General features: G+C 44.3%; 1 protein-coding gene across 1 annotated transcript; it reads left to right on the top strand.

Moving 5' to 3' along the window:
* Window positions 1–22,638: 22,638 nt before the first annotated feature.
* On the top strand, window positions 22,639–24,985 carry LOC100274437 (Ribosomal protein L22p/L17e-like). The gene is made up of 6 exons (NM_001148796.1): window positions 22,639–22,844; window positions 22,962–23,037; window positions 23,216–23,371; window positions 23,916–24,026; window positions 24,133–24,199; window positions 24,287–24,985. Exons 1-6 carry the CDS (start codon window positions 22,657–22,659, stop codon window positions 24,553–24,555), a joined length of 867 nt encoding a protein of 288 aa, NP_001142268.1. The 5' UTR covers window positions 22,639–22,656; the 3' UTR covers window positions 24,556–24,985.
* The last annotated feature ends 47,104 nt before the right edge of the window (window positions 24,986–72,089 follow it).

Below are 72,089 nucleotides of genomic sequence, written 5' to 3'. Positions count from 1 at the left end.
AGGCTCTTCAATCGACAGACGAAATAACCATCACTGTTTTACTTGCCTTCACCGGAAGTTTGGGAAAATCCCTAAGTACAATTTGGAAGTCCACCACCTGTTTTTGACACACAACTTAGTGCCCTAATTTCACAAAATAAGGCTCATAAACGACGCCACACCTACGCAAAATCTTACACCCCACCGCGGGTAACATCTCTCCCCACACCCACCAAACTGCAGCGGCGCTGCTTAATAATTTCATAACTTTAAAATTATGATAGCAGTTGTCGGGGACTGTAATTAGGGGTAAACCATAAATGACTGATAAAGCGCAGGCCTCGTCTACCAAGGGACGCGACCTCATCCGAGCCCAGCCTCGAGCAAGGACAGTAGTCCCGGACGGATTCACGCCTCGACCGAGGGTCCCCTCAGTCAGCAGACGCACCCTCGACTCGCCCGAAGCCCAGCTCGGGCAGACTTTGTCGTGCAGCGACCTCGCCCAAATCGCCTTACCAACCGACCATATCGCATGCGCATTTAATGCGGGGATCGCCTGACACCTTATCCTGACACGCGCGCCTCAGTCGGCAAGGTCGAAGTGACCGCAGTCACTTCGCCCCTTTACTGACCGTTCTGATAGGAAAACAACACTATTCGCCCCGCTCCGGCTACTGTGCCAACCACCAGGGTAAAACTGAGTCACGATCTCCCACGAGTTTGGCCTCGAGCACAACAGGGAGCTCCGCCTCGCCCAACCTAAGGCCTCGGCCTTGGGAGAAGGTCTCCGCCTTGTCCGACCCTAGGCCTCGTTCTCAGCCTCGGCCTCGGGAGGAGTCACATCCTCGCCCGACCTCGAGCTCGGCCTCAGGAGAAGTCTCCGCCTCGCCCGACCTCAGCCTCGGACCGACTACGCTGCAGGGGATACATCATTACCCTACTCCTAGCTAGCTACCTCAGGCTATGAAGGAACAAGACCGGTGTCCCATCTAAGGTTACTCCGGTAACAGGTAATGATGGTTCCCCGCGTGTGCCCATGACATCGAATTACTCCTAACCTCCTACGGAAGTAGGGGAACGTCAGCAGCATCCATGCCGCACCGCTAGCTATGCTTCTATGGGACTCAAGGCACTTCTCCGACGGCCACGTTAGTACATGTACGGGACTCAAGGCACTTCTCCGACAGCCACGTTAGTACATGTACAGGGCTCAAGGCAATTCTCCGCCAGCCACGTTAGCTCATAGCAACACCCCCATTGTACAGCTGGGCATCTCCTTGTATCTATAAAAGGGGATGTCCATGGCCTTCCAAGGAACGTACGACGTGCGAACGGGCGAAGGCAGGCGAGCAGAGGCAGGCAGAGGAGGAGAGACGTGGTAGAGGCAGACTCAGATAGCTCACCTCAAGGCCGAACCCTCTCTTTCTCTCTCTCTCTCTCGCTCTCGCTCCCTCGCAACGCTTGTAACCCCTACTACGAGCACCCCGGTGCAAGATAACATAAGCCTCATTCCCCTCTTGTGTTCCATCTTGCATCAACCCATCTGGGCAGGAACACGCAACAACAAATTCACTAGTCGGTTGACGGTCCTCGCAGGTCCGAAATGCCGACAGTTGGCGCTCTAGGTAGGGGCCCGCTGCGTGTTAACGAATACTTTCCCATTGAGTTCCAGATGGGTAGCCTTTAGCAGCCTCTTCAGCCCGGGACGGTGCTCCGCTTTGGAAGTCTCGAGTTCATGTCCCTCGACGGTGGCTACGACATGGTACTGCTCCCCTCGCAGCACGACAACGACGACGGTCGTTAGCTCGCCCGGCGGAGACGAACTCGACGACGACGACATCTCCACGTGGCGGAAGAGGAACACCTGGGTCAACCCTGCCACCCTCCTTGCCGGAGGAGACGGAGACGGGGCAACCATGGCCAGGCAGGAGGCGACACCTCATCGGCTGTCGAACCTGAGCGAGTCGACGACACCGGCACCCCTGCGGGGGACATGACGGGTGTTGTCCTCGCACCTGAGACAACGACGGATGTCGCTTCCCCGCAACGTGCCAACCCCAAGCGGACTGATGACGCCAGCACCCTCGCAAAGGACTTGTTGGGCATTAGCCTCGTACCTGAGATAACGGTGCAGTCCATCTCCGATGCGACTTCACCACCGTCCATCGACCAAAAGGTACCGTCCGTTTTCCACCCTGTCCCTTTTAGATTCAGCTTTGACCCACCAAGCGACCCCGCTTCGGTGAGCGCGTTCGTGAGGGCATATCCTGACCTTTCGGGGTACCATATGTGGTCAACTTGGGACCGACTGACGTCCATCTCAACCTCCGGACCTGCGGGTTCCGAGGAAGAGAACGACCTCGACGTCAGTTGGGATTTCTCTGGACTCCGTGATCCCAGTGCCATGCGCGACTTCATGTCCGCATGTGACCACCGCCTCTACGGCTGCTCTGATGATGGTCACAGCCTTGACGACGAGGGTTGCGACCCAACTCGCGAGTGCTACCACATCGATCAGGAAGATCACGACAGAGAAAACCACCTTGGTATGCCAGGAAGTGATGGCACCCTTGCACCTGTGCCTCGCGTTGAGATCCCGCGGGAGCTAGCTGTGGTCCAAGTCCCTGCGGGGGGTCAGGACACACAGCTTGAGCAACTTCGCGAGATGCAGGCCAAGCTCGACGAAGAAGCGGGGCAACTTGTGCAGCTCTGACAAAACATCGAGCAGGAGTGGGCAGGTCGGGCACTCACCGGAGGAGCGCGTCATCAGGCCTGGGACGTCCAGCGCTGTATCGTTGACGATGCCAGGGCAGGGCTGCCCCTGGCCTTCAGCGGGGCCAGCCAGAACCTAGCTGCAGTGGCGATGCTACTTCGAACAATGCCGGACCATCCACCACCGAGGGGCGGCGTATCCAGGGCGAGCTCAAGGGCCTCCTGGAAAATGCCGCTGTCCGACAAGCCGAGAGCTCTGCCTCCCGGAGGCGAGGAGACCCCTCGAAGCATCGCGCAACGCCCTCCCGACGCATTCGGGAGGCCTCGGTCCACACCAAGCGCACACGGGACGGGACGCCTGCGGCCCCGAATCGCCTCAGCGACGATCAGCGCCACCGCGACCGTCGAGCCTGCCTCGAGGAAACGGTGCGCCGAGGCTACCACCCCAGGCGCGGGGGACGCTACGACAGTGAGGAGATCCACAAGCTGATGGCTACAGGGTTCATCAAAGAGGTATTCCATCCAGAATGGTTAGCTAACCCTGTGCTTGTAAAGAAAAAAGGGGGGAAATGGAGGATGTGCGTGGACTACACTGGGTTAAATAAAGCATGTCCAAAGGTTCCCTACCCTCTGCCTCGCATCGATCAAATTGTGGACTCCACTGCTGGGTGCGAAACCCTGTCTTTCCTCGACGCCTATTCAGGCTATCACCAAATCAAGATGAAAGAGTCCGACCAGCTCACGACTTCTTTCATCACACCCTTTGGCGTGTATTGTTACACTACTATGCCATTTGGCTTGAGGAATGCAGGCGCAACCTACCAAAGGTGCATGAACCATGTGTTCGGGGAGCACATCGGCAGAACGGTCGAGGCTTACGTCGATGACATCGTTGTCAAGACAAGGAAAGCCTCCGACCTCGAAGCAACTTTCGGGTGCCTACGTGCAAAGGGCGTAAAACTCAACCCCGAGAAGTGTGTCTTCGGAGTCCCCCGAGGCATGCTCCTAGGGTTCATCGTCTCCAAACGAAGGATCGAGGCCAACCCGGAGAAGATTGCAGCCATCATCAACATGGGACCCATCAGAGATTTAAAAGGAGTACAGAGGGTCATGGGATGCCTTGCGGCTCTGAGCCGCTTCATCTCGCGCCTCGGCGAGAAAGGATTGCCCTTATACGCCTCTTAAGGAAGGTCGAGCGCTTCACTTGGACCCCCGAGGCCGAAGAAGCCCTCGGAAACTTAAAGGCGCTCCTTACTAATGCGCCCATCTTGGTGACCCCCGCTGCGGGAGAAGCCCTCTTGATCTACGTAGCCGCAACCACTCAGGTGATCAGCCGCGATCGTAGTCGAGAGACGAGAAGAGGGGCATGCACTGCTCATCCAGAGACCGGTCTACTTCATCAGCGAGGTGCTATCTGAGACCAAGATCCGCTACCCACAAATCCAGAAGCTACTGTATGCAGTAATTCTGACACGACGAAAGTTGTGACACTACTTCGAGTCTCATCCGGTGACTGTGGTGTCATCCTTCCCCCTAGGAGAGATCATCCAGTGCCGAGAGGCCTCGGGTAGGATAGCAAAATGGGCAGTGGAACTCATGAGCGAAACACTTTCATTCGCTCCTCGGAAGGCCATAAAATCTCAAGTCTTGGCAGACTTCCTGGCTGAATGGGTCGACACCCAATTGCCAATAGCTCCAATACAGCCCAAACTTTGGACCATGTACTTCGATGGGTCGCTTATGAAAACAGGAGCAGGTGCTGGCTTGCTCTTCATCTCACCCCTTGGGAAACATGTACGCTACATACTGCGCCTCCATTTTCCGGCGTCAAACAACGTGGTTGAGTACGAGGCCTTGGTTAATGGACTGCGCATCACCGTCGAGCTAAGGGTTCGGCGCCTCGACGCTCATGGCGACTCACAGCTCGTTATTGACCAGGTCATGAAGAACTCCCACTGTCGGGATCGAAAAATGGAGGCCTACTGCGACGAAGTTTGACGCTTAGAAGACAAGTTCTATGGGCTAGAGCTCAACCATGTTGCTCGACGGTACAATGAGACTGCGGATGAGCTAGCGAAAATAGCCTCGGGGTGAACGACAGTTCCCCCAAACGTCTTCTCCAGGGACATATATCAACCATCCGTCAAACTCGACGACGCGCCCGAACCTGAGGAGACCTCGGCCTAGCCCGAGGTACCCTCGGCCGCCGAGGGTGAGGCCCTGCGCGTTGAGGGAGAACAGAACGGGGTTGCGCCATACCAAAACTGACAGACCCCGTACCTGGAATATCTCCTCCGAGGAGAGCTGCCCCTCGACAAGACCGAAGCTCGGCGACTGGCTCGGCGCGCCAAGTCGTTCGTTTTACTGGGTGATGAAAAGAGTTATACCACCGCAGCCCCTCGGGCATCCTCCAACGATGCATATCCATTACCTAAGGACAAGAGCTGTTACAAGAAATACACTCGGGGGCTTGCGGACACCATGCAGCGCCTCGGGCCCTTGTGGGAAACGCTTTCCGACAAGGTTTCTATTGGCCGACCGCGGTGGCCGACGTCACTAGGATTGTACGCTCCTGCCAAGGGTGTCAATTCTACGCGAGACAGACGCACCTGCCCGCTCAAGCCCTGCAGACAATACCCATCACTTGGTCGTTTACCGTCTGGGGTCTAAACCTCGTCGGTCCCTTGCAGAAGGCACCTGGGGGCTTCAAGCACCTGCTGGTCGCCATCGACAAATTCTCCAAGTGGATCAAGGTCCGACCCTTAACTAGCATCGGGTCCGAGCAGGCGGTGGCGTTCTTCACAAATATCATCCATCGCTTTGGGGTCCCAAACTCCATCATCATCGACAATGGCATGCAGTTCACTAGGAAAAAGTTCCTGGACTTCTGCGAGGACCACCACATCCGTGTGGACTGGGCCACCGTAGCTCACCCAATGACATATGGGCAGGTGGAGCGCACCAACGGTATGATTTTGCAGGGACTGAAGCCGATGATCTACAACGACCTCAACAAGTTCGGCAAGAGGTGGATAAAAGAACTACCCTCGGTGGTTTGGAGTCTGAGGACGATGTCGAGCCGGGCCATGGGCTTCTCGTCGTTTTTCCTAGTCTATGGGGCCGAGGCCATCTTACCCACGGACTTGGAATACAGTTCCCCGAGGACAAAGGCTTACAATGATCAAAGCAACCAGATCAGCCGAGAGGATTCGTTGGACCAGCTAGAAGAGGCTCGGGACATAGCCTTACTACATTCGACGCGGTATCAGCAGTCTCTGTGACGCTACCACGCCCGAAGGGTTCGGCCCCGAGACTTTCAAGTGGGAGACTTGGTACTTAGGCTGCGACAAGACGCCCGAGGATGCCACAAGCTTACTCCTCCCTAGGAAGGGCCATTCATCATCGCCAAGATTTTGAAGCCCGAGACATATAAGCTGGCCAATGATCAAGGCGAGGTCTACAGCAACGCTAGGAACATCGAACAGCTATGTCGCTTTTACCCTTAAAATGTTTCAAGTCGTTCATGTATCTCGCTTTCTTTACATGCATAAATAAAGTCTAACCATCAAGGAAGGATCAGCCTTGCCTCGGCAAAGCCCGACCCTCCCTCGGGGGCTAGAAGGGGGGAACCCCCCCTCTGCGTCAAAATTTTCCTCGGAAAAGTCTTTTACCAGAACGACTTTCGCGCTTTTCGACTGCGTCGATAACAGAATCCTAAAGACGAGCAAGAAGACCTTGAGCGGCAAGGCCGACCGAGCCGAGGGACTCCTACGCGTCTGGGATACGGATACCTCACTCATCACCTTCCGCGAAAGGTAGCTCACGCTCGGATAAGCGATTCTGCTACCGAACAAGTCCTAACGCTCAAAAGCTTTTATACCAAAACGACTTTTCGTGCTTTTCGACTATATCGATAACAGAATCCTAAAAACGACGAGAGAACACGTAAGCGACAAGGCCGACCGAGCTGAGGGACTCCTACGCCTCCAGGATACGGATACGTCACTCATCACCTTCCGCAAAAAGTAACTCACGCTCGGATAAGCGATTCTGCTACCGAACAAGTCCTAACGCACGAAACAAGAGGAAAGAAAACACAGCTTTATAATCCGACAATTAAAATGTTTAGGCCTCAGCGGCCACAAAAAACATGAGCATACTTAAAAAACTGTTCCTGCAGGCTTAGACATCGGCAGGGGGAGGGGCGGCACCCTCGGCGTCGTTTCCACCCTCGGTAGAATCCAGCCCGGCCTCGGGCTGCGACATGGGCGGAAGGATCTCCACCTCAAAGGAGGAAGCCAGCGCCACGCTTGGGCCCTCGACAGCCGCGTCAAGCCTCTGGACCTCGGCTAAGGCAGCCTCCTCTTCGTCGGGTAAGCAGTACCCCTTGCCGACCCACTCCAGATCCACGTCGTAGTGGGAAGCGAGCACGGCGAAGGCCTGCCTAACGTCGTGGTGCAGCGCCCCACGGAGTCTGTTGCGCACATGGCCACCCAAGGCCCGCAGATGACTCTGGGGGGGGCTACCCGAGGGGACGTCGTCGAGGCCAAAGGCCTGGCAGAGAGCCGAGATGGTCTCGGACATGGCCACACGATCAGCCTCCTTCTGCTCAGCCGCCTGGGCAAGCACCTTGCAGTTCTTGACGGACTCGTTAAGAGCCGTCTCGAACCCTGCAGATAGCAGGACAACATTCTTCAGACGCAAGGAGAAGAATGGAGACATAAACAAAGTCACAGAGCGGGCAAAACATACCTTCGGCCCAGGCACGCTGCTGTGAGGCCATGGCTCGGGCAGACCAGGCAGACCCGACGACCACAGCCAGGCCCTCCGCAAGGGTCCTGACCCGAGAGGTCGCCTCGGGTCTAGAAAGGGGGAAGCCCCCTCTGCGTCAGATTTTTCCTCGGAAAAGTTTTCCGCCAAAACGACTTTCGTGCATTTCGACTGTGTCAATAACGGAATCCTAATGACGAGCGAGAGAGACCTTGAACAGCAAGGCTGACCGAGCCGAGGGACTCCTACGCCTCCGGGATACGGATACCTCACTCGTCACCTTCCACGAAAGGTAGCTCACGCTCGGATAAGTGATTCTGCTACCGACGAACAAGTCCTAATGCTCGAAACAAGAGGAAAGAAACACGGCTTTATACCCAAATGTTTAGGCCTCAGCAGCCACAAAGAACAAACACACGTACTTGGGGTAACAATGGTACCTAGACTTAGACGTCGGCAGCGCCCTCGGCGGTTTTCCCGACCTACGGCAGATGTCTTAGTACTTAAAGCTATTACATCTTGCTCTCAAGAAGGTACCATTACAAATGGGACTCCGGCTCCATTCTCGCAGGAATGAACAACCTCCACACCAGAAGGCCTGCGGGATAACAAACCCCAGGTGGCTCGCCGGCGACCACTGCACCAGCAGCGCGACAACAACCTCCGCCTTGGGTGGCTAGACAGTAGCACCAATGGCCTCAGGGCAAACGCTACTGCTGAAAGGCCCTCGTTCATGTCCCCTCACAGGGAATGAGAACCAGCCATTAAAGCCAAAGAGCTGGAGGTCCGAAGCACAGGTGGCACTGACGGTCTCGTCGGCAGAGGCAACCACTTCGACAGAGGAAGCCTCACCTATGGCGACCACCACCTCAGCACCGACGACAGCGGCCACCTGCCGACCAACACCGCACCGGCGAACGGCGGCCGCCCTAATGCGCACCGGCAGGTCCTCACTCCCATCCTCGCCGAGGCTGTCCCAGAACACGAGTACCGCCCTCGCGGCGTACGACGTGTTGTGCGACCCCCCCGGTGCAGCCGACGGCGCAAGGAGGACCAGGACGTGGCCGGCCCGCGCACGACCGACACCCGTGCGGCGGATGAGCAGCCACGCTCCGCCCCAGTAGTAGGAGGCAGCACCGAAAGCAGCGCTAGAGCCGCTCAGGCCGGGGGGCCAGACACGCGGCAGCTACCAGCGCCACAGACGGCGAACGCCTTCCTCCCCCGATCACTGAGGGAAGGAGCGGGCCGCTGCCCACGCGGAGGCGGGCCCTGACTCGGCGCACCCTCCTCCCCAGCACGGTTGATGAACATCCTTGAAGCTGAGGGCAGGGGGGAGGCCATGGCCCGGCTCGCTCTTCCCCACCATGAGGCCTGCGGTCATCATCCTGGGTGACCACCGGCGGGGGACTGCAGCCGGGCTGCGTGATGAAAATCCTTGAAGCCAAGTGACGACTGGAGAGCACCAACCCCCACGGGGTCGCGCTCCTCCAACAGCAGCAAGAAGAAGGCAACACAGGTGCACCCCATCTGGGGGCTCGGAAGGTGGAAAGACACGATGGATGAGAGGAGTGCGAAGGCATGGCTACCGCCCGGGGGGTCGATCCCTTTTTAAAGGTAGATCTCCTCACTTGCACCCCAAGCGTTACAGGCAAAGTCTCCATCGACGCGCTCCAGGGTGCCCACCCTGCGACACGAGGGCTGGGTCCCACACGTCATGCGAGCTGACCCGAAACGCGAAAAGGCAAACCGCCGCACGCGAAGCATGTAACCGCCCCGCGGTTATAAGCATTCCCTCATCCTCACCAAAACCAGCGATCAAAAGGGCGGACCGCCATGCAGGAAGCATGCAACCGCGCCATGGTTGTGCACCCTTTCGACTCCGTCACATCCGGCGGTCCAGCAAGGAAGCCCGGGCCCACATGTCATGTAACCGGCGCACCGATTACTACGTGCAAGGAAACCACACTGCCACTTGCGCCAATGTCGTGTCTTCTCGACTGCAGAACCAGTGCCGCGACTCGAGGCAGCCCTACCCGTGACCCAACAGTGCCGATTAAGTGCAACAATCACGGGTCACTCAACCGCGGGGACAGGCACGACGGTCGATATGATCAGAGGCGGACTGGCAGTAATTGCAGCAACAGGCGTGCGGAAGCAGCGATCCAATCACCTACAGGTTCGCATCCTCTCCCGAAACGGCAGGGGAGCCCTCTCCCACAGCATAAAAGACGACGCACCCATGTTCTATTCCTCGAACGACCCACACACGCGCAACAGATGCCTCGCGAATCGCCCGTCCCGTCGCATTAACTCCTTGGCAGGACAAGCGACACCTCCGGCAGGCGAAGCAGGCGTCGTTTTGTCTCCGTCATGATGACCGCGCCAAAAATGGTGTGCCACATTATTTAAATTCATATCCTTTTTCCTCCCTCTCTCTCTCTCTCTTGCCACAGGGATCGGGAAAGGGGATATTTCGAAAAGGGATCCTTCTCGGCCAAGGAAACGGGCCCCGAGCCCTCCTACTATTCAGGGGTTCGAAGGTTGCGCCCTCCGGGGTTCGTAAACCGCCCAAGAGCACTCGGGCTCTGAGCCCTCTACTGATCAGGGATTCGAAGGCTAGCCCCTCGAAAGGGTTCGACAGCCGCCCCAGAGCACGCAGAGTCAGGGATGACCCTGGGTACGTCTGTTACATGGCCAAGGCTCGGGCTACGCTCCCGAGGTACCCTAGGACATTTCCAAGACCAGCGGGAGCGATTTGTAATGGAATCCCACCGGAGGGAGGCACCGAGCCCTCGAACCCTATCAAATGGGTCCGGGTCTAGCAAATCACCCATAGGTACTTTTGGAGCGTGCCTCTGGGCCACTAGCCGACCCTTATCGAACGGGGCTCGGGCGTCCACTCAGATCACCCGTTAGCAACTCACTAGAAACACCATGTTCGGTGCCCTCCGAGGGTAACACGGCGCTTTCCCCCCTTCCTCCTTGCGGAAAGGCGACGAAGGGGCGTATAATAAAAGTCGAGACGATCCTTGATCGTCCTCTCGCTCCGTGCAGAGGCTCGGGGGCTGCTCTCGCACTAGGCTACGGCCAAACCGTTGACCACATCAACAAACCAGCTTGAAAACTTGGAGCCTGACCGTGCACCCGGGCTGCGGCCAGGCCGCATGAGGGAACAACAAGGCTGACCGAGGCATCACAAAAAGGATTAAGACCTCAGGGGAGTCAAACCACTTCTCCGAGGCCTTGGGGGCTACACCCAGCGGGTGCGCTCATGCGCACCCGTCGGAACAAAATATAACCGAGAAGGGCCGGTCCCCTTGCACAAAATCCGGCAGAACCTCCAAGCGAGTACCTACACTCCCTTCGAGGCTCGGGGGCTACTGTCGGGGATCGTAATTAGGGGTAAATCATAAACGACTGATAAAGCGCAGGCCTCGTCTACCAAGGGACGCGACCTCATCCGAGCCCAGCCTCGGGCAAGGACAGTAGTCCCGAAGGATTCACGCCTCGACCGAGGGTCCCCTCAGTCAGTAGACGCACCCTCGGCTCGCTCGAAGCCCAGCTCGGGCAGACTTTGTCGTGCAGCGACCTCGCCCAAATCGCCTTACCAACCGACCGTATCGCATGCGCATTTAATGCGGGGATCGCCTGACACCTTATCCTGACACACGCGCCTCAGTCGGCAAGGTCGAAGTGACCGCAGTCACTTCGCCCCTTTACTGACCGTTCTGATAGGAAAACAACACTGTTCGCCCCGCTCCGGCTACTGTGCCAACCACCAGGGTAAAACTGAGTCACGATCTCCCACGAGTTTGGCCTCGAGCGCAACAGGGAGCTCCGCCTCGCCCGACCTCAGGCCTCGACCTCAGCCTCGGCCTCGGGAGAAGGTCTCCGCCTTGTCCGACCCTAGGCCTCGGCCTCGGGAGGAGTCACATCCTCGCCCGACCTCGGGCTCGGCCTCAGGAGAAGTCTCCGCCTCGCCCGACCTCAGCCTCGGACCGACTACGCTGCAGGGGATACATCATTACCCTACTCCTAGCTAGCTACCTCAGGCTATGAAGGAACAAGACCGGTGTCTCATCTAAGGTTACTCCGGTAACAGGTAATGATGGTTCCCCGCGTGCGCCCATGACGTCGGATTACTCCCAACCTCCTACGGAAGTAGGGGAACGTCAGTAGCATCCATGCCGCACCGCCAGCTATGCTTCTATGGGACTCAAGGCACTTCTCCAACGACCACGTTAGTACATGTACGGGACTCAAGGCACTTCTCCGACGGCCACGTTAGTACATGTACAGGGCTCAAGGCAATTCTCCGCCAGCCACGTTAGCTCATAGCAACACCCCCATTGTACAGCTGGGCATCTCCTTGTATCTATAGAAGGGGATGTCCAGGGCCTTCTAGGGGGACGGAACGTACGAACGTGCGACGTACGAATGGGCGAAGGCAGGCGAGCAGAGGCAGGCAGAGGAGGAGAGACGCGGTAGAGGCAGACTCAGACAGCTCACCTCAAGGCCGAACCCTCTCTTTCTCTCTCTCTCTCGCTCTCGCTCCCTCGCAACGCTTGTAACCCCTACTACGAGCACCCCGGTGCAAGATAACATAAGCCTCATTCCCCTCTTGTGTTCCATCTTGCATCAACCCATCTGGGCAGGGACACGCAGCAACAAATTCACTGGTCGGTTGACGGTCCTCGCGGGTCTGAAACGCCGATAGCAGTGATAACAAACAAAAACTCCAGAGGCATCTACATAAAATTCCCCACAAGTTTTGTATACATGTTATAATTAAATTCCAACATCTAATTAGCCCAAAACAATCCACAAGATAAACCCTGTAATCTGTTCACCCACTCACAAAATTTCTAGACATCACCTCTACCGATTCGCAAAGATAAACACATAATCAAATTGATTGCAGCACAAAAACAACAAAAGTTAATCACAAATTCACCTTGAGTTCTTCCCTTCCTCCTTCCTCCCTCCAAACTCCACTTGAGATCGCAGCCACACGACGGAGAACCACGTGGGAGGGTTGCACCTTGGAGGGGGGAGAAATGGGGGGGCTAGGGTTTTGGGTGGTGAGGGCTGCAAGGGTTTGAGGAGGAAGAAGATGGGAGAGGGGAGGGGCGGCGTCCAAGAGAAAGGGGAGGGGAAGGGGGGGGGGGCTGCAATCCAAGGGGGGAAAAGGGGGGCGACTAGGGTTAGGGGAGGGCTAGTGGGCCGGATTGAGATTCACGGCCCAACTCGCTTGCACGACAGCTCCCGACCAACCATTCTACTGTTATACTGGTGAATGTTTTCCACAAATTCCAAATTCCCAAAGCGCATCACCCGAATGAGAAAAAAAGAAACAAAAAGAATAACCTCCAACTTCTCTTCTTTGCAAACCGGGTATCACAATGTTACACCACATAAGAAAGTACAATGATGTGGAACAAATTTAATAAGAGCGATTAGAGATTTTCTTGAAAGGTAAGAGAGTTTTGTCTTAATAAAACTTAGGATATATGGGTTTAAAGACAAACAGTGATATGACATCAGAAATAGTGCAAAAAATACAAAGCATGCTTACATTTTTAAATGTGCATTAAAAATTTATTGAACAAATTGAGTAGGAATTTATTTAAGTGTAACGATTATAATATGAATCGTTGTAGAAATTAATTTCGTGTAAAATAGTGAAAACTAGGAAAAAAAACAAATTGCATGGCCCGTGAGAGCATGGCCCAGGAGGGCGCGCCAAATGTAGAGTGGTGCGCGGGCTAGTACGGTGCGTTGCAGGTTGTCTCGACTCGGGCTGGCGCAACTGGTGAGGGTGTGTGGGCTGGCACGATATCAGGTCGTGGAGCTGGGTGGACCAGCATAGTGTGTGGCTGTAGGTCGGCGCGACTGGTGGGCGTGTGGGGGCCCACCAGCGAGATGGACGTGCGACGCGTAGCGCGGTCCGTAGGCATGTGGGACCTACAACTAGGGCGGTTCTGCAGGCACAATAAGCGTGCAGGGCTCGTCGGCAGAGTAATAGATTGGATCTATTGAGTGAGCAAAATCAACATGATTAAACATGCTAATGTACACATAACAATCTAAACACATGTATCTATCAATAGAAATCAAACAACAATATGTATCTGCCCACAAGAAAACTACCATGACTATCTACTTCAGCATGGCAGTAGAGCTCCCACAGTGGTCAATTAAAGCAACTGATAAGATCTGAAGATGTTTTCTGTGGCGAGGAAGATTGGATGCAAAAGGAGTCCATTGTATTATTGCTTGGGATAAGGTCCAAAGGCCAAAAGATTTGGGTGGTCTTGGAATTTCAAATCTACAAAAACTTGATTGGGCCCTTAGACTGAGATGGCTCTGGCTCCAAAAAACTAATCTGAGTCGACCTTGGGCTAACTTTCCACCAAATTTCAGAACCACGTACACGCCTTCTTCTCTATGGCTGTTGAAACCTCAACTGGGAATGGAAAGGAGACCCTATTCTGGAAAGATAGATGGTTGCAGGGACACAGGTTGGAGGATCTTGCACCCAACATTGTCGTCGTTGTTCCAAAAAGAAAAGCCAACCAACGTACTATTGAGGAAGCTCTCTCAAATAATCGTTGGATCCAAGATGTACAAGGAGGATTTATATGAGCATGCTAACTGAAAATCTACATTTATGGGATTTGCTTTTGGATGTGGAGCTGTAGTCTAATGCTCAAGATATTCATCGTTGGAGGGTCTCTTGTTCTGGGCAATATTCGAGCAAATCGGCCTATTCCAATCTCTTCCATAGCTCCATAAATTTTGAGGCCTGGGAGCGTGTTTGGAAATCCTAGGCACCGAACAAATGCAGATTTTTTATGTGGCTGGTCATACATAAGAAAATTTGGACAACAGATTGACTAGCTCAACGCAACTTACCATACCCACCACCTTGCCTTTTATGTGACCAACATGAGGAGACAGTTGGTCATTCGTTTACTGGTTGTATGTTCGCTAGAGTTTTCTGGTTCAAGCTCCTCAGCCATTTCTCCCTACAAGATATGGCACCTTCTCCCGGAGAGGTTTCTTTTGATATCATGATATCGTGTGGCAGGACGATGATGAGAGAGAGTGGCGAGTGAATCTCGAAAAGGCTTCAACTCCTTAGTCCTCCTTGGCTCCTGGTGCATTTGGAAGCATACTAATAATTGTGTCTTTGATGGTGCTTCTCCTTGCATAGATAGGATCATGACCTTGGCTAAGGAAGAGGCTGATTTTTGGGTTCTTGCTGGGGCGAGAGGAAACCTCCTTCCTTTTCGCCTTACTGTAGGTGTATTGTTACTTTGTGCGCTCAGTTTTTTCTTTGGCTAATCGTGCAAAGTCTTTTGTACAGGGTCTACCCCTTTTCTTTCTTCTTTTAATATAAAGATACACAGCTCTCCTGCGTGTTCGAGAAAAAACTATCTGGGTTAAACATATCTACTAAATCATAGTCTAAAGCGGTCAAGAACGACATATTATGCTTCTTAATTTGATGGATGGAAATGAATCTTGGAGAGTTGGTGCAAATTGGATCTTGAATAATGTTAAGGTAGAGCAGTGCTGATGACGTATTGAGAAACGACATTGTTGTATATCCCAAAAACCTTTGGTCAGCAATGGAGTGAGGAAAATGCATAAGACCCGTTTCTATCCTTTTCATGACGACACAAACACAAGAGACAGGAGATAAAAGTGTTAAGTAACCCTAGTTAGAGTTATGTGGGCAAATACCTGCTTTGCCCCTGAGGGGTCTCACATCTCTATATAAGGAACCTATACACCCCCTCATAATACAGATAAGAGAAAGAGGCCAGAGGCCCAACCCTATATCCTATGTCTCGTGTGTTTCCTCTGTCGTGCTTATGGGAAGGGAGACGGGTCCTCTACAGCTTCTTGCGTCTCTACTGCTGACGGGAGGGAAGGGAGCGGATCTGGTGATCCGTGGTAACGTAGTTCTCAACACGTTATCAACACGCTCTACCTTGATGTTGTTGTGGGATCAGATCTGCATCAACTCTTCGTCGAGCCGGCAGGTCTCTCGGTCTAGCCGAACTGTCCTACGCGACAGCCTTTGATTCTCCCTCTATGCACGAGCGGTATGTTTATTGGTTGATCCGTTCTTGTGTACGGATTGTGATTCATGCGCGACAAACTGCCATTGACGTAGTGGTGTTGCGCCGCGCGTCGGGACCGCATTGCGCGCCAGCAGCCATGCCCGCATTATAAATGTGCACTAAAATATTGAAAAATATTGAAAAAATGCCATCCGTTTACTGAATCAAGAAACATGGTATGTAATTTTCATATTGGATTTGCGATTTAGTTGACGACTAAGAAAAAATGCACCTTGGTCATCCGCGCGCGCCTGCGCCGCGCGAGCCACTCTGTTGGCGGCTCCGTGCATCGCATGCCGCGTCCTGGAGCTTCTCCGCTCGACCCACGGCTGGCGCAGCCCCTACTCGACGCATCGGCAGCGCCGAGGTGAGGTTGAGCCACGCAGCCCTGTACGGTGTTGATCCGAAGTCTCCGTAGTGGGAGAAATCTTGTGTGCATGGTCAAAGATAAGGCAAGAAACCAGCCTAGTCTAAATGGATGAAGTCTGAACAGTTCAACCGAGAGAGAGTGCAACAGGTGCATGCGTGCATGCAGCGCTCCTTTTGCCGAGTCAATAAAAAATCGTGGGCGAGGAGCACTCATGCGACCACCCACCATTGCATGCATGCATGGTCAACAAAAACATGGGCGACCGTGCGCATAGGCCGCCTCATCCATGCCTGTGCTCCAACTAGAAGGCTCGCATGTAATGGATCAAGTGGCGGCTCGAAAAAAATAATTAAACATGTTTCTTTATCTCAATTATATATTCTTCGGCACGAATAATTAGTAGAAAAATGCATGCTTGAATATGAGAAAATGCCTATATGCATTTGATCTGCTTATACTCATGCATTAATTCTAGTATTATTTTTCCGCTTTATTTCTCGTAATAGATAATTGGCAGAAATTATTAAAATATGTGAAGGTTATACTGTGCATACTCAAATCGCTCTAAATATTTGTGATGCGTTGAGCTTTTAAACTCACGTCGAGCGATTAAATTGTATGATGGGTACCTAGACATGCCGATCGGACTAAATTATTAATCGGCTGAGTTATGACATTGACTAAACATTGGTTGCGCCCTGTCAACACGACGCAGTATTTGTGTCGTACGAACTTGGCGTCATGTGATTGCTATGTCGCACCCTCATTTAATCGAACCGCTCCCGTTGAGTCGGACTGTCATCGCTGAGTCGCGTATTTTTCGCATGCCCTGTAGGCACTGTTCATTTGTCGTGATCATCGAGCCACAATTGCACCTGTTGCGCACGTAGTGTGGACTTATCTTGTACCCCGATTATTGAGCCACAACTGCGCCTATTGCGCTTATTACGAAGGCTTGCTATACTGTCGTAGCCTTGATGGCCGCACACACGTTGACGCCAGATACGCTAGACCTTGTACTCGCGTAGATTGTGGTGGGTTGTTCAACCCCTAAAGTCACATTATGTGCAACCTTCTTAAACAATTTTATTTGGCTCTATATTTTATTTTACTATGTTGTGTGGCATCATATTTATATATCGTCAAGTGGCCATAACAACTATATCAAGCTCTATAGTGCTTGGAAATATGGGAAATTAAATTGAAATACAATTAAACACAGATAAGTTAATTTTCTGCTCTCTCCTCATGCATAAAGTTTTACCCGAAGTAACCCGAAGATATATAATATAATGCATGAAAGCCTTTTTGGCACAGAAAACATCACAAATTAGGATTTTATTAGTAAGCAATAAGACCTTATCAGATGAATAAATGCTAGAATCTTAGTCATACATTGCTCAACCAGATGTTGGCACATTGCTATTTATCGCTGAACGGCATGAAGCGAACTTTGAGATAAATGGCTAGTACCTTAGCAACACGAAGTTGCGAGTACATCGAAAGGTAATTCTGAGAATTTTTTCACAATGTTTGTGTGAAAAACCATTGTGTGTTCCCGTTGAACCACTTTACTTGTTCTATCTAGGACCTCTATGCTTGTGTTGCATACATCTCTCAGAATTATAAATACTTATAGTCGTTGAATTGACTTGGGATAGTCCTTTGACTGGTATGGTATATAATAAGCCGAATGGTAAAGGTCAATATTGAATGGAAATAAAATTGGGGTTTATGTAGCAGAACTACATTAGATTTCACCCCTTGACATGCTTACCATAATCTATATATGATCTACCAGAAGTAAGAAGAGTAGAAAAATAGCCATGAAATCCCACATCAACACAAAGCTTGAAGCTAAATTAGGCATTAATATGTCCTTGGTCCTTGGCACCAGAAGAGCCATAAGTCTTGACCACGAGATTGTAAGTGGTGATAATTTGTGATAAAAATATAAAGATCTTATGGAGACCTGTTGCATTCTCCCTAGTCATGATGACTCCTTCGTATGAGAGCAGTATTATCTATTGTTGAAGACGGATCCTAGGTGGACACGAGTCCTATTTCATTCTTGCCAAGCAGTTATCATCATTTGCTTCATCAAAAGCTAGTTATATGGTGATTTTCCCAGATAAAATGAATTATTGGCCTTGTATATTCTATTCCAAAGCTTCTCTTTTTGCCGAACAACGAAGAGATCGAAATAATGCTTTATAGAACAAATTGGTATATAATATGAGGAGAAATGTTTGCCCTGCTGACAACATAACAAATAATTGACTATTGTTATTAGTTCTCTCTCAAAAGTATAATACCTAAAAATGTTGCATAAATCGATACCCAATTTCAGAGCGGTATGAGTAATTGGGTAAACCATGGACAGTGATAAAAACGAGCTGGACTATACATCTCTGCGTATAAAAATCTTTGCTTGGCAGCATTGGCCTGATGTTGTGCACTTTACTACCAATATAAGCACACACATTTTTCCTATGTGCCTCAAAGTACAATACAACCAGTGAATGTCCTTGTGAGCGCTAGACCCTGATGGTCATTTTACATGTTGATCTGAAGTCAACTAATGGCTCCAAACGACGAATGATATGTATGAGCCCCTGAAGGATCCTTATGAATAAAATAGTGTTGTACATATTAGTCTAAATCTTAATGATTGACTGTGCATTTGGTAATAATACAATAAGTTGGTAGAATTGTAACCATGAAGCAACTTGTTGCGTGTCTCGCTGGATGTTGAGACTAATCCTTCATGTTGAAGGACAAATATGTAGTATTCATGCCACTACATTAATCTAAGTCCACAGCTCACTGCATAAAACCCCTATCTGTAATGTGCATAAGATTTCCCAAATTAATCACCACAATAGCATACATCGACCACAACTAGATAATTGTGGTTGGGGATTTTATTTGTATGCTTTTAGAACATCTCGACATTAGGGGGAGGAATGCCCATATAGTGTAATGCCTCAATATTCTATTAAACGCACAAAATCCAAACTGAACCTATCGTTCAGTGTGTACTCCTGTGTATATGGAGTTTGCCAGAAATCGTTGAGGATTAACCATATTGGTTTGAATGCTTCTACCTGATGTAGATGTGGATATACCTGAGATTAATATAATATCCACATTTGACTTATTGGCATTTGATCTATTCTCGGGGACGCCTGCGAATATGATCCATCGGCCTTAGTCAAAGCATATATTTTGACTACAGATTCACGTGGTCTGTGATAACTCTCCTCCGATTAATTCACCCTGATGGTGATTTGCCTCATGAAAAGGTTCATCTTAATGATGAAGTTCCTAGCAATGCGCGCAATATCATTGTGCTGGGAATACGGAACAATGAATCTTTCGTTTTTGGGAAAGGACGAAGATCATTATTAAATATGGGAGACAAATGTGTCGACATCTATCTTGCCCCTCTAGATTGCAAATGGATCCAAAACAAAGTCCTAGGCATGAGTGCTTTAAGCTCTCTTATCGGGTCATTGATAAATGCAATCGAGGCTGAACCAATAATCGCAAAATGAAAGTCACGAGCTTGAAGTTCGGACATTTATGGGCACTATTGAAATAATGTGTAGTGAATGCGATGGTTCAAGTGGTCTTGTGAGAGACCCATCTCACGTATGTGTTGAATAAACACTGTTCCACTATGTAATATATCTGGCAAATGGCATGAATTAAAATATGCAATTAATAGGATTCTGAAGATCCGTCATGAGATCCTAGGAGGACCCATATCTTTGAATTATAAATATGCAACATATAAATCTCGTACCGAATAATACATTCCTGACGAATGAACACTCTCCTATGTAGAGAGAATATCTCCTAGATGAGATTATAGTTCCTTAATGGAACATTTCCAGAAGAAATAAAGTCTGTGTTAAACACCAAAGTTTGATAATCCCTATAAAGGGATAAAGACCCATACAGACCCGAAAAGGAATAAGATGAGGTACCAAAGGACTTGAAGTTCACCGAATAAGCACATGTGCATTCCATGAGTTTTACTCATGGTAATTTCCACTAGATGTGAAATTACGGTATCCTCTAAAGCCCTGATGGTAGAAACCTATAAGGTTTAGGTGTTACTGGCAAAATATCCCCATTATGCCAGAATGGCAGACTATAACGATGTATCTGATCGATGAAAAATCCGAAATGGATTACGATCTTAGATGGACTTTTGTTACACCATCATAGATGTTGCAATGGATGAACGCCTCGAGCAATGTGTCATATTTAGAATATGAACTATTGCAACTATATTATCCCCTAAGTCCTATTGAAGGGCATGTTACTTGCTTTGCACAACTATGTATAAATTGTGGTGTAAGATAGAAAATGATAGCACCCCAACCTCATCCATTCTCGTTATTCCAGATGAACAATGAGACATATATCTTGAAGAATATGCTTGAGTTATGAAGGATAACGACTTTGATAGATGTCATCGTCAGGGGGAGCGAATGCTTATATTGATCACAACCGTGAGACAATAAATGTCATATTCTATGCCCTGAAGGCGTGAGCTTGATGATCAATATGTGAACCTTTATGGAACTTTCTATCAAATATATAGATCTAGTCGATCGAACACCATCAGTCAAAGTGGCTTATTTATATTGATACGTGCACTTACCTCGTATATCCTAGAAGTGAGTAGAGGTAAAGTTCCTGAAATAGTCCTTGCAAGGATATGCAATCCGTTTGCTAAATCTTTATGTGCATATACTTCTAGAAGAAGATGTTTTGCCTTGTTGATACGGTTTTGCAAGGATCAGGGGGAGCACATTTCTAAAGTTAGCCCTTGTAGAAGATTCGATAGAATCTAGATCCCAAAGGATCGAAATCTGCCCCGATGACAGTTGTTGTACTCTTTTTCCCTTGGTGAATTTTCTTGAAGTTTCTCACATGAGGTTTTTAACGAGGCAACAAAGTGCAAATGAAATTTGTATCACCATGCACTCTTTCTCCACATTTTTCCCACTGGGTTTTTCGGAGTTTTAACGAGGCATGTGTTGGTCGCGGTATTCGCCCAAGGGGGAGTGTTAAGTAACCCTAGTTAGGGTTATGTGGGCAAATACCTGCTTTGCCCCTGAGGGGTCTCACATATCTATATAAGGAACCTGTACACCCCCTCATAATACAGAGAAGAGAAAGAGGCCAGAGGCCCAACCCTATATCCTGTGTCTCGTGTGTTTCCTCTGTCGTACTTATGGGAAGGGAGACAGGTCCTCTACAGCTTCTTGCATCTCTACTGCTGACGGGAGGGAAGGGAGCGGATCTGGTGATCCGTGGTAACGTAGTTCTCAACAAAAAGGTGGTATGCACATCAACAACTTGGCATACAGGCTAGGGATGAAAACGGTTTCGGAATTTTTCGGAATTCTGGAAACCGTTTTCGATTTTTTTCGATCGGAATCGTCGGTATCGGTATTTCTCGAAATCTGAATCGGTCATCGGAATTTTAGATCGGAATCAGTACATCCCTTTACCGACCGTTTTCTTCGGTTACCGTTTTGGATCGGAATTTACCGAATTCAAAATTCGGAATTTACCGAAACTCATGGCCCAGCCCAATTTCTAAAATTTAAATTCACAACTCATGGGCGGCCATAGGAGCAAGCAGCCCAGCAGGCCACCACAACCCATCTGCCGTCGGCCACCACAGTCCACTTCCAGTCTTCCGTCGCCCTCGCCCAGGCACAACCCCATGCCCGCACAGCAAGCACTACAACCCACTGGCTACTGCCGCACAGCAAGCCCACTGGCCACTGCCGCACAACAAGCCCCACGCATTGCACTTGCCCTGCACTCGGCGAACATAGGACACACTGCTAGGTACTACCATACTAGAAGTTTAGAACACCGTAGTCCACCGTTGAAGCTACAGGAAACAAATGGTAGATAATTTTTATGCGCTGAAAATGCTTACCGGTTTTTTTAATGATTAGTCACATTGATGCTTTACTGAGTGCCATATCATGGGCTTTAAAGTACGTGGGGTGTTCATATAAAATACTACGGAGTAATAACACATATCCAAAACATGTGTTATCCAAAACAGGTGTTCGCTCAAACAAAAAATCCGATAAAAAAGGTTACTGATTGTATTGTGTTATCCAAAACATGTGAATTTGTGTTTTTGTGATATTTGTAAACTTTGTTGTATTGTGATATTTTCATATTGATATGGTTACCGATTGTATTTTAGATTCCGACCGATACCGATGTTTTTTTTACCGAACTTCCGTTTTCGATGATTCCAAAATACCGATGTCGTTTCCGTTTCCGGAATTACCGTTTCCAATTTCGTTTCCGATAAAAAATATGAAAACGGTAACAGTTTTAATGTTTTCCGATCGTTTCCGACCGTTTTTATCCCTATTACAGGCCACTCACGCACACAGACTAGGCCTATGACCCCACATTGTCCTTAGGGCTTATGCCCATAACAAATGGCCAGCCATCAATGCCGCCGCTTGCCGAGCAAGAAGGCAGACTAGATGGAGTATTGGGCCGCAAGTAAAAATGGGCCTGCAAGTCCAGCGTGCTGCACGGTTAGACGAGGAGCAGCCTATGCCGGCCCTAAACCCGTGTCCCCCTCGTTTCCGCTCTTCTGCTCCTCGCGCCGCCGCAGCGACCCGACGACAGGTAATGGCTTCCGCCGCGGTGCTCCGGAACGCCGGATCTCGCCGCCTCTTCTCCTACCCCACCCTCCGTGCTGCTGCAATCTCGGGACCCGCCGTGCTACCAGATGCGCCCGTGGCGGCGTCGGTGGCGGCCCAGCCGCCCCCGCTGGCCTGGACACTCTGGGCGATGTCCATGGCCACCTTCACACGCACGTGAGTACTCCTTGGTTCAGATTCGTTCCATGCACACTACACTGTTCGAAGCTATCCATTTTCATGGATTCCTTTGCTTCGTGTGATTCACATTCCAACCCGGATCAATCTGCGCAGGAAGCCCCATGTGAACGTCGGCACCCTTGGGCACGTCGATCACGGCAAAACCAGTCTCACTGCCGCTATTACCAAGGTTCGGTGCGTTAGACATGATCATCCTTCAATTATGATGGCTATTCCACTCCGATTAGGGATACTAATTTTGTTTTCCCTGGATTACTTGGTCGATCAAAACACACCAAGCTGAATTTGCAGGGAGTATTTAAGTGTCTAGAGTAACTATTTACATGGACCTCGGCACTTTGTTTCAGGGAATATCAACTACAAGGAATTTGCTTGCAGATGATGCTATGGTGCCTATCTCCTCTCCTTTGACTCCTCCACTAGGTGACAGTGAAGAAACTGACAAAAAGGGGGCTGTGGTAAAACGCCTAAAGGTCCAAGCCATAAAAAAAGATATCAAACAGGTAAACCAACACTGCAGAACCAGTTATTATTTTGCTTGTATGAAACAGCTATCAATTTGCTATTTGAATTGACAGCATATCTATGAATGTGTAGACAATCATAAATTAGCTGTACTTGGCTATTTTATGCATGTGTGTTTCTCTGGAATAGTGAATTATGGCTTCGTGAGATTTCAATGCTTCCGTAATACAAATTCCTAAACTGCTGTTGCTGAGTGCTTGTTTGTACAAATTCGGCTCAGATTGAATTACTAAACACTTGATAATGATACTAAGCATATATAGTGACAAAGATAGTGTTTGGTTTAAGTAATCATTCCATTCAAAATGAGGTGGTGCATCATAGATCCATTCATCAAATTTGGTGGGATGACTCCATTCCTCATATTAGTATTAACTAATTAACTCATTCCTCAAACCAAACACCCTAAAAGAGGAGGAACGCTGTACAGATTTCATTAACTCGTATATTGGGCATTCTGTAATCTATTGTCATCAAGAGATCTATGCATCTTATGTTTCTGAAGCCTTCTGGCTATTTTAGAGTCCCAAGAAGGTGAATCTAGTAGCAAAGCTGGTTCGAGGTATGCGTGTAGAAGATGCCCTACTGCAGCTGCAAGTGACTGTTAAAAGGGCTGCCAAAACCGTTTACCAGGTCCGTGCTTGTGGAACTCTTAACCATTCAACTGTTTCCTATGATAGCGCAAAATGACCGAGGACACATGTCATGGCCATTTCATCTTACAAATTAATTACTGCAGGTGATCCATTCTGCTCGGGCCAATGCATCTCACAACCATGGATTGGATCCTGATAAGCTCATTGTTGGTAAGGCTTCTAACAAAGCAAGGTCCATACCCTACTTTTTTTTTTGTTATAATCTAATCAGCTTGGTGCTATTCATAACAACCGCAGAGGAGGCCTTTGTGGGAAAGGGACTTTTCCTGAAGAGAGTGTCTTACCATGCCAGAGGGAGGTCCGGCATTATGGTGCGACCAAGGTGCAGACTGACAGTGGTGGTTAGAGAAGCTACAGCTGAGGAGGAGGCAAAGATCGCCAAACTCAGGGTGAGCAACTACAAGAAGCTGACCAGGAAGGAGCAGCAGCTTATGCCTCACAGGCTCATCGAGGTTAGCCCGAGGTGGATTCGCAAGAGGAAAGCGGAGGCTGGTGCTACGGCGTAGTACTTTATGTATGCAGAACCTGCATTCACTGCTTTGCACATCCGAGGAGCGAACATGCCTTCCCTGGCACAAATACTTGATCCTCTCTCGGTGTCGATTCACGCAAACGGGTTACAAAGCTAGGCTTGGTTTGTTTTGCTCTAAATCCATGTGGATTGGATGTGTTTAAATCGCAAACAAGTCAAAATCCTTTATAAGTTTTTCTAATCTCATCAAATCCACATGGGATAGAGAATAATCGAACAAGACCGTAGGTGGATTCGACTATTTGGTAATCTTGGTCGTTTGGAGTCTAGGAAGAGAGGAAAATGCTATGTATTTTAGCGATGTGCATTGTAGCCAACTAAAACCTCGCCAAAGCATTGGATGTGCATGAGACACGTACCATTGCTTCTACAATTTCATGCAACTATTGGTTTCAGCTGGTTTCAATGCTTTGTCTAGTGCGCATTGTACAAGAAGACTACAAATGGTGGTAAGCTGTAGTTCCATGCAGCTGGAAAGACGCTAAGGTGTACAGGACCGAACCGCAGCAGGACCAGCATATGCCATGATATCTCCCGTTCCCACATCTCAGGTTAGAACTTTACATACAAATTTTCTTCATAGAGTATTGTAGATGCAAGTCGGTTGGCATCATATTTATATCAGTGCTCGGTTACGGTTATTAATTGAAGGACAAACCTGGTGCAATCGTGCCATCGGATCACGGGTTCAAAGCGGCCGCTTTATATTTATGGACAAATGTTTGCCTCTCTTTTTATTCTTTCTTCAAACTTTATTATGTGGGAGCCTCCGATAGTCCCTTTTTAAGTTGCGGTTGTTAATTAGACAATTAAGTAACCCGTGACACAGTTTTATGATATATAACTGCTGAACACTTGTGCTGTCTCGAAGATAGTAGTACTAGACTCTCATGTTGCAGCAGCGATAATTTGTCAAATTTGCCTGCCATGGTTAGGTGATCAAATCTGTCTATTCGTTAACGGAGGCATGGCACTTTCAGGTACCTTTAATTATATATATAGATAGATGCACACAAGTGCAATGAATTTGTATTAGAAGAACTGCTAGTCTAATAACTCGTAATATATATATATATATATATATATATATATATATATATATATATATATATATATATATATATATATATATAGTATTTAGAGCCCTGGGCTCTATTTAACTACAGGAAGCCCTGACCAGGTGCGCAGACCGCACCAGACCCTTTTTGGCTTATTGTACCTAACTGTGCTTACGCTAAATTATAATACGAGTTATACTGATGTGTGTATCAGTTTATGTAAATATAGTCTGCGCATATTACGTGCATCAGGCCCACGCGTTCAATTATTCAGTCTCACGCTGACACTATAAAAACACCTCACGCCGCCAGGGATTAGGTTTTAGCGGCGGCGGCGGTTCCCTCGGGCGTGCGAGCGGCGGTGATCCTGGGGGCCAGCAGCGGTGTCGCCTCGAGGCAGGCGACCGACGGTGGCGCTCCACCATGATCGAGCGACGGTGGCGCTCCACAGGGAGCTCGCCCGCCTCGCCGCCAGGTCCGTCGCGCGCCTGCCTGCTGGGGCTGGGCTCGACGGGAGCGGAACCGCCGAGGAGGCCGAGATGGCCGCCGCGCTCATGGACGTCGCGGCTGCCAGCGCCGCCGCCTCCGCCGCCGTGTTCTCGGCCGTCGCGTCCATGTCTGCCGCCGCGTCGTCGTGCTCGAACAAGAAGGCCCCGACGGCCTTCGTGGCTGCTGCCTTCGCCAAGAAGCCGGAGACGCCGACGACGGCCGATGTCGCGCAGGAGAAGCACGAGGAGCTTGAGCGATGCATCGACGAGTGCGAGAGCGGCAGCGAGGTGGTGTTCAGGAGCATTGTTCGGAATAGGGTTTCGTTGCTCAACATCCATAGTCCGACGATCTAGAGAATCGATCTCTCATATCAGTCGCCATCACAATTTAGTTAACGACTGTTGTATACTATGCTACATACGTATATATACAGTGTGAATACACGTTGAAACAATAGAGAATAAAAATATATATGTGCAGTTGGAAATAACACAGAAATTCAGTCAGCATGTATAGCCCCAGGGTAAATTATTAAAACTGTACTACTGTAATCATCAGGAGGGCATTATTTAAATGTTGTATGATTTACGCTAAAATTCGTACTCATTTACGCTACTTTAGCTCACGTTTTACGCTGGAATCCGCCCGAGCAGAACCCGCGAACTGCGGCTATAAATTAAAATTTATTTCCTTCTACTAATGCTCTCAAACCGTAACTGTCCCTTTATTTACGCGATTATGCAGCACGTCTTTCCTTATATCAAACCGGTCAAGATTTATATAATGCATGGTTTATACTATCATGTTACACATCGTTATGCAGTCGTTAACCGCCGCCAATATCACAGATACGAACGTGGACGAGCAGCTGTAAATGAGAATTTGTTTCCTCCCGTAACTGTGCCTTTATTTACGCGAACGTGGGGCACGTCTTTCCTTATCTCAAACCGGTGGATATTTAAATGTTGCATGGTTTACGCTATCATATTACACAACGTTATGCAGTCGTAAACGGTGTACACATGGTAATATTCGTTCCCATGATTCGTGGCCCAAAAGATTCCTTCTATGCATGATTTATGCACATTTATATATATATTTATGCATGCGTATATCGTCTGTCACGTCTCATCCAGGATTCGTGGCTATCATATGCATGGCTGACGCATGCATGCTCGCGTACAGTGGGCCGACCGTGACCTGGTTGGCGTCCTGGCTGGGGCTTCCCCCACTAACGGAAGCCCAGGGCTTCCATTACCTCTTCCCTATATATATATATATATATATATATATATATAGGCTAATGGTAATGGGAGCCCTGGGCTTCTGATAGGTGCGGGGGAGCCCCGACCAGGTTGTGTAAACGAGCCAATCAGAATGGGCCGAGCCAGTCGCTCCGAATGGTGGGGTGTATTTATGCATGTATAAATGTTGGATAAATATTGCGTAACAGAACGTGGGCCATCATTCTGGACGTGGGCCGGTGACATGTCACCCGAGTATTATGGAAGTGGATCTAAGTAGAGTTTACGATAGCATACGACCTACGTCGAACTTGCATAAATTGCTGTTACGCCCACGATCCTATATTGTAGCAGATATACACTCGAAATTGTCGTGAATATCGCGCCCACGATAATGGATATATGCATGGGAAAAGGAAAGAATCCCACGCTTCCAAAAACGTTAGACAACAAGAATCGTGTGTTAGGGTGTGACTGGCAGAAGGAAGTAACCGGAGCTGGAAGATGACAGCGCCATGGGGTAAAGAGCCGATCAGAGAGTACACGACGCCGATATCAGTTCATTGATCAAATCCATGCTTTGAGATCGTATCAATGGTGCAGGAAGATCAACCAGGAGGGAACCAGTTTGCCTCGGCTGCAGATGCACATGGGTAAACAGATACTGCCGGAGGGGCAATTACTCCACCAACAGCATTGAGGGCGCCGAGGGTTGATGATCACAACACATCATATGCGTCGAGGATGGCCATAAATCAAGGAGGACAACAGCTGACTACTATGCGGACTATTGGTGAGCATGAACAGGACACACCAGTTATTCTGCAGAGACATGTAAGTACTTTATAACCGTTTGGATTTGCATTAGTGTAGCTTAGATTGCATACGATATAATAATTGAATCAAGGGTAATATTATGCAGCTAGATGGTATGACATGTTATATTGTGCATACAATGGAAAATTAGGTCGGACTACCAAACATCGTACATGTTATTGATATTTGAACATAAATATGTATTTTATTTATTTTGCACAGGAAGTTACCTAAAGTTGGTACCTAAAGTTGGTATGACATTCAGTGGTGTGGATGAAGCATATCAATTTTATAGTAGGTATGCATATGAAGTTGGCTTCCCATTGAAAAAGTATAGGGAACTGAAAAATTGTAAGTGGTTGAATTGCTCGATGGAAGGAAAGAGTGCGGTAAGGGGAATATCGAACCCAAAGGTATGTAAGACCAGCTCGAAGCGGATGCAATGCAAGGCCGATATGAAACTTAAAAAAAATTATGATGATGCCAAATAGATAGTTATATCAGTGCGTATTGATCTAGTGCACTTGGATCATAATCATGAATTTTTTAAGAAGGATACAGAAAAGAATCAATTACAATGCAACAAAGCACATGATCCTGAATACATGGAGTTCATAAGTTCAATGGAGGAGAGTCGAATCCCGCAACATTGTATTATGGATTATGTTTCAGAAATGCACGGTGGTCCTGAGAGTGTGCCTGTAACAGCACAGGACATGTATAACTTGTAAGTTTATAATATTTTTAGATTCTAATTCAGAATTGAAATTTGCATATATGTTGATTTCGCCCAATGCTAAATATTGACAATAATTATAGGAAAAAGGCAAGCAACGAGAGAGAAATGCAAATGATGTGGCTAAGCTACTATCTTTTTTTGCATTATGCAAAAAGGATAATCCATAATTTTTCTGACTTCCAATTGGATAAAGAGGGGAAGATTTTGAGCATATTTCAGTCACATGCAAGCTAGCAAGGGGACTACATGGATTTTGGTGATGCAGTCACATTTGACACAACACATAAGACTAATCTGTATGAAAAACCACTAGGTATGTTAGTTGGTTCAAACCACCACCTCCAGTGCACCATATTTACCTTCACATTATTGGGGGATGAAACTGTTGATACATTTGAATGGGTATTCAACGCCTTCAAAACATGCATGGGAACCGAAGGGCCACGAGTGATGTTAACAGGTACGACTAATAATAATGCAGGAAATTTATATACATAAAATATGTTTTAAATTTGGTTTTATTTTCTTTCTAACATGGAATAAGGTTCGTACAAATTTTGACATCTATGAATGCATATCAAGATCCTGCAATGCCAGTAGCACTCGAGAGGGTTTTCCCAAACACAATACATCAGTTGTGTCTATGGCATGTGCAAAATAGGTATATACCTTTTTTTAAACGAGTTGTATGCGAGGTTTGAGGAAATGGACTTTAAGACAAGGTTCCAATCTATAATACATCATCCTTTGACTGAGTTGGAGTTCGAGACTGCATGGTCAATGATGCTTGAAGATTTCCATCTACACGATAACATTACTCTTAACAAGATGTATGGAATACGTAAGGATTGGTGCCTGCCTTTTTAAAAAAATGATTATTGTGGGCTAATGTTGTCCACACAGTGTAGCGAAAGCATGAACAAGCTTGTGAAAAGTGCACATGTCGATGCAAACACTCCGCTACATCAATTCGCCAAGCAAATGATGAAGCTTCTACACAATAGGAAGATGAAAGAATCAAAAGAAGCAGTGGGAAGCATGGTGAGTACAAAACTGTTATGAAGTATATTTATATATTAATATAAGTGTCATCTAATCTGAATTATATACGACACAGGGTCAAAAGGAAACAAACACACTATATATGTTTGAGATAAGGGTTGCAAGAGCATACACAAGGGCTGTGATGAATAAATTCCAGGAGTCTTTGAAATATGCAACTGCGTTCAAGATAATGCATGATCAAGAAGGGGGTGCAAATGATTGGGTAGTGCAACATACAACAAGATCGAAGAAAATTGTGTGGGGACAACACCAATTCAAAGTGATAGCTGATGAAGAATCCGGAAAGTATACGTGTGAATGCAAACATGGGAACATACAGGTATGGAGTACGAAATAGTAATTATATACATTTATGATCGTTATAGTTTTTAGGACTATTTTGTGTACATGTATTACGCGCGTTTGTGCATCTTCAGATTGAACGAATACCTAAGGAATACATTTTGCAACGATACACCTACTCAGCAAGGCAAGATGTTCCGTTTTCAAGAGATGATAGGAATTTGAAGGGAAAGGATGGAGAAACAAAATCATATAGACAGAAGGTGTTGCTAAAAAGGCAATGAAAGTAGTGCATCATGCTAGTTTATCAAAGGCAGGTAATGATAGAGCCCTACCAGTAATGGATGAGCTTCTCGATGCACTTTCACGTTTGGAGACAGATATAGGAGTTGAGGAGACTTGTGGAACTAGTGGGGGAGATGGTATACATGTATGTGATGTTTTACTGTAAATATTGTTAACATAGTATTCGTACTAATACATTGATGAGGTATAAAACAATAAAATATCAGGGCGATGATGAAGACAATAGAGACGTCGAAAGAGATGGTGAATTGGGTGAAAGGAATAACAAGGTACTGATTATATTGTTGTGTATATTGAATTGTAACCGATGTATACTAAGCTTTGGTACCTAAAGTTGGTATGACATTCAGTGGTGTGGATGAAGCATATCAATTTTATAGTAGGTATGCATATGAAGTTGGCTTCCCATTGAAAAAGTACAGGGAACGGAAAAATTGTAAGTGGTTGAATTGCTCGATGGAAGGAAAGAGTGCGGTAAGGGGAATATCGAACCCAAAGGTACGTAAGACCAGCTCGAAGCGGACGCAATGCAAGGCCGATATGAAACTTAAAAAATTTTATGATGATGCCAAAGAGATAGTTATATGAGTGCGTATTGATCTGGTGCACTTGGATCATAATCATGAATTTTTTAAGAAGGATACAGAAAAGAATCAATTGCAATGCAACAAAACGCATGATCCTGAATACATGGAGTTCATAAGTTCAATGGAGGAGAGTCGAATTCCGCAACATTGTATTATGGATTATGTTTCAGAAATGCACGGTGGTCCTGAGAGTGTGCCTGTAACAGCACATGACATGTATAACTTGCAAGTTTAAAATATTTTTAGATTCTAATTCAGAATTGAAATTTGCATATATGTTGATTTCGCCCAATGCTAAATATTGACAATAATTATAGGAAAAAGGCAAAGCAACGAGAGAGAAATGCAAATGATGTGGCTAAGCTACTATTTTTTTTGCATTATGCAAAAAGGATAATCCACAATTTTTCTCTGACTTCCAATTGGATAAAGAGGGGAGGATTTTGAGCATATTTTGGTCACATGCAAGCTAGCAAGGGGACTACATGGATTTTGGTGATGCAGTCACATTTGACCCAACGCGTAAGACTAATCTGCATGAAAAACCACTAGGTATGTTTGTTGGTTCAAACCACCACCTTTAGTGCACCATATTTGCCTTCACATTATTGGGGGATGAAACTGTTGATACATTTGAATGGGTATTCAACGCCTTCAAAATATGCATGGGAACCGAAGGGCCACGAGTGATGCTAACAGGTACGACTGATAATAATGCAGGAAATTTATATACATAAAATATGTTTTAAATTTGGTTTTATTTTCTTTCTAACATGGAATAAGGTTCGTACAAATTTTGACATCTATGAATGCATATCAAGATCCTGCAATGCCAGTAGCACTCGAGAGGGTTTTCCCAAACACAATACATCGGTTGTGTCTATGGCATGTGCAAAATAGGTATATGCCTTTTCTAAACGAGTTGTATGCGAGGTTTGAGGAAATGGACTTTAAGACAAGGTTCCAATCTATAATACATCATCCTTTGACTGAGTTGGAGTTCGAGACTGCATGGTCAATGATGCTTGAAGATTTCCATCTACACGATAACATTACTCTCAACAAGATGTATGGAATACGTAAGGATTGGGTGCCTGCCTTTATAAAAAATGATTATTGTGGGCTAATGTTGTCCACACAGCGTAGCGAAAGCATGAACAAGCTTGTGAAAAGTGCACATGTCAATGCAAACACTCCGCTACATAAATTCACCAAGCAAATGATGAAGCTTCTACACAATAGGAAGATGAAAGAATCAAAAGAAGCAGTGGGAAGCATGGTGAGTACAAAACTATTATGAAGTATATTTATATATTAATATAAGTGTCATCTAATCTGAATTATATACGACACAGGGTCAAAAGGAAACAAACACACTATATATGTTTGAGATAAGGGTTGCAAGAGCATACACAAGGGCTGTGATGAATAAATTCCAGGAGTCTTTGAAATATGCAACTGCGTTCAAGATAATGCATGATCAAGAAGGGGGTGCAAATGATTGGGTAGTGCAACATACAACAAGATCGAAGAAAATTATGTGGGGACAACACCAATTCAAAGTGATAGCTGATGAAGAATCCGGAAAGTATACGTGTGAATGCAAACATGGGAACATACAGGTATGGAGTACGAAATAGTAATTATATACATTTATGATCATTATAATTTTTAGGACTATTTTGTGTACATGTATTACGCGCGTTTGTGCATCTTCAGATTGAACGAATACCTAAGGAATACATTTTGCAACGATACACCTACTCAGCAAGGCAAGATGTTCCGTTTTCAAGAGATGATAGGAATTTGAAGGGAAAGGATGGAGAAACAAAATCATATAGACAGAAGGTGTTGCTAAAAAGGCAATGAAAGTAGTGCATCATGCTAGTTTATCAAAAGCAGGTAATGATAGAGCCCTAGCAGTAATGGATGAGCTTCTCGATGTACTTTCACATTTGGAGACAGATATAGGAGTTGAGGAGACTTGTGGAACTAGTGGGGGAGATGGTATACATGTATGTGATGTTTTACTGTAAATATTGTTAACATAATATTCATACTAATACATTGATGAGGTATAAAACAATAAAATATCAGGACGATAATGAAGACAATAGAGACGTCGAAAGAGATGGTGAATTGGGTGAAAGGAATAGCAAGGTACTGATTATATTGTTGTGTATATTGAATTGTAACCGATGTATACTGAGCTTTGGACCAATTTTTTAGGAAATTCAAGAACTATCTAATATACTTGAAGGGGGTGTGGACAATGTTCAAATCCCTATACCGATACGTTCCTTTGATGAGGTAATAACTATAACAACTATACCGATACGTTCCCTATACCGATACGTTCCTTTGGCTTATGTTTGACCTTAAAAATGTGTTGGCGGGTACAGGTTAATTTACAGGATCACGAGGATATGAATGAGAGTGGTAGCAATGAACAAAATGATCATGTCAGAAAGGTAATAATGGTATTAAAGTGAATGTGGGACTGCATAATATTATGTGCTGAAGAAATCTATTCTTTTGAATTGCAGAAACTGGATTTTGCAGTCGATGGTATAAGCTTGGCAAGACCAAATAACTCAAAACCCAAGGGAAGAAAAATCAAGGGGAGTGAACAAAAGGTTATTAAATTGGGAGCAAAAGGTACAAAGAAAATGAACAGGAAATGTCAGAAGTGTGGTATTGCCGATGGTCACAACAGTAGGACATGTTTGTCATTGGAGGAGAATAGAGTACGGTTGGCTAGCCTTGCTGGACGTAAGAGAGGACGACCTCCTGGATCTAGGAACAAGGTTGAAAGTAACGCTCCTCATTGGAATGAGACAACAACATCAAAAAAACACGCAATTGATATCGACAACAGTGAGTCACACAGTGATCAGTATGTTGTATGTGATACGAACATTTTTTTGCAATAAACATTGCACGTGTCACGAATGATTTATATATAGTTGATTGTTGAAGTCTATAAAATGTAGAGTATATTCTGTACTAATGTTGTATATTTGGTACTAATAAAACATCGTATACAACCTGATATGATAAAAGTATAATGGATAAACTATATGACCAGGAATGTGATGAATGAGCAATATGCATCGTGAATAACAAATAACAAAGAGTTTGAAAATGATCGGCATACCAATAAGTATATAGACAGATTAACCAAAATTATAACATTAAATGAATTGGTCATAATAATAAGAAATGTGGTATGCATAAACCATGTATGCAAATTAACAAAAGAAGAACGTCATAACATCTAAAAGATCATATTTAAGCCCACTAACGTCATAACATCTGATGTTCACAAAACAGGAAATCATCATCGTAGCCTAACAAAAGTATCCGACCAACTGATGTTCACAAAAGTACCTGCATAACAACCTAAGACAAAGTAGCATAACAACTGTTCTAAACATCCCATGTAAGGAAGCTTCCTAACATTGTTAACTAATATGCTTGACTAAAATACCACAGTACGATACATGGCCCGCTCCATGACTTAGTTGTGACACATAGTTAACTACTTGCGCACAAACATAAATCTCTGGATCTCTATTGGAAGTGGTAGCGCCTTGTTCATGCGATGAAATGTGATATAATATAGGGCATGAGCACGTAGGTCTCGAGAATTGTCCTGCAATAAAATCATAGCATTAATTATACATGTATATAGCTAACATGTAGAACGATGGCAACCTGATGATAAATATTTAGCATAATCACTTACTGGTTGAGTGTAAGAAGTGACAGCCCCTGCATTGTGATCATAATACTTCATGTAACTCATTACATAAAAGCCATAGTCGTTTGACCCTGTTCTCATTGTTGGACAATTTGATGGCATATCCATTGGAAAGTTACCAAATTTGGGGAAGGATGCATTGGGGCAAACATGTTGTAACGCTTTGCTCAACCTACTCATTATAACACTAGCCCATGGGAATTTCCTTCCACCTAAATAGATTGGGTCATAATGGTAGTCCTTCCATGTAGTGCCACCGAGTTGTATACCATAAGGATTCAAATCTAAAATGTGTATACACCGATTATGTAGGTTGATTACATGCAGTGACCAATGCCCCCTACTAAGCATAGGTACCAATATCTGTTGATGAAAAAATATAAATAAGTTACATGTTGCTGTTACACTGCCATGCTGAGTAAAAAGTACAGTTAATAAGAATATGTGTTTGCAAAGGAAATATACTAATGTACATGTGAAAAAAGAATACTGAAGCATACTGATTTGCATTTATCCAGATTTACCAACGAATGCAGTGTGTTATGTAAGCAATTCTGTAACACATTTTGGTCAAACGGCTGAGGATTCTTACTATGACGTTCCTGCTCTTCAAAATTTAGCAGAGCCTAGAAACAATATAGAGAGTGTGTCAGTATATTCAGTGAATAATTACAATAATTGTGAAGAAGAACATACCCCAACATTGACATCAAGTATTAATCTGTTAGAAGACATAGTTCGACGACGATTTTTGGAATCATCACGAATACACTCAATAAAGCACTGCATGAACACATTCTCAAGACACTTCCCCTCTGAGAAAGATTCATAAATATCGAGACAGGTTCCACTGTATTCACCGTAATCTATGACAACCCTGTAAGAAGAGTATCGTTATATATTCATATTAGATACGTGAAACAAAGTAATAAATACGGTCTTCATAATTTGTGTAACATGTACCTGCTTTGTTCCATGTCCTTGGAACAGAGTAGATCCCACAGAGAACGAACGCAGTCAAGCTCTGTAAGGAGTGGAGCAGTTCCAGAAAGTGTTGTCCCTTTCAGTGTATCATCCTGAGATGCAACCTGGTTATAAGTGTTTGAACATTAGAATAATTAGTTTAATGGCATAAAGTGCATTATAGAAGCTGTATGTTATTATACTGACATGAGGAGTTGGGGTCTGATCAAAGACTGGTCCACTGTCATTGTGTTCCTTGTCATCTGTTGCCATTTCACCTCTCTACACAAAGATATATGCTTAGTAAATTATGTAATTTTTATTGTACTAATGTAATTGAAAGGGAATTAGGCTTACACCTAGTCCCTAATTAATTTTGGTGGTTGAATTGCTCAACACAAATATTTAGACTAACTAGTTTGCTCTAGTGCATAAGTTATACAGGTGCTAAAGGTTCACACTTAGCCAATAAAAAGACAAAGTATTGGGTTCAACCAAAGAGCAAAGGGACAACCGAAGGCACCTCTGGTCTGGCGCACCGGACTGTCCGGTGTGCCACCGGACATGTCCGGTGCACCAGAGGACTCAAACTTCGAACTCGTCACCTTCGGGAATTTCCAGAGGCGACTCCGCTATAATTCACCGGACTGTCCGGTGTACACCGGACATGTCCGGTGCTCCAAGGAAGAGCGGCCCCAGGAACTCGCCAGCCTCGGGAAAGTGCTCCACTAAAATTCACCGGACTGTCCGGTGTGCACCGGACTATCCGGTGTAACAGCGGGGCAACGGCTATTTCGGCGCCAACGGCTACCTGCGACGCATTAAATGCGCGCGCTGCGCGCGCAGAGGTCAGGCACGCCCATACTGGCGCACCGGACAATCTACAGTGCGTGTTCGGTGCGCCACCGGACATCAAGGCGGGCCCAGAAGTCAGAGCTCCAACGGTTGAACCCAACGGCTTTTGGTGACGTGGTTGTCGCACCGGACATGTCCGGTGTGCACCGGACTGTCCGGTGCGCCATCGAACAGACAACCTCACCAAACGGCTAGTTTGGAGGTTGGGGCTATAAATACCCCCAACCACCCACCATTCAAAGCATCCAAGTTTTCCAGCTTCCAACCACTATAAAAGAGCTAGCATTCATTGCAAAGCACACCAAAAGAGATCAAATCCTCTCCCAACTCCACACAAAGCCTTAGTGACTAGAGAGAGTGATTTGTAGTGTTCATTTGAGCTCTTGCGCTTGGATCGCTTCTTTTTCTTTGGCATTCTTTCTTGTGATCAAACACTCACTTGTAATTGAGGCAAGAGACACCAATCGTGTGGTGGTCCTTGCGGGAAGTTTGATTCCCAAGTGATTTGAGAGAGAGAAGCTCACTCGGTCAGAGGGACCGTTTGAGAGAGGGAAGGGTTGAAAGAGACCCGGCCTTTGTGGCCTCCTCAACGGGGAGTAGGTTTGAGAGAACCGAACCTCGGTAAAACAAATCCGCGTGTCTCACTTCATTATTCGCTTGCGATTTGTTTTGCACCCTCTCTCGCGGACTCTATTATATTTCTAACGCTAACCCGACTTGTAGTTGTGTTTATTTTTGAGAATTTCAGTTTCGCTCTATTCACCCCCCTCTAGGCGACTTTCAATTGGTATCAGAGCCCGGTGCTTCATTAGAGCCTAACCGCTCGAAGTGATGTCGGGAGATCACACCAAGAGGGAGATGGAGACCGGCGACAAGCCCACTACGAGCCAAGGGAGCACTTCATCAGAAGAGTCCCGCACCAGGAGGAAGGAGAAGAAGAAGGACTCCTCCAAACGGAAGGAGAAAAGATCCTCTTCTTCTCACCACAAGGAGAAGAAGGAGAAATCTTCTTCCCACAAGTCGCATCGGAAAGGCGACAAGCACAAGAGGATGAGGAAGGTGGTCTACTACGAGACCGACACTTCATCAACATCCACCTCCGACTCCGATGCGCCGTCCGTAACTTCTAAGCGCCAAGAGCGCAAGAAGTTTAGTAAGATCCCCCTACACTATCCTCGTACATCTAGATCTACTCCATTACTTTCCGTTCCATTAGGCAAACCGCCAACCTTTGATGGCGAAGACTATGCTAGGTGGAGTGATTTAATGAAATTTCATCTAACCTCACTCCACAAAAGTATATGGAATGTTGTTGAGTTTGGAGCACAGGTACCATCCGTAGGGGATGAAGACTACGATACGGACGAAGTGGCCCAAATCGAGCACTTCAACTCTCAAGCTACAACCATACTCCTTGCCTCTCTAAGCAAGGAGGAATACAACAAAGTGCAAGGGTTGAAGAATACAAAGGAGATTTGGGACCTACTCAAGACCGCGCACGAGGGCGATGAACTTACCAAGATTACCAAGCGGGAAACGATCGAGGGGGAGCTCGGTCGTTTTCGTCTTCGCCAAGGGGAGGAGCCACAAGATATGTACAACCGGCTCAAAACCTTGGTGAACCAAGTGCGCAACCTCGGGAGCAAGAAGTGGGACGACCACGAGGTGGTTAAGGTTATTTTGAGATCACTTATTTTCCTTAACCCTACTCAAGTTCAATTAATTCGTGGTAATCCTAGATATACACTAATGACTCCCGAGGAAGTTATCGGGAATTTTGTGAGCTTTGAATGTATGATTAAAGGCTCAAAGAAGATCAACGAGCTTGATGAACCCTCCACGTCCGAGGCACAACCAGTGGCCTTCAAGGCGACGGAGGAGAAGAAGGAGGAGTCTACACCGAGTAGACAACCAATTGACGCCTCCAAGCTCGACAATGAGGAGATGGCTTTAATCATCAAAAGCTTTCGCCAAATCCTCAAGCAACGGAGGGGGAAGGACTACAAACCCCGCTCCAAGAAAGCGTGCTACAAATGTGGTAAGCCCGGTCATTTTATTGCAAAATGTCCTATGTCTAGTGACAGTGACAGGGGCGACGACAAGAAGGGAAAGTGGAGATAAAAGAAGAAGTACTACAAGAAGAAGGGCGGCGATGCCCATGTTTGCCGGGAGTGGGACTCCGACGAGAGCTCCACCGAGTCCTCCTCCGACGAGGACGCCGCCAACATCGCCGTCACCAAGGGACTCCTCTTCCCCAATGTCGGCCACAAGTGCCTCATGGCAAAGGACGGCAAAAGGAAGAAGGTTAAATCTAAATCCTCCACTAAATATGAATCCTCTAGTGATGATAATGATAGTGATGAGGAAAATAATTTGCGTACCCTTTTTGCCGACTTAAACATGCAACAAAAAGAAAAATTAAATGAATTGATTAGTGCTATTCATGAGAAGGATGATCTCTTGGACTCTCAAGAGGACTTCTTTATTAAGGAAAACAAAAAGCATGTTAAGGTCAAAAATGCTTATGCTCTACAAGTTGAAAAATGTGAAAAATTGTATAGTGAGCTAAGCACCTGCCGTGAGACTATTGACAACCTTAGAAATGAAAATGCTAGATTAATTGCTAAGGTTGATTCTCATGTTTGTGATGCTTCAATTCCCAATCTTAGAAATGATAATGATGATTTGCTTGCTAAGATTAAGGAATTGAATGATTCTCTTGCTAGCCTTAGAATAGAAAATGAAAATTTGATTGCTAAGGCTAAGGATTTTGATGTTTGTAATACTACTATTTCCGACCTTAGAACTAAGAATGATATGTTGCATGCTAAGGTTGTAGAACTAAAATCTTGCAAACCCTCTACATCTAATGTTGAGCATGTTTCTATTTGTACTAGATGTAGAGATGTTGATATCAATGCTATTCATGATCACATGGTGTTAATTAAACAACAAAATGATCATATAGCAAAATTAGATGCTAAAATTGCCGAGCATAATTTAGAAAATGAAAAGTTTAAATTTGCTAGAAGTATGCTCTACAATGGGAGACGCCCTGGCATCAAGGATGGCATTGGCTTTCAAAGGGGAGATAATGCCAAACTTAATGCCCCACCTAAGAACTTGTCTAACTTTGTTAAGGGCAAGGCTCCCATGACTCAGGATAACGAGGGTTACATTTTGTACCCTGCCGGTTATCCCGAGAGCAAAATTAAGAAAATTTATTCTAGGAAGTCTCACTCTGGCCCTAACCATGCTTTTATGTATAAGGGTGAGACATCTAGCTCTAGGCAACCAACCCGTGCTAAGTTGCCTAGAAAGAAAACTCCTATTGCATCAAATGATCATAGCATTTCATTTAAAACTTTTGATGCATCTTATGTTTTGACTAACAAATCTGGCAAGGTAGTTGCCAAGTTTGTTGGGGGCAAACACAAGGGCTCTAAGACTTGTGTTTGGGTACCCAAAGTTCTTGTTTCTAATGCCAAAGGACCCAAAACCGTTTGGGTACCTAAAGCCAAGAACTAAAATTGTTTTGTAGGTTTATGCATCCGGGGGCTCAAGTTGGATACTCGACAGCGGGTGCACAAACCATATGACAGGGGAGAAAAAGATGTTCTCCTCATTTGAGAAAAACCAAGATCCCCAACGAGCTATCACATTCGGGGATGGAAATCAAGGTTTGGTCAAAGGATTGGGTAAAATTGCTATATCACTTGACCATACTATTTCCAATGTTTTTCTTGTAGATTCTTTAGATTACAATTTGCTTTCCGTATCCCAATTATGTCAAATGGGCTACAACTGTCTATTTACTGATGTAGGTGTCACTGTCTTTAGAAGAAGTGATGATTCAATAGCATTTAAGGGAGTGTTAGAGGGTCAGCTATACTTGGTAGATTTTGATAGAGCTGAACTCGACACTTGCTTGGTTGCTAAGACTAACATGGGTTGGCTCTGGCACCGCCGACTAGCCCATGTTGGAATGAAGAATCTTCATAAGCTTCTAAAGGGAGAGCACATTTTAGGACTAACAAATGTTCATTTTGAGAAAGACAGGATTTGTAGCGCATGCCAAGCAGGAAAGCAAGTTGGCACTCATCATCCACACAAGAACATCATGACTAGTGACAGGCCACTGGAGCTCCTACACATTGACCTATTCGGCCCGATCGCTTACATAAGCATCGGCGGGAGTAAGTACTGTCTAGTTATTGTGGATGATTATTCTCGCTTCACTTGGGTGTTCTTTTTGCAGGAAAAATCTCATACCCAAGAGACCTTAAAGGGATTCTTAAGACAGGCTCAAAATGAGTTCAGCTTAAGGATCAAGAAAATAAGAAGCGACAACGGGACGGAGTTCAAGAACTCTCAAATTGAAGGCTTCCTTGAAGAGGAAGGCATCAAGCATGAGTTCTCTTCTCCCTACACCCCACAACAAAATGGTGTAGTGGAGAGGAAGAATCGAACTCTATTGGACATGGCAAGAACCATGCTTGATGAGTACAAGACACCGGATCGGTTTTGGGCCGAGGCGGTCAACACCGCTTGCTACGCCATCAACCGATTATATCTACACCGAATCCTCAAGAAGACATCCTATGAACTCCTAACCGGTAAAAAGCCCAATATTTTATATTTTAGAGTTTTTGGTAGCAAATGTTTTATTCTTGTCAAAAGAGGTAGAAAATCTAAATTTGCTCCTAAAATTGTAGAAGGCTTTTTACTAGGATATGACTCAAACACAAGGGCATATAGAGTCTTTAACAAGTCCTCAGGACTTGTTGAAGTTTCTTGTGACGTTGTGTTTGATGAGACTAACGGCTCTCAAGTAGAGCAAGTTGATCTTGATGAGATAGGTGAAGAACAGGCTCCATGCATAGCGCTAAAGAACATGTCCATTGGGGATGTGTGTCCTAAGGAATACGAAGAGCCTCCACATGCACAAGATCAACCATCCTCCTCCACGCAAGCATCTCCACCAACCCAAAATAAGGACGAGGCTCAAGTTGATAAAGAGGTAGAACAAAATGATGAGCCTCCTCAAGATGACGACAATGATCAAGGGGGAGATGCAAATGATGAAGACAAGGAGGATGAACAACCAAGGCCGCCACACCCAAGAGTCCACCAAGCAATACAACGAGATCACCCCGTCGACACCATCCTCGGCGATATTCATAAGGGGGTAACTACTCGGTCTCGTGTTGCACATTTTTGTGAGCATTACTCTTTTGTTTCCTCTATTGAGCCACATAGGGTAGAGGAGGCGCTCCAAGATTCGGATTGGGTGATGGCGATGCAAGAGGAGCTCAACAACTTCACGAGGAACGAGGTATGGCATTTAGTTCCACGTCCTAACCAAAATGTTGTAGGGACGAAGTGGGTCTTCCGCAACAAGCAAGACGAGCATGGTGTGGTGACAAGGAACAAAGCTCGACTCGTGGCCAAAGGGTATTCACAAGTCGAAGGTTTGGATTTTGGTGAAACCTATGCACCCGTAGCTAGGCTTGAGTCAATTCGTATATTATTGGCCTATGCTACTTACCATGGCTTCAAGCTTTATCAAATGGACGTGAAGAGTGCCTTCCTCAACGGACCAATCAAGGAGGAGGTCTATGTTGAGCAACCTCCCGGCTTTGAAGATAGTGAGTACCCTAACCATGTCTATAGGCTCTCTAAGGCGCTTTATGGGCTCAAGCAAGCCCCAAGAGCATGGTATGAATGCCTTAGAGATTTCCTTATTGCTAATGGCTTCAAAGTCGGCAAGGCCGATCCTACTTTGTTCACTAAAACTCTTGACAATGATTTGTTCGTATGCCAAATTTATGTTGATGATATCATATTTGGGTCTACTAACGAATCTACATGTGAAGAATTTAGTAGGATCATGACACAAAAATTCGAGATGTCTATGATGGGGGAGTTGAAGTATTTTCTAGGATTCCAAGTCAAGCAACTCCAAGAGGGCACCTTCATTAGCCAAACGAAGTATACTCAAGACATTCTAAGCAAGTTTGGAATGAAGGATGCCAAGCCCATCAAGACTCCCATGGGAACTAATGGGCATCTCGACCTCGACACGAGAGGTAAGTCCGTGGATCAAAAGGTATACCGGTCGATGATTGGTTCATTGCTTTATTTATGTGCATCTTGACCGAACATTATGCTTTCCGTTTGCATGTGTGCAAGATTCCAATCCGACCCTAAGGAATCACACCTTACGGCCGTAAAACGAATCTTGAGATATTTGGCTTATACTCCTAAGTTTGGGCTTTGGTACCCTCGGGGATCCACATTTGATTTGATTGGTTATTCGGATGCCGATTGGGCGGGGTGTAAGATTAATAGGAAGAGCACATCGGGGACTTGCCAGTTCTTGGGAAGATCCTTGGTGTCTTGGGCTTCAAAGAAGCAAAATTCGGTCGCTCTTTCTACCGCCGAAGCCGAGTATATTGCCGCAGGCCATTGTTGCGCGCAATTGCTTTGGATGAGGCAAACCCTGCGGGACTACGGTTACAAACTAACCAAAGTTCCTCTTCTATGTGATAATGAGAGTGCAATCCGCATGGCGGATAATCCCGTTGAGCATAGCCGCACTAAGCACATAGCCATTCGGTATCATTTTCTTCGGGATCACCAACAAAAGGGGGATATCGAGATTTCATACATCAACACTAAAGATCAATTAGCCGATATTTTTACCAAGCCACTTGATGAACAATCTTTTACCAGACTTAGGCATGAGCTTAATATTCTTGATTCTAGGAATTTCTTTTGCTAATTTGCACACATAGCACACAAGTATACCTTTGATCATGTCTCTTTTATATGCTATGACTAACGTGTTTTCAAGTGTATTTCAAACCAAGTCATAGGTATATTGAAAGGGAATTGGAGTCTTCGGCAAAGACAAAGGCTTCTGCTCCACTCTACTACTCATCCTTCGCCGTCGCTCCGCATCACTCTCCAACTTTGGTATAATCTTCACTCATTTATTTTATGACCAAAGGAGGAGAAAGTACTTCGTGGGCTCTAATGATTCCGTTTTTGGCGATTCATGCCAAAGGGGGAGAAAATATGAGCCCAAAGCAAAAGGACCGCACCACCACCCAATTTTAAAAATTTGGAGATTTTCAATTGGTCAATTTCAAATTAGTATCTTATTATGTTCTAAAGGGGGAGGAAGTAGTATTTCAAAATGATATATCAAAACCCTCTTGAACACTAAGAGGAGGATCTCATTTAGGGGGAGTTTTGTTTAGGAAAAGCATTTGAAACAAGGGGAGAAAATACTTAATCTTGAAAATGCTTTGCAAAAATCTTTTTCATCTACCTTTGACTATGTTGCAAAAGGACTTTGAAAAGAATTTGCAAAAACAAAACATGTGGTGCAAGCGTGGTCCAAAATGTTAAAAATAAAGAAACAATCCATGCACATCTAGTAAGTAACATTTATTGGCTCAATTCCAAGCAACCTTTGCACTTACATTATGCAAACTAGTTCAATTATGCACTTTTATATTTGCTTTGGTTTGTGTTGGCATCAATCACCAAAAAGGGGGAGATTGAAAGGGAATTAGGCTTACACCTAGTCCCTAATTAATTTTGGTGGTTGAATTGCTCAACACAAATATTTGGACTAACTAGTTTGCTCTAGTGCATAAGTTATACAGGTGCTAAAGGTTCACACTTAGCCAATAAAAAGACAAAGTATTGGGTTCAACCAAAGAGCAAAGGGACAACCGAAGGCACCTCTGGTCTGGCGCACCGGACTGTCCGGTGTGCCACCGGACATGTCCGGTGCACCAGAGGACTCAAACTTCGAACTCGTCACCTTCGGGAATTTCCAGAGGCGACTCCGCTATAATTCACGGGACTGTCCGGTGTACACCGGACATGTCCGGTGCTCCAAGGAAGAGCGGCCCCAGGAACTCGCCAGCCTCGGGAAAGTGCTCCACTAAAATTCACCGGACTGTCCGGTGTGCACCGGACTGTCCGGTGTAACAGCGGGGCAACGACTATTTCGGCGCCAACGGCTACCTGCGACGCATTAAATGCGCGCGCTGCGCGCGCAGAGGTCAGGCACGCCCATACTGGCGCACCGGACAATCTACAGTGCGTGTCCGGTGCGCCACCGGACATCAAGGCGGGCCCAGAAGTCAGAGCTCCAACGGTCGAACCCAACAGCTTTTGGTGACGTGGTTGTCGCACCGGACATGTCCGGTGTGCACCGGACTGTCCGGTGCGCCATCGAACAGACAGCCTCACCAAACGGCTAGTTTGGAGGTTGGGGCTATAAATACCCCCAACCACCCACCATTCAAAGCATCCAAGTTTTCCAGCTTCCAACCACTATACAAGAGCTAGCATTCATTGCAAAGCACACCAAAAGAGATCAAATCCTCTCCCAACTCCACACAAAGCCTTAGTGACTAGAGAGAGTGATTTGTAGTGTTCATTTGAGCTCTTGTGCTTGGATCGCTTCTTTTTCTTTGGCATTCTTTCTTGTGATCAAACACTCACTTGTAATTGAGGCAAGAGACACCAATCGTGTGGTGGTCCTTGCGGGAAGTTTGATTCCCAAGTGATTTGAGAGAGAGAAGCTCACTCGGTCAGAGGGACCGTTTGAGAGAGGGAAGGGTTGAAAGAGACCCGGCCTTTGTGGCCTCCTCAACGGGGAGTAGGTTTGAGAGAACCGAACCTCGGTAAAACAAATCCGCGTGTCTCACTTCATTATTCGCTTGCGATTTGTTTTGCACCCTCTCTCGCGGACTCTATTATATTTCTAACGCTAACCCGGCTTGTAGTTGTGTTTATTTTTGAGAATTTCAGTTTCGCCCTATTCACCCCCCCTCTAGGCGACTTTCAGTAATCGTAAAGTGGAAGTATAACATGAGATAGAGACTGCTAAACAAACATTTTTTGCGGTGTCACGTCAAATATCGGCAAATGGGACGACATATTTGATCTTGTAAAGGTGCAAGCTGATGTGGGTGGAGGTGTTATATTTGTGTTCCTCAACATGTTGTTTCGAACATCAAAGCAGAAATCCTGTTGACAAATAGAGTGGTTCGTGTCCAGCTAAAAAGAAATATGCAAACAATGTATGTATGATACGTAAAAAGCTCATGGGATTGAATATATTACCTGATGTCCTGTATCAACGTCCGCTTCGTCAGGGCAAGTCTCAAATACTCTCCGAATATGCTGTTATTTTTCATGAATTTCTTCAACCTAGGTACCACCCAGCTGGGTCTCAAGCTGCGATGCTTGGGATGACAGATCCGGTGTGGGTTGGTTGGCATGGACAGTGTGTCCTTATACAAAATTATATTATAAATATTGTATGTCAAAACTTGCATTATATAGTAAATGTTGCTACATATACTAAAAATAACAAATGTTGTTTACTGTGCATATAAACCTATGCACATGTAGTCTGTGTAATGTTCTGAATGTATGAAAAAGGTGATAATTATATGACTGACCTACTGAATCATTCGAATTCTGCGATTGTTGTGGCTCATTTGTCTCATTTTCTAAATTATCAGACTCAACACGTAGTACCTCGTCGACCAGCTCTATAAATTTGTCTGATATATCATATTGCTTCTCAACAATTTTGTTAAGGCTATCTTTTATGGCTAAGCATGCCTTGTCAACCTCCAAGTCATATCCAGCAAGTTTGTCTGTGAATTTAGTACGGTGACGAGGAGGGAGCTGGTTGATCTTACTTGACATCATATACTTGATCGATGGAAGTTGGATGTTAAAGGTGGGTCGAGGAGTAGGGTCGGGGCGCGGAACATCAAAAATGTCGGTCCTGCACTTGGGCTGGTTGTTCATAAAAAATAGTAAGAATCCATCACCACACTCCTAATCCATTTGTTTCATAAATCTTAAAAAAAGATGTACACAATACAACAAAAACTTGCCTCAGATTGGCGATCGAGCTGATGTACAACTGAATAGCATGTCTCGATCGAGCTTCGAAACTAAATATAAAATGTAAGTGAAAGTTGAACCGGACCATGATTTTGTCATGCAAACAATGGTACTCAAAACTAAGCACATATATTTGACATTAAATTTGTCATAAAATACACTTGTTTATATATGAATAACTTACTTCACAATATCTGAAAGGTTCGGCCCCATGGCGTACCTTCCTCTTGTCGGCTTTAGTCAATGCTTTTATGATATTCTTATCAAAGAATTTTATGCGAGGTGTACCAAGCTTATTTTGAGGGGCAGCGGCTACATGCAGGTGATCCAGGTAATACAACTACAGAAAAAATTTCAACGTGCAAGGGCTATGTAAGTAAACATAACAAACATCATAGAATATGATATATCATGCCCCACAAAAAACAATGAGCTAAAAAATTGCAATATATGTACATAAGGCAAACTCTATACTTACAAGGACAACAATTGAGCATCCGTATATCATCGTAGAGACGTTTGTGGTGCTTCGGTTATGCCACTTCTTCGCCGCTTCACAAAGGTCATTAAATATAAGCTAGCACCAATCTGTCTCGTGGAAACAGTGCATTTCTTCTGTCAAAAGCACTTCATGGTTTGTTATGCCCTAGTTAGCAGTTGGAAACAACAGACGGTTGAATAAGATAAGGAAGAAACATCTGATGGTAAGGTCATCATCCCCCCTTTCCTTAAACGATCCTGTAGCAATGTCACATTGAACTCGTCTTTAGCCAAACCAAGCTTTGCCCTCAAATTACTTGCTGCAACTGCTTCATCAATCCCCAATGGTTTTCCACCGCCATGATTTGGTACACCAAGGATAAGATGCACAATGTCCTTTGTGATTTTTAATTCCTTTCCTAGACCAGGACGAATTGTCATGTCCTTGTGGTCAAGCTTATCCATCAATCAGCAAAGGTGGGATCTACTACACAACACCTCTACTGTCATATCAAGAATGTTAGAGAACCTTTACGTCTTATGGCCTGACGTTGTCTGTCATTCAATATGTGAATGCTTGCAATTACATCTTGTGGGTTGCACCTTACATTGAGCCTCTGTTGTAAAATATAGATCCAAAAACAATTGTGTTATTATAAAAAAATATTGAGAATCTTACGAATAGGATATTGTTTGTTGAGTATGCATAAAACTAACCTGTCGGGGAAGATCCTCCGCTTTTATCCTCTTTGTCACAACTTTTCTTAGAACTCTTGTATGGCTTCCAGAAACATTACGCTTCTTAACAGCTGGCATAAAGTCATTGTCATCAGAATCCACCTCTACTGTCTCATTGATCAAAGTTTGACTGTCAACATTTGGAGGATTTCCCACAATTTGACTTGGATCTGACTGTTCTGCGCACGGAATGTCAATGCTGAAACACTCCTGGCTTGACTGAATTGTTATACATTTGGGATTATTCGGAGGACGATCCACGTGCTTCATGGTTTTTAGTCAAAACTGCATACATAATACACAAAACTCTACATTAATCTGTTGGATATGCGGATGTAATGATTATGTGGTATGATTGAATCAATTAACCTAAATGTATTGATTGTTGCATAAAGCAATCTGGAATTTTGCATGATACTTATAATAATGGTAATAAACATCATTAAACATTTCATCTTGTTAATCTTGCATACATATTCTGTCCTGTTTTATAATCATAATAATCTGAATATGTTTCAATAAAACATAACTTGCTGTGAACCATAGTGTATTAACTATACACAACTGAAATAAATAAATGTATGCACTAAACATATATGAAATTTTGAATAAATCATATACTCTACCAAAAACAACTAATTGACTGCTCCTCTACCAAAAACAGTTGCATACATGTTCTGTCCTGTTTTGTAATCATAAAAAATCTGAATTTATAATCATAAATATCTGAATATGTTTCAATAAAACAAAACTTGCTATAAACAGTAATGTATTAACTATAAAGTACTGGAATAAATAAATGAATGCATATCACTAATCATATATGAAATTTTGAATAAATAATATACTCTACCAAAAACAACTAGAGCCAATTCCCTGTATGCCACTGGAAAATATACTCATCCCTTGTATGCCACTGGCCCCACATGTCATAGACACCAAAAATTATACCTATATGCCACTGAGTGGCACACAAGGGATGAGTATAAAATCTGATGGCATACCAGGAATTTTCTCAAACAACTAATTGACTGCTCCTTTACAAAAAACACTTGCATACATGTTCTTGTCCTGTTTTCAGATTTCATAAAAAATCAGAATATGTTTGCATAAAACAAAACTTGATGTAAACAATAATGTATTAACTGTAAACTAATGGAATAAATAATGTCCTGTTTTATAATCATAAAAATCTGAATATGATTCAGTATAACAACACTTGCTGTAAGCAGTAATGTATTAACTATAAACAACTGGAAAAAATAAATGTATGCAGTCACGAAACATATATGAAATTTTGAATAAATCATATACTCTACCAAAAACAACTACTTGACTGCTCCTTTACCCTCAAACATCATCTATGTAAAAAATAACTATAACTGAGATGCATAAAAATGTATTCTAATTTGCATAACCATCTATGTAAATGTACGTAAATGTATTAATGCAACTGCATAAATATTTGTAACCGGTCATAATCCTTAGAATGCAGTATGAACAAAAAAACAACACATTTGTACATCAGGAGTCGATTTACCTTTTTAGGGTTTGCTACCTTTGTTCACGATCGACGACGATCCCGGGTAATGCGGCTCGCTAGGGTTTGGGAGAACCTCGAGGAGGTTGTTAGGGGACATCGATGATGAAACCACCGTAGATGGTTGGGGGAGGGCTACCGTCGGACTGAAGCTAGAGCGGCACCCATTGACGGCGGAGAAATGTGGATCGACGGCGGAGGATGAGGAAGCAGTAGCATTGGCAGAGAAACTGGGTTTTCTCCGGTCTGGACACCCGTCTCCTGTTGCAGCAGCGAGTATAGTGGAGCGCGGATTAGGGTCAACAAGAAGGCACCGCTCAACTGCCGATTGCGACTGGAACGACAGCGAGCAGCGGATGGAGCGGAGTCGGTGGAGATTCTCGGAGTCACGCGGAGAGGGTTGGGGTTTTGTGGTGGTGTAGGCGGTTATGGAAACTGTGAGCGGGAGAAGAAAGAGGAGCTAATGACGGCTGCACGTCATTATATATGGAATGTGAAAAGTCCGGTCGGCTGTGAGTGCACGTGCGTTCAGATTTGGCTAGGGCTTCTTGTAGCTAGTTAAAGCCCAGGGCTCTAAATATATATATATATATATATATATATATATATATATATATATATATATATATATATATATATATATATATATATATATATATGCACACAAGTGCAATGAATTTGTATCACAGAAGAATTGCTAGTCTAGTAACTCGTACTCTACAGGGTACCACTATTCCAGTATCCGATTCTAGTTAAATAGGTAGAACAAATCCTTGTCATTCGGCCCGCCCAAACTGCCATGTCACGGTCCAAACCCGGTATGGCATGGCCCAAATAGGCATTGCACGAAAAAGCACGATGGTCCTTACGGTCCATGCCGAAATACTCCATGGGTTGAGGAGTAAGCCCATAACATGGCACATTTTACAATGTTTAGTGACGTGCTGGTCCGTAATGCCTTATAAGGATCAACTTTAAGTCTCAGTTACATTTGCACTATTACATAATCTAGATTCTAGAGTCTAAATCTAGTCATGTCAAACAATTGGTGGTTCTAGTTCATCAAGGTATAGGTTCATAAATGCATCTTCCAGGTCCTTGTTATGCATCTTGTGCTGCTCTCGAGCATCTATGATCTCTCAATCCTTGAGGCAAGTCAACATCTCCACTATTTTGGACTGCAGTGAATGTCGATGCTCCTCAAGAACCCTACCAGTAAGACTAAAAGCAGATTCAGAGCTTATTGTTGAAGCAAGATAAGATAGGGTAAGATTGCTTATGGGCATGCCACCAACTGAGAATGTCAAAAGTCATCATCAAAGTGAGAGACAATGTCACTATCAAGATAAGTGGTTAGCTTAGACACATGACCAACATAAGGGATTGCATTACTTACTGGTGTGTACTACAAGAACATTCAGATTCAGAATTATCAAAGAGTTGCCCCATGCAATTTTTTTCTTACATGTGCCACTTGTTTGTTGTATTGACCACTATAATCTAATAGAGCCAAACTTGGTTTCATATTTGTTGTATAAGGTAGTTAGTTCAAATTTTGTATTTATATAGAAACTAGAGTAATTAGTGCCGACATAAGAAGCCAACGGAGCAGGTATTTTATTAAAACCTTTCATCTTAGCTCTAGGGTCCAACACAAAAGCAAAGGCATAAAGCATAGGGATGTTCTGACAATACTTAAGGAATTTAGTTTTCATAGGAATAACCACATCTCTAAGTAATCTATCATTCTCATATTTGGACAAATGTTGAGTAATCAAGAGCACACGATGTAACATAAGAGGAGCAGTTGGATAAACAACACCAAAGTTAGCCACTATGGACTCATAAAACAACTCAAGGAATTCTAGAATCTTTTTAGCAACATACCAGTGATCAAGTGTTAAGAGTGGTTGGCCACCATCAACAGAAGGGTAATAAGTACTAATAAAGATAGAAAACGTGCGTCTATATGGTACAAGGTACTGCAACATTAGATAGGTGGAGTTCCACCCCCACATTCATATCCAAACCAAACTTACAAGGGTGTACATTAGATGCAATACATAATTGTTTATATGTAGACTAGCAAAGTGCATGTGCGTTGTTACGATTTTCATTTATGCTTGAATTGCTTGAGTATATACTCCCTCCGGTGCAGTAAAAGAAGTCATCCTGCGCGTGATCGAGCGTGCACAAAAAGAAGTCATAGCGCGCGTGGGTCTGAGATTTGGACGTTGTTGCCCCTAGTAATTGCACAAAAAAAGATGCATTTAAGAGGATTTGAACTTGAGACCTCTAGTCTAGAATGCCTTAGAGCTGCTGCAGCAACCAATCAAGTCTGATTGTTTTAGTGACGTTAATGCACCTATGTCCCTATTTAATAGGGGCAAACAGGGAAAACTCTATGATAATTAATCATTCCTTGGTATGCACAATCATGTCCTAAACGACTACCTTTACTGCACTGGAGGGAGTATAGAGTATAAGATACAAAGACATGTGTGTTCTGTTGGCTTGGCGGGTGTGAATGGGGGTTTATTAGAGCCAAGTAGCCAACAAACAAGGTTCGAATCCCCATTTGTGCTTAATTTTAGCCTTTTACCATTACCATATAAATGTGTGAGTTACGATGATGATGGAAATAGTGGAAACTGTTGCTTTACACAGTAGAGATTATCAGACCACTTCCACATCAAAATCCAAGATAGAAAGATATATCCTGATGACGATAGGGTAGTATTAACATTAAACATAAAATTATGTCAGAAATTTGCACCCGGAAGTTAGTATTCACATCCAAACTTTCCAACAATAGCCATGCTACTACTTAATTGGTTACAATTCCCATGTTTACATTTGTTCATCAACCACAAAATACAACGATGAATCTACTGCAATGTTCAGTTATAAAAATTCCCCCAGTTCATTAAAGTTCCCGCGCATAGCTATGCCACAACATTGCTAAGGAGGTGATCGGATAAGTCCCGTTATTCGTAACCAATCAGACCAAATCGTGCAATTGAGCAAAATAAAAATCATTACTTCTTTGATCCAAAATCATCTGCCAAGAGCACACATGTGAAATTTAATTAAAAAATGGAGAGTAGAGCATGACATGGACCGCCTCCGCCATTCAGCGTCGAATGCGCTCCACTCGGAAATCCGCGCCGAGATTCACCAACACAACCGATGGGGCAAATTTTGATTATCGTAAACGCGAATGATTAGAGGACACTTTTGGTTTGTTGAGGAAAATAAATAGAGATGAACACAGTGAAGAGTATAACCGCAATGCAAGGTGGGGACGGTGACAGGGGCTAGAGCGACATGGATGCAGTGACGGTCGTTGCCATCTCTGACCAAAAACGAAAGCATGGTGAAGAGGGGGAGGGTGTGCGTGTGTGCAACGTGTGGTCCATGGGAAATTAGAGGAAGGAATAAGAACTTCATCTCCATCATCGCGTGTGTCGGAGTCTATTAGAGTTGCATGCACGTGAATACGCGATTCAACTTTTGGATATGCATGGGTGAAGCAAAAAGAAAAAAAACATGCGAGTCGGAGTCTGTTTCGGCCGCATGTGCGTGTGCACACTACATGTTGATTTCGAGGAAATGCAAGAGTTTTTAGGTTGATTTAGAGGAAATGCAATGGTTCTTTTAAAAGTGATGACGCAAGACGAATGTTGAAGCTGGTGCATTATAGAAGTGGTGGGTGTTGTGGTCTTCCGACGACCACTACAAGTGCATGTGTGGTGATGAACAATGACAGAAACCTACAAAAAAATCATTGACACCATTTTAGCATCATAGTTATACTTTCAACCACAATAGGTATTAAAAGAGTACTCACAATGTTAGTGAGACAACCAGTAACTTCAGATCTTGCATTAATTCTCCGAGGGCAATCACCATCTTTAAAATAACCTCGATATCTAAACAACGGTTAATTTCTAACTCAAACTCATTGTTAATCGTGTATTGCCTCAAAGCAATTCTAAATTCTTTCATATCCTTGTATAAACTACCAAGCTTCATAATAGGATTGGATCGGTCACAAACTAATATTCACCAAAATCCTCAATTCTGGGAACACCACATGGTATAGATCTACAAGCATCTTGTCTTGTACTTGTTTCCCAATCATCTTCATCCTGTAATCTCAACTTGTCATACATCACTACCTCTAAAGAAACCTCATATGGTTCTTCTTCCCATATATTAAGCCCCAATCAATTTCTACACCCCACACAACGAAGGAAATGATCACAGTTAGGGCATGACCTATCTACTAAATGCGATCAACGTTACTAAACACAATATAAATATATTGAACACTTCATACTAAATAGTTGGGCCCCAAGAGCAATCTACTAAACACATAAGTCACAGAACCCAAACTAAATGAAATCTACATAACAGTTTGGCGCCAAACTTACATTTGTTACTGAAATCATCAGCAGATTAGTGAATGTAGGATCTAGAGGTGGAAGAAGCAGCCTCGGAGCAGGGGCATCAACGCGCATCTCATTATCCACTATGGCGGTGGCGCCTGGTATTGCAGGAGCAATAGAAGCAATGCAATATAGTGGCAGCTCAGCATCAAGGAACGCCGATGACGGCGGTGGCTACGCTTCATCATCCAGAGCGGCGACATACAAAGTTTGTCCCCTCATTCGTTCGTCACTATCGGGCGGGCGATGATGAGTTGATGACAACCTCTAGGACGGGCGCACGACTGAAGGAGTAGGATGAAGGGAAGGGGTACGTACATTAGTAGCACTGTGCAAATATTAAACATGACGCACAATTAGAAACCGTTAAAACAAAAATTTTACCAAACAGATGATTGTCTTCTTAAGAGAATGCCAATACGGTCAAGTCTCGGTACATGGTATCAAAGGAGCGAAGCCACACGACGAGAGTATTACAATAAAAAAACTCGAAGCCAAAGCAGAATATATATACAACAATGTGAGCTAGAGCAGTCATCAATTTTACCAAACAGATGATTGTCTTCTTAAGAGAATGCCAATACGGTCAAGTCTCGGTACATGGTATCAAAGGAGCGAAGCCACACGACGAGAGTATTACAATAAAAAAACTCGAAGCCAAAGCAGAATATATATACAACAATGTGAGCTAGAGCAGTCATCCTGCCATATTCTACAAACTACATAACCATTTGTAGACTATTCTATGCACCTAATGATTTTTTCCAGGACGTTTACCATCGGGATATCGGTGTGGCCAAAGCATTAGCACCATACGTGGCACAGTTACGCATCATTGCAATTAGCAGGGATCGATAGGCATTGGCTCCTTCTCCAATTACGTTAATGCTTAACTAGGTGAGTGCTCGTGCGTTGCAACGGGAACATATAATACCACGATAACTTATATATAAATATGTGTTATAATGTTATTATAAAAGGTTTTGTAATCCTAGCCCTACATAATTTTTTTATTTTAATCTAGCTATTTTATAACTACATTGCGACCATCAATACCAAGCATACTTCTATATATGACAAGACAATACCCTTGTGTTGCGATAGGGAGTGGAGGTGAGGGGATACTTGACAGGTTCTAATGTGATGTGAACACCTAGAATAAGTTTCTCCACATACATTTCTTTCCATATAATACTATATAACTACATTTCATGAATTGCTAGGAATCCGAAAGCAAATGACTAAACATGGTCATGGTAAAAGATAGGAAAGATAGTTTCTGTAATGCTTAGTTCTTTCTTTGACTACATGCTTTATCAAGCACTAAAATGGAGAGAATGCGTAAAAAGTCACCATTTTGCCAAGATACTAAAAAACTCTGCGGTCCCAAAGAAACATCAAGCAAAATCTCCCAGTCCCACAACACGGAGACCTACTGATTCCAGTCCATCCCAAAGGTGCCCATGCCAAGATCCAAAATTTGAACCGCTGCTCCTACTTGTCTGCCCAAGCAACCACTACTACAGGTATCCTCTATACAGGCGGTCGAAATAGCCTCTACACAGGCGGTTCCAGGAACCGCTTGTGGTGCACCGCCTGTGATGTAAAACAACATCACAGGCGGTTAATCAAAAACCGCCTGTGATAGACACACATCACAGGCGGTCCAGTTTAAAAGAACCGCCTGTGATAGTCACACATCACAGGCGGTCCGGTTTAAAAGAACCGCCTGTGATAGACACACATCACAGGCGGTTTTAATTATAAGCCGCCTGTATTTCCCAGATTCATATACAGAAGCGGATTCATATATATTTTCCAGATTCATATACAGAAACAGAATTAATAACAGATTCAAACACAGATTCAAACACATATTCATCATACAAAGATTCAAACAAGTTCTATAGCAGGTTCCATACACAGATTCATCCACATATATATCAAGTTCCATCATACACAGATTTATACACATCAAGTTGCATAACAACTCAACATCTCAAAGTTCCATAGACAACTAAACATCTAAAGTTCCTAACTAAAGACCTAAACACTGTGTGATATTGTGTACAAACTTAGTTCTGGGAATTTTTGCAAATTTCCATTTACATTGTAGAATAGCCCTTGTTGATGAAGAACTTCACGACGCATAAAGTAAAGCAAGTCTCTTACAACCTTAGCCACGCCGGTGGAAACCATATCTCTTTCTAACCATTCAGCATTGATCTTAGATTTAGGAACCTGCAATGAAAGCAAAAAGCAATCGGTGCTAAGAGTAATGTGATGAGCAACAATATAACATAAAAATTGCAATATAGACAATGATAGCGAACTTACATCCTCACGATTGACCATGTAATGGAAGGTGACACGACACCATTCGCATACATAATAACCGCACAGGACAGTATCCGGAGGTTGTTTGTCACCATATGGAAATAATGATATTGACAAATTAGGCTTGTCCTCTGGATGTTCGCCGCCAAGATCTTTCCAATAAAAACGGTATGCACTGCATATAAGAATAGCATTGTGAGATTAAGAATACATTTGTTAAGTTGTAATAAGTACAAGTGTGCAATAATAATCATACTTCTCTAAAATCTTCAAGAAGTCATTATACGTAGCCTTTTCCATTCTCAGTGAGTCGAAGACCACGACTTTACCATCCTTTGGCCAGATCATGATACAAATGTAGTGGTCACTATATAGACATAGACGAAAACACATGTTAATATCACGATTGCCATAATTTATAGTTCAAAATTAAACCATGTCGATAACTTACTTAAAGTGGTGCGGAGCTATTATTAAGTCCTTGCCATGTTGTACATGATTATACATGGCTCGTCCAATGTATGCCGCCATTACCTTCATTTTCTTTCTCTGATTCTGTTTGACGGCTTTCTCAAATTCAGCATCGTCCAAGTCTTTGTATTCTTCTCCTTGCCTCCGAGCAACTACTTTGTAGCGAGCTTGGGATATCATCAACGGGTCAAGAAACCCTGTCTTAAGTTGTTTCTTCTTATCATCCATGTATTGCATCCTACGTGTAATAGTGTTAATCGTTAGACTCTCGTTTATGTGTGTGTGTACAAAACTAACAAATATGAAAGTTTAGAGGTACTTACAAGCAAAAGAGGGTTAAGTAGTTGGTTTCCATCCTTTGTCGGTGGTACAACGACCAGAGATCGTCAAAGAATAAATGCCGCACAGGATTTATATGATCATTGCTCCAAAATGCATCTTCTGGCACAACAAATGTGAATTCCTCGAGTTTGTATTTGTTGCTAGCCACCATGTACCACTCATGCATTCTAATCTCCGGAGTCGACAACTTAGAAAGTTGCACCGTCGTTAAGAACGGCCTCCCATTCACAAATTTAGGAGGAACATCCTCCTTCTTGTATACCGAGATATTGGTTTTAAGACGTAATGATTCTCGAGTATGAATCATTCCATCTTCTTCCCATACTTCGAAATTGTCTATTTGGGCCGGCTGTGTGCCTACTCCATGAGATGCTGATACTGCTTTTGATTGATTAGTCATAACTCTCTGCAATTTATGCAGGTAGCGTGCCACTGATTCTGACGGTTTCTTGACATCGTCTGTGGCGATTCGCTTATGAATCTTCTTTGAAATAGTTGGCCCTTCAACATTGGTGCCAACCTTTGGTTCCTTTTTGATGTTGACGTCGATATTCTGAGGAACAATTTTGTCTATGTCCCCCTCGTTGAGTTCCTTCGCAAGAGGCGATATGATTGTTTCAACGATTTTTTTGGAGGTCGGTGTCATATCTTCCTGCACCATGGGGTGTGGAATGATCGAACTAGCTTTTTGTTGCATTGGTGTTGAATTCGGCTCATCACCAAACTTGATGTCGCGTCGATGCCAAAGGACCAACTCGTTAATTGCCTCATGCAAAGTTATGATCCCCTCAACTGGAAAATCTATCTCCCAATCTTCACAACCATTGTCTGTGATTTCTAGAACTTGGACCACAGCATAGTGTGGCGGGACAGGATTGTCCTTGTAATTAACAAGTCCTGGTTTTACCAAACCAGTAACAGCTTGCTTTGTTTTTGTCCCAGATCGATTGATTGGAATATGAAGAAAGCAAGGCTTGTCCTCAACAATATCGTCTACAGGGTACTTGGTCAAGTCTTGCACAGATCCAACGCTGCTAGGGACTATAGGTGGACTCATGTGGCTTGGCTTGAGTTCAAATGATATGCATTCTGTTTTCTTCATTTTGTTCATCACGTCATTAATAGCCTTTTGTACCCTTTCATCAATAGTCTCTTCAAGGGTCCTTTTCGACTTCTCATGTTTCAGCGAATGGTTAATGGACAAAAACATCCCATTCGGAGACTCTTCGGATGAGAAAACAATGAAGAATTTGGCTTCTGGGCCATCGTGTTTTGTGACATCATGGCAAGCATATGACATCAATGGGTACACATTCTACACTAAATCAAAAGACATGAAAAGTGTTGCACAAAATAGCGGTGTTCGTATCGATGCTTTTGACCTACATGGACAGAAGACCACATATTTTGGATTCATATAGGAAATATGGGAACTTGATTATGGCCCAAGCATGAAAATACCCTTGTTTAAGTGCTAATGGGTACAACATCCCGTGGGGGTGATAGTGGATAACTACGGACTCACACTGGTAGACTTAAAGAAAGTAGGATATAAAGATGACCCGTGGGTTCTCGCCGAATGTGTTGCACAAGTGTTCTATGTACTCGATCCAGCAGATGAGAAGATGCATGTAGTTATTTCTGGAAAGCAAAAAATTGTTGGAGTTGAGAATGTGGGAGACCAAGATGAGGAATACAATAAGTATGAAGAGATGTTCGTCTTTAACGGTCCAGAGAGAATCAAGCGTGTGGAAAAGAAAATTGATAAGAACTTAAAGCCATACATGCGGAAAAATGGTAGTTCATGAAAAATTGTATGAATCAAATTGTATTTGTTATCATGTATGATCGACTATGAATTGTGGTTGCCAATTAATTTAAAATCTCTCTAGTTATCTATGTGTGCTATTATAATTCATTTAAATTGTATTTGCATATTATTGTTAAAAATTAAATATTAATTCATTTAAATTGTATTTGCATATTTCTGTTAAAAATTAAAATTATTTTCATATTTAAATTGTATTTTCATATTTTTACAATCACAGCCGGTTTTGTCTTAGGGTCCGCTTGTGAAAAGGATAGAGCATCACAGGCGGTCCTAAACAAAAACCGCTTGTGATACTATTACATCACAGGCGTACTAAACCGCCTGGGACATCACAGGCGGTTTTCTAACCGAACCGCCTGTGATGTAAAAATCCTACCGCTTGTATAGAGCCAAATTGTACTAGTGAACTACCTCACTGAAGCAACAAAATGGTAGAGAGAATCAGACCAATCATGTTTGGAAGGACTAAATTGCATGGTACGATTAATATAGGAAACAAATCCAGCACACGGGCACACAAGCAGCATAGTAAATTTTGTATACCTGATAGGTGGTAATCGAGCCCTACTACATCAACACTCACTGGTTGAAACTTTATCTCCAACCCTGTACCAGTGCATGTGTTTAACCTATGCAACATATAGATGCAACGAACATTTAATAATATATAACAAAAGACACCATTTATTTTGTATGAGTATTTGAACTATGTATAGATAATTTGTAGGGAAAACACTACATAGCAGTTAAGGAATGTGTTCATACTTCACACCATCAGTATCCGGAACGACAAAGAAATCTGAGGTTTCATCTGGACACCGGAAGATGTCCTCATTAGTACCTTGGTTCTCGAATCGAGGGCGAATGTAGCATCCCAAAAATTCAAATCTTGGAATTTTTTCAAACTCGCTCTAAATTCAAAATGAATTTCAAATTTCATTTCAAAATGTTTGTTTGCGAGTTGATATCAGCAAATAAAATATAGTGGTCTATATTCTCTCCCAAATCCTCCTCAAAATATCCTACAAATATTTCCCTAGTGATCCCCTTCAAGTTATTTCCAGAAATACTGCCCAAATATTCTACCGATAATTCTCCAAATATTTTCCTCATGAGAAATACCTTTCGAATCATTTTTAAAGTCCCCACAAATATTTTCTTCATAACTTTCCTCATGCTCATACGTATACGTACACCTCCGGTGTCATACAGTGAGCTCTACAAGCTAATTACACTTATACAAGACAAATACATGCTAATCTCCCACTAATCCTCTCATCCCTCCCCCTAATCCCCCACCATGGCTATAAATATAGGGGCAAGGGCCTCCTCTCATCCCACCCCAAGCCATTTCATGGCAACTCTCTCCCCCCCACACACGCCCACTCCACCTCCCACACAAGCACACACTAGCACAAGGATCGTTCGGTCGTTCTTCGATCGTTCGTCCACTTGTTCTTAGTTTGTTCGTTCGTTCGTCCGATCGTTCGATCGTTCATCCGATCGTTCATGGTTCGTTCGTCCGTTCGTCCGATCGTTCGATCATTCGTCTGTTCGTTCGTCCAAATAATCTTTTTCCTGCCGTTATGATGCCGAAATTCTGATCGTTCGTTCGTTCGATCGTTCATCATTCGTTCATAGTTCCTATTCATCGTTCATCATTCGTTCATAGTCCCTATTCATCGTTCTTCCAGATAATCTTTGTCCTGCCGTTATGCTGCCGAAATTCCGATCGTTCGTCCGTTCGTTCATAGTTCCTATTCATCGTTCATCGTTCGTTCATCGTCACTATTCATCGTCATCGTTCGTTCATACGACTATTCACCGTTACTATTTATCGACACTATTCACCATTGTTACTATTCATCGACGATATCTATAATAACTCTTTCGTTGTCACTATTCAATGTTACTATTCATTGTTACTATTCATCGATCATCCGATCACCCCAAATTTCAACTACTCATCCATCATGTTGTCTAGTCCACCTAAGACCAGCCAGACCCATATTCGAGTCATACGAACTCCGATGACTGTGATTTTCCTTCCAGTGGGAACTTCCCATCTGGTCACCCATCCCAGGTTTCTCCAAGTTGAGCATGCTTAACTTTGAGATTCCTTCGAACCAAGCTTCCAAATTCAAATTCCAATAATTATTGTTTCTAAATTCTTATCAAACTATTCCCTATCCGACCATGTCATCCCTTAAGCATGGTTCATATTCCAGAAAACTCCCAAAATACTCTTGTCCCATATTCTGTCTATAACTCTCCTGTTCATACTAAGTTAGACGATTCATTCGTCACTATTCTCACCAACAGTGAACTTCACTGTGCTACACCACACACACCCAGCTATAAATACACCCAACTACCCTCTCCCTCTCCACACACACTTAACACCCTCAGCCAAGGCAAACACCCCACCCACTCAGTTACTCTGCTCTGCTGGCTACACGCATAGTGTCGTTTCACCTCCAGTCCACCCTCCTGGTAAGCACCTCCGCTCCGCCACCAGTAATATCTCAACACCACATGACACAGATTCTACTCAAGACTCTACCCATCCATGTATCGCCATTCTAACCACTATACCAAATATTTGTTGATATACTTGCTGGTTTGTATGTTTGCTTATTCATGTTGCATAGTTATCGGAGCGTTCGTGCCGTCTCGTGGAGGCCAGATCTGCAAGTCTACGCCAGGCAGTGGAGCAAGAAGCCAGTTTCGCGAGCTCCCCTTCCCCCTTCGCAGGATAAGCATGGCAAGCTCACTGGATCCCTTTGATGCATAAATTACCTATGCTTTTTCAACCACAACCCTCAGCATGTTATTTTAGGTATGATATGATTTTGAGACAAGTTATTATGGCCACCCAACCGCTTGCCGCAATCAATCCTTGATATATTTGTTACAAATTATTTGAAAAAAAGGTGTGAGTTTTCAAAAGAAAATGCTTTTCAAAATGAGTATGATGAAGGGTTTTCACCCTTATCACCTTTGAGTAGGGATGATCAGGGACTCCCTGGTTTAGGGGATGGCCTCATGTGTTGGCTCAGCCGGGTTAGGTGTGAGCAGAAGGATTGTCTTCTCATATAAGGACCGGTTTGTCATCCTTCACTACCTTTACTCATGATAAGTACAACCACTCGAGACTATATGGGTAGTCACTCAATCTGAACTCGTACGGTCCAAATCCCAGGGTTATGAAGGCTTGGGAGCACCGGGAGGATAAGGAGGGGGAATGTTTTGTCCGATTTGGACATGGCGGTGGCCTGACTCCTTCCAGTATAACCGTTAAGGTAAGGACGTGCGAGGAAAGAAAGAGATTCGGTTTCGGGTCTCATTGGCCATGAGATCGCAAAGCCGGACTAGTGGGTAAAGTGTACACCTCTGTGCAGAGTTTGAAAACCTATTCGAATAGTCCGTGTCCACTGGAATGGACGAGTCTGGTGTGGTATGACAATTAATGTTTTGTTTTTCAAAAAAAAGGTGCGTTTGAGAAAAGTGGTTTTTAAAAGGTCCGGCGGTTGAGCCATGAGCTATGTTGGACCGGAAGTCCAGTAGCTATTTTTGAAAATGAAAACCAGTGGGAAACTACTGAGATACCTGGATGGTTTAGTTCAGGGGATTTTGTTCTATACTGAAAAACTTCCTGCTCCTTTGGGAGAGGATGCGCTTTGAAAAATACAAAATGTTTTACAAAACAACCCTGCATAAAATATTGTTGTTTCTGCGAAATATCCTGAGCTCCACATATTCCATGTATTATATCTGATTTCCCCATTCCGTGGGTGAAGGTGGGCTACTGAGTATGTTTGTACTCACCCTTGCTTATATGTTGTTTTTCAGAGAAGGAGATCATTGATCGGGTAAGAGTTACGCCTGTTCCCAACCTTGCCTATGGCTGTTGGACCGCTGATTTGCTTCGCTGCGTATATCGGGCTGCTTCAGCCCCACTCTAATGATATGTTCCGAATCGTGGACCAACTCTTAAATTTGTTCGCCACCTTTATAGGTTTGTCTCGTTTAAGCAGATCTGTAATCATCTGATGTATAAATGTGTTTACTAGCCTCCTGGGATTAGTAATTGTATCATATTTGAGTCCCAGAGGATCTAGGGCGCTTCAGGTGGTATCAGAGCTGTTAGGTTGGCCGCAGGACGTAACCCTTAGCCTTGATCCAAAAGTTTTTGAGTCAAAACTATTTTCTAAAAAAAATTCTTGCTCTCATCCCTTCATTTCAAAAATGTTTTCCCCTTTCCTTCTCTCAGAAGTCAGATGGAGATTCACTACCAAACCAACTTTTGCCAGAATGAAGATGGTTTCCCCAAGTTACTGAGAGCATGCACAGTCCGCCTCGGAATCAGGAGCCAGCCAAAGTATGATGGTCGTGAATTCGTCGAGCATGGCACAGAGAAGTGTGTCGTGACTGTATACATTGGATCCAGTTCGCACCATGTGGAATGGAGTGTCACTGCTGCTGGGCACAGATTCAGAGACACATGTCAAGTCATCGCTCACAAGGCATTGAGGGCCCTGTGTCAGATTTATGAAGAAGAAGTGGCCGACACCCCGCTCAGATTCTTTCTGCCCTTTTAGAGAGACCGTCCAGTCTGCATGGCCAGGATGCGTGCATTGGAAGAGCAGCAACTGCTTGAGGACGACCCCACAGTCGTGTACCTCACTGCATACCTGCTCACCCTGGATGTGTAGTATGATTTCTTGGCTCGACACCACCGTCAGATGATTGCCCGAGCAGAAGATGCAGAGAAGCGCAACCATCAGCTCCATGTGGATCTCACCACAACTCAAGCCCGTGCAACTGCCTTGGAAAGTCGTGAAGTCATTGCTGTTGAATCCCTGAAGCAAGCCAAGGATGAGCATGTCCAGAAGTTGATGGAGGCCTATATGGTCACCCATAACCAACGTAGAGCCCTGCGGATCCAAGAGCCCACTTCATCCAACCCAGTTCAACCCAAGAGAGCTGAAGATCCCCAGATTCTTGAAGGTCACCCAGTCTCTATCAGAGGAGAGAAGAACACTTGGAAACTACCGGAAGGAGCCATAGTCTTGAAGGAATTCCAGTCTCCCCTCAAGCTATGGATAAGCAAGAGCACCCCGAGTCCTCCCAAGACCCCCCGCTAGAGTTGTTTGAGCCCCTCACCATGAAGAAGATTCCAGCACTGTCCCGTGAGATCAATGAAGAAGCTACAAGCACCCCACCAGCACCACCGCCCTCTGAGGAGCTACAAGAGCCAGTCCCGCTTGAAGAAGAGTTCGACCCCGTCCTGCCATCTCAGTCTCCGCCAGAAGAAGTAATCAACATCAGCTCCCTCTTGACCCATCCAGGAGATGTCTCAGATTGAAGTTGCGCGCCAGCCCTACCAGAAGAGAAGCTGCCTGGTTTGAAGTTAGTTATGCCCAGTCCTCTGCATGCATTGGGTAGTGAAGTTTTTCTTCACTTTGGCTAGAGCCCTGCATGTATGAGAGGTAATCGTGTAGACTCGTGTTTTGCAAAACTCTATTTGTGTGGCCCCCTAAGGCATTTCAAAATGAATTTCGCTTGATGTTTTCTCCCCTTTTGAGTGCATATGTGATGCTTTAACATTAGTGCTCATAAGTTGCATTTAGCATAGTTCTCAATTCAGGAGCCAAGCAATAGTAGTTATGCTTAGCCCCCGAATCTGAGTAGTCCGCGCTTTGGAAAAACTCTATTATTCCCTTATTCAAAACATTTGATTTGTTTGTGCTTATCATTGCTGAGCTTGTGTGTTTTCTTTCTTTTTAAGAAAGGTTTTATCTAAAACATAGATCACAAATTAGAGCTAATCCTCACCTTATGCTTCTCATCTTAACCCATCTCAAGAGAAAAGCACCTTACCCAAGAAGATTCCGGGAAGCTTACCCTTGAAGCCTGGAATAAGCTACAGAAGGAACCTATCCAACCGCTCAGTAAAAAAGACCGACCGTGAGAATCAAAGCACTGCCCGTGAGTCAAAGTAAACAAAAAAAGAGGACAAAAGGAGTTATTACCATACAGAGAGGCAAAGATTCTTGGAACCAGAGACCACAAACATCTGGGTCATTGACCCCACCACTCACCCGTGCCCCCCGCACGCTTACCCCGCCTCCATGCGCACCACCACCGCCCCACTTCCCCTTTGTAGCGCACCCACTGCCACCATCATCGCTAGCAACACCAGCCCCCCTCCATCGCACCTGCTGTCGCGTGGCACCTGCTCCATCACCGCCACTCCGCACCCGAGCACCCCCTCGCATACTGCTCGCCTATAAAACTTACGCACCAGCTCACTCAGTTCACATCCCAAGCAAAACACACCTGATCAAATCCCCTCTGCCAAATCGCAAGAAACTCCACTTTTTCCACTCCCTCGCCCCTAAGATCACAATGCTTGGTGATTCTTGGGTTGAAGACTGTTGTACATGGTTCATAGTCTTTGGTTTCCTCCTCTGTATGATGGTAATACTGTTTGATAGAATCCTTTAGTGGGAAGAGCAAAGAGAAAGAAAGGGTCAGTGAAAAGAAGATAGTGAAGAGAAGATAAGAAGAAGGTTCTCCTAGAATCAACCCTGTGTCAGTCATTTCTTCGCAGCCTGCTCAAGCAGCAACAGCAGAAGTGAAAGCTCTCTTGTGGGTTTTGGTGTTTGGATGACAACTCAATTAAAGGACTAACAAGTGTGCTAAGTGTTGAACAGGTGCTTAATGTAAAGCTAACAGGGTTCAACACAAGTGAACAAGTGTGATGGTCCAAGGACTAGATGATGATAGATAATGGGCATCACAAGTAAGATGGACATTGCAAAAGTGATACTCAGGTGCGTAGCTTGGAGACAACTGATCAAGCTAAGGACGGAGGCAAGAAGAGCTTCGAGGTACCAAGTGCACGAGAGAAGGTCAAGGAGGCTGAGGAACCCAAAGCCAAGGGTGAAGAAGAAGGCTTGCAAAGTCAAGGGTGAGCGAGTTGAGAACAGCTACGACACATCAAGGATCACTACATAAAGACGTGACTTACAACCAATGAGGTAACAACTACAGTTATGTGGTGTAAGTCATAAGGCTCAAGATCAAGCTCTAAGAAGGAGATCAAGGTCACTAGAAGGAGAACAAGTGTCAAAACCAGAACTGGAAGCAGCCCAAAAGAGCTAAGTTCACCTTGATCTTTTGTTTGGGTTGTTCCTATGTTTGGAGATGTTCTATGTGACCTTTGCAGGATGTTGGAGCTAAGAAATGTCAATCTAGATCAAGTCAAGCTGACTTGATGATTTATGAGTCCAACATCAAAGCTCAAGCATGTCAAATGCTATAGATGTAATAATTAAGAGAAGGTATGTTTCTAGACTTAGTACATTGGTTTTGTGTACTAATATACTTGTCTAAGTGTTAGAAACAGAAGGAAGAAGAAAAGGATAGAAGTGCAAAAGGCTTGGCTGTGTTCAGCCAAGACTCAGCTCGGCTTGGCACACTGGACTGTCCGGTGGTGCACCGGACAGTGTCCGGTGCGCCAGGCTGAACTCTGGTGAACAGGCTACTCTCGGGAGAAGCCGCCGGCGTACGGCTATAATTCACCGGACTGTCCGGTGGTGCACTAGACTGTCCGGTGAGCCAACGGTCGGCTGGGCCAACGATCGGCCACGCAATCCGCGCGTGACGCGTGGCCGAGCCAACTGTCAGATGGGGCACCGGACTGTCCGGTGTGCACCGGACAGTGTCCGGTGCGCCAACGGCTCCAGGACGGCAACGGTCGACTGCTCCATCTATGGAAGGAAATCGAGCACCGGACAGTGTCTGGTGGTGCACCGGACTGTCCGGTGCGCCACCCGACAGAAAGAAAGTATTGCCTTCCAAATGGGATTCCAACGGCTCCTAGGCCCCTTGTGCCTATAAAAGGGACCCCTAGGCGCCTCAAGCAATGTACAAGTGCAGCCAACAAGTGTAGACATCACTCGAATCAATTCTCACTCTCCCTCTTGTGTGTAACTCTATAGTTTGTGTAGAAGGCACAGCTATAAGCCTTTAGAGAGAGGAGAAGTGCTGCTAAGAGCTAGAGCTAGGTCTTGAGCGTAGAGTTACTCTGCCGAGGTGCTGCCAAGAAGTTTGTAAGCAGTCGCGGTTTTGTTGTAACCCGACTCAATAGTGAAAGGCTCTATCTGTCATACTGATAGATCTGAGCAAACAGAGGAAGGAGTTGAAATAGACTCCAAGCCCAGGTGTGGCTAACTCCAACGAGGACTAGGCAAGCATTTCAGGCTTGGCCGAACCTCGGGATAAATCCTTGCGTCTGTGTGCTCTGTTCCTTATTGTATTCTGACTCTCTATCTTATTCACTTTTATATCTGCACTTCAATACTTATCTCTGGTATAAGCTTTATTTGAAGTGCAGGACATTTTGATACAGGATCTTCTATTCCGCTGCAACCTACTCAAAGGGTTCTTCACTCCACTGCGTTCTAGTCTTCGAGTAGAGTATGGATTTAAGTTTTAAAGTGATAAGTTTTTATTCTCCTATTCACCCCCCTCTAGGCGACATCCAGATCCTGTTCCCGGGTCAAAGGGAACTTTCAATTGGTATCAGAGCTAGGCCTCTGCAGTGTGGGCTTAGCCGTCCGGAGATGACGATGTCGTTACAAGAGGTAACTGTAGAACTTCTGTTAGGCGATGGCTCTAATTACAAGTCTTGGTCTGTCTCTATTTATAATGCTTTCATGAGTGTTGATCCTGATTTGAGACAGGTCTTTAGTAGAAGTATTTTTCCCTTTAATGTTAGTAAAAATCCTTCTAATGATGAACTAAGATGTCTATCTCTAAATCTCCATGCTTGCAACATCTTAGTTGATTCTCTTTCTAGAGATGCCTATTTTGCCATCATGAGTAGTGATAATGATTTATTTGTTGATGCTCATGATTTATGGAATAGAATTAAAGTAAAATATTTTGTGGCAAATTGTACTGCTCCTACTCTCTATATTGCTTGTGGTGCTAACCTTTCAAAGGGAGAAGAACAAGAACGATGGGCACCAAACGATGAATCCACCTCGTCAACAGGTTTGTTCTCCACTAGTAATAAATGTTTTATTGCTAACAATGATGGTGGAGAAGAAAGCCATGATGAGGAGGAATATGAGGATGATAGCGAGGATGAATCTTCATCACCACAAGGTGCATTTTCCTGTATTGCTTCCACTAACATTGATGACAGGGAAAATGAGACCGACGATGTGGAAGAAGAAGAGATTCGCCGGTTCTACATCCATCTCAACAAAGAGGACAAAGCGCTCTTGGTTAAACTGTTGAGAAGGAACAAGGAACAAGGCGAGACACTTCTCAGGCTAGAGGAGTCCCTCATCAAAACTAACAACAGCCTGGAGAAGATGACCAAAGAACATGAGAAGCTAAAGTGCTCTCATGATGATTTGGTCCAACGGTATGAATCTGTTTTAATTGAGCAAAGAAATAGTCATGACGCATTATCTAATGTTGCTCAACTTAAAACGGAAAATTTCATGCTTAGAAGTCAAGTTGAAAAGATAAACTTAGAAAAACTTGCTCTAGGTGAAAAGTATGATATGCTGTCATATTCTCATAATAAATTAGTTGATGACCATATCATGCTTAATGTTGCTCATGAGGTCGTAATTACGAACTTAAATTCATGTGAACCTCATTCTTGCACAAGTGCACATCTGGATAATATATCGTCATGTGCTAACCCCTGTCGCTCAAGAGGAAGCGAATGTTTGAATGAACAAAAAGTTGCAGGGTCACAAAAGAAATTATGTGGGAACAAGAAGCAAAGGCAGCTAAGGAGAAGACGCATTGCTCGACTTTCTCAAGATATCCACGGGCGCGTGGTGAAGAAGCTTGAGAAAGGAAAAACTGCAGCAAGTGTTAAGCTCCATAAGAAGAATGTTCCTAAAGATGAAGAAATCAACATGAGCTTGGAAAAAGGTAAAGATTCAATTAATCATGTTGTTTGCACTGACCTTTTCTCTATGTCATCCAAGAACAAAAAGAGAAAAGGGAAAAGGAGGTGCTTTAAGTGCAACAAGTCAGGACACCTCATTGCGTCGTGTCCATACACCAACAAGGGTGAAGGGATATGGAGATGCTTCGGATGCAATGACAAGAGTCACATGATCACTTCTTGTCCGCTAATGATGAACCAAGCATGTGCAGTCTCCAAGATGACTCTCACCAAGAAAAATGACAAACAGCAAGCGTCATGTCAGGGTGAGCGACGCTTCTGCTACAAGTGTGGTGAGCAGGGTAATCTATCCAAGGTATGTAATAAAGGTGAGATTCCTAAGCAAGTAAATTTGTCTCAATCTTATTCGCTTAGGAGACCCAAATCATACTCTTGTGCTAGACTAATCATGAGATCACCTAGAACTAGCACAAAGACTATTTGGGTGCCAAAGGCATTTTTGGATGATCGATATGGACCCATCCCAAGATGGGTACCAAATTGTGCTAATTAGACCATGCAGGTGCCTTGAGATGGACTGGAGACCATGGGAGAGCTTAAGACGGTTGTCTAAAACTCTATGCTTAAGCTGTTAATTGTTTTGGTGTTTATTGACCCAAGGTTGAATTATTGTGAGACACTAATCCCATGTTCATCTCAAGTGAAATAAGGTGAATAGGTCCTTAATCATTATTGGACCTTGATGAGATTCTTCAACTTGCTCTCCATAGATTGGTACCCTTGTATCTTAAGTACCTTGTTGATAATTAGTATTGCTCTTTAAACTGATTGTTGTGCTACCTGTCCTTGGAGTAGTTATGCCTCTTGATTGCTTGTGTTGAGTACCTTACAATCAATGAATAGTGATTTCCAAGATCGTAACCATGCGTGCTTAATCATGATTGCATGCTTTAGAGGTTTTGTCTCTTGAAACATTTAATGGGTAGTTTTTCATTAGATATATCCACCATGATTAACTCTTTTCGTGTTCGTGAATAAACATGTATTCCTTTGTGAGTTATGCTATATGGTTTTAATGATGCAAATATGATATTTTGTTTAGTTAATGTTCACACTATTACTCTAGTTTGGTATTGTGTGAATACCAACTCCATGTTGTGCCTCTAATGCACTCTTTTGAGCTATAAGGTGCATGAACAAAAGGAGCCCTAAATTAGTGACAACTGGTGCTCTCATAGCAATTCAGGAAAAGGCAAAGGTATGGAGAATGGAACTATGCAATTTCATTGAATATCTTGAAGTTCCATTAATTGTGATCACAGCTATGGTTTTGCCTCTGAATTGGTAGTATCTTGGCTTAGGTGCTCCTTACTTTAAAATGTTGTTTCTTCTGTTGTACCTAAAGAACCTTCTTAACTATGATGTGCTTAAGACATGATCGTGTTGTTTTTCAATTGGTATATGTGATGCAATGATAGTTAAGTATGAAGCATGTCTAAGTTGCGTGTAAATGTTAGACTTCCTATGAGTATTCAATTGGCTTAGGTGCTCCTGAGGCATGCATTGTTGTATTTAGTCAACCTTTCATTTAGCCTTCAATTGGTATTAAGTGGCTTTCAATTTGGTATTTAATTGATATCTCTTTGGGATGAAAGTGATAGAGTATGCCTTGACCAAGGTATGTTGTGATCCCCTCTAGTTCTGAGGAAACTAGAATGTGCAAAGTGCAAGTCATTCAAATACTTGATGCACAACTTGAGGGGGAGCACACATAACTTGTGTCTTTTGAGACTAATTGTTTCTTGAGCAATCTTGTACAGTCTCAAGGTGGAAAAGAGAAGATAAGCAAGTAATGGAGCAATCAGGACTGGGGTACCTCTGTAAGTTAAGGAATTGGTTTCTTAAGTCATGAGTAATTGCATATTTTTAGATTGCTCATGCTCTATAAAATTTGGTGATACTAGATGCTTATCCTTAAGTATCATGGAGCTATGATCTTGCAATTGGTATCTTTCAATTGGTAGTCGTGATAGTTTGCTTAAATTGACATCTTTTGATAATCATTAGAATAGAAGTTTCTTCTTGTGCCCAATACTATAACTTGTTCTAAGTTTGGTGTCTTAGCAACAAGAAAAGGTTAGGATAAAGAATCAGGCACAAGTGTGGAGAAGCTCTCAAGAGATTAAATACTTTCAAGATGGGAAGTGCACTACAACATGGTAAAGGTACAAAAGGAAGTGTTAATCTTTTTGCATAAATGTATCTTACTTAAATGTTGGTACTGCATATGTTCAATAAGTAAGGGGGAGTTTTGATAGTTGTTTTTCCTCCTTAACTCCCTGCTGTCCCTTGACATCATCCTATGTTCTTGATTGAGTATGGTTTTTGGTGTTTGATGTCAAAGGGGGAGAATTTGTGTATTAAAGCTTATCTCAACCTAAGAGGAAAGCTTATCCTAAGGGGTGATGTGTTAGTTTAAGCTTTGCTAGTGTGTTATTCATATGCTTCTTGCAGTATTATATGTGTTGTGTTGCATCATATGGATTAGTGCTTCCACTGCTATGAATTAATTGGCATCTATTGTGTTCATTCTGAAATAGATAGTCATGTGGATAATGGTTCATATGGTTAAGTTTTTAAGATTGTTTTAAATTAGTATCTTAGTTTAAGTCATGTGGATAATGGTGCATATGGTTAATGGTGCTTTAAGATTGCTTTAAATTAGTATCTTAGTTTAATTTGGTATCTTAATGGTGAATAGTGGTAGGTTGATATTCCTGTGAAATATCCACTAAATTGAATGGTGTTTAACTCTGATTCTGTGCATTTGTGTGTTATATGCATCATGGTTTGATCCTTGACACAATGCATCCCACAGGTGCTAAGGTGTAGCAATGTTTCGATTTAGCCTAAGTATGTGCATTTTGGCATTTAAGGCCAAAGCTAAGTTTTTAATGCAAGCACATATTTAGGGGGAGCATTCTACAATCTTAGAACTCAATTTGTGCTTTAAATTTCACTCTTATGTAAGCTTTAATTGTGTTGCCATCAATCACCAAAAAGGGGGAGATTGAAAGCTCTCTTGTGGGTTTTGGTGTTTGGATGACAACTCAATTAAAGGACTAACAAGTGTGCTAAGTGTTGAACAGGTGCTTAATGTAAAGCTAACAGGGTTCAACACATGAACAAGTGTGATGGTCCAAGGACTAGATGATGATAGATAATGGGCATCACAAGTAAGATGGACATTGCAAAAG

The sequence above is a fragment of the Zea mays genome, chromosome 2 (assembly GCF_902167145.1).
Source record: "Zea mays cultivar B73 chromosome 2, Zm-B73-REFERENCE-NAM-5.0, whole genome shotgun sequence".
NCBI classification, from domain to species: domain Eukaryota; kingdom Viridiplantae; phylum Streptophyta; class Magnoliopsida; order Poales; family Poaceae; genus Zea; species Zea mays.
This window is presented reverse-complemented; position numbering and strand designations above follow the sequence as displayed.

Bases quoted from the DNA above. Each gene is read 5' to 3' on its own strand.
- LOC100274437 (NM_001148796.1), top strand. From the start codon at position 22,657: ATGGCTTCCGCCGCGGTGCTCCGGAACGCCGGATCTCGCCGCCTCTTC. The intron at 23,372-23,915 runs GTAAACCAACAC...TGGCTATTTTAG, and splicing joins TAAAAAAAGATATCAAACAG to AGTCCCAAGAAGGTGAATCT. The intron at 24,200-24,286 runs GTAAGGCTTCTA...TAACAACCGCAG, and splicing joins TCCTGATAAGCTCATTGTTG to AGGAGGCCTTTGTGGGAAAG.